This window comes from Medicago sativa, chromosome 8, assembly GCF_051527215.1.
Source record: "Medicago sativa cultivar Bolivia chromosome 8, Bolivia_mono, whole genome shotgun sequence".
Classification (NCBI taxonomy): domain Eukaryota; kingdom Viridiplantae; phylum Streptophyta; class Magnoliopsida; order Fabales; family Fabaceae; genus Medicago; species Medicago sativa.
Genome location: NC_140756.1, coordinates 5,703,501 through 5,770,044, shown reverse-complemented (window position 1 = coordinate 5,770,044; position 66,544 = coordinate 5,703,501). Strand labels below are relative to the sequence as shown.

Sequence of the window (66,544 nt, the reverse complement as noted above, 5' to 3'; positions counted from 1 at the left end):
TATTATTCCCATAAATTGGAAGTGAAACTAAGCTACCTTTGAATTTTCAATAAGAGTTTATTCACGTGAAAAACTGAAAAATGAAATCAAACTCCAATGCAGTGTTATATACTTAACAAGAATGAAATTTGGTAAAGAAGAAGAAAATCAACATTGCATGTCAACAAGATACTTCAAAAAGGAAATGAAAAAGTAGAATCAAATTACATCATAATAGTACTAATTTTCAGAATCTTGTCAAAGCTGGTTCCAAGCCCGAGTAAAAGAATAGGGTTGCGTTAGACGTCGACAACCAATGTAAAACTTTGTCGAATTTCTATTACATGAACCAAATATGAACGTGGGTATATTATAAATGAAATAACATGGAGTTAATCAAGAATCAAAACCATTTTCTACTATTACTACTAGGAATTGACTTGACACTGAAACACAGAGCTTGTGAATACAACTTTTTTATAAAAGAAAAAAAGAAATGAAATGCGACAACTAACAATGAAAAAGGTCTCTGTGAACTTAACTCAGTTGGTGAAGACAATGCATAATATATGCAAGGTTCGGGGTTCGAACCTCGGACACCATAAAAAAAACAATGAAAACTAAAAACAAAAACTATTCTAAAAATTTCGTGCAAGTTCATTGAGAGTCCAGTTGAATAAAGTCGATTTCATTTTCAAATTTACTAAAATCCTAATTTACCGACAAATCAACTCAAATTTAATACATAAACATTATACGATTTCACGAATTAATGCATGATTTTAACAATAGTTGCATTCGAGCATGGCCCCATTACAAGGTCCCCCTCCACCACCACTTGTCACGGTGCTATCAAGTATAGTGTATTATTATGAATTTTTATGAGAACTTTGTTTTTCATCCTCGCATTATGTTTTTACCTTTTCTTTCTGTTGTTTTGGTTTCCATGTCAATACCCGTTTTTCTTTATAAATTTGTGATTGTTCAAAAAATTATCATGCAAATAGTTGTTCAAATAACACATGAATTTACGATGAAATGGCGTTCTAACATGAGCTTGAAATGGGTGTAGATTTCCTCACAATGAGAGTCATGGGTATGGATAAAGATGAAAGCTATTTTTTTAACTCATATGATTTTCTCAATCTCTTATTCTCTCTATCAAGAAAAATAAAGGTGGAAGGGATTTAAAAATAATAAAATTTAAAGGGAAAAAAAGTATGTTTAAATTCACATAAGTCTCGTCAAATCATTAGGGTCATATATAAATTTGATAGGATACATTAAACATAATCTTTAATTAATCAAAGATAAAATGTTAATAACATTATACACATTAATACGATAACAATCAAAGAGAAAACTATGTTTAAACTAGTATTTCTCTTACATATATTGGAAATAATTAACCCACTAACTTATTTGGATAAGACTTCTTTTTTTTTGTTGGAGGTTATTGGACACATCAAAATAATTTGTAAATAAATACATTCTATTGTAAGCTAGTATGCTTGCAGGCGAAGTAACAATTTTGTTTTGAGCATTGAAAATGAGCTGTGCGGTTTATGACATAGTCATAATCAGTAGCCATCAAAATAATATTTTCAAGAAAATAATAGAATTTCTACAAAGTGTTGTGGACCAAATGTTATTAATATTAAGATATCAAATAAATAAAGTACAATAGTTTGAAGGGAACTTTCGTTGGATTTGTTTGTTTTTGGTTCATTCACTTTGTACAATTCAATACTAGCAGACAAAATGGAAGCGAGGCGACACTTCCGATTCCAAATTATAAAATGGTTCTTGGTAACCAGTGGGGGCACTGGTTAAGGAAGCAAATATAATAATATTTGCCTTGAAAGTTGTGTAATCAACGTATTAAAAGAATAAAAAATGTCTTTTTTGACTTTCATTTTCTTCTTTTAGCTTCCTTAACCAATGCTCCGGGACACTTGTTAACATTTTTTTTTATAAAATTGACTACTCCCTCCGGTCACTATTATAAACAAAAGTTGACTTTTTAGGTTCATTCAATAAATGATGTATGTGTCTTATATATAGACTACATACATCTTTTATTAAATGAATCTAAAAAAAGAACTTTTGCTTATAATAGTGACCGGAGGGAGTACTTTGTTTCTTTCTATCACACTTATTTATTTTAAGGTCGGTTTATATATCTACATTGCATCTTCATCTTTTTTGACAAATACATTTACATGTAGGAAATGTGAATTGGAAATTTAACATTTGAGAAAATAGAGATTAAACATTTTATAAATGAAAGTAAGACCCATAAATTTTCCCTACTTCCTTATAAGTAGGTGTAAGGGTCTTGTTATTATAATCTTTATAAATTTTTAAAAAAAGTTACTATTTAAATGTCTTAAAGAGTGGTTGAAGGCATTCGCTAACATTTTCTTTCGTTTATTGATTAAACTATAAAAATATAGAGGAATGGTAGCAACACTCTCTTTTAAACACTCTCTCTAGCACTCACTCTTTTATTGGGTGAAATCAATGTAGGATCTACACTTTGGAAATGGAACCCACATAAAGTGGTGGGACATACAATGATTTCATCCAATAAAAGAGTAAGTGTTAGAGAGAGTGCTCAAAAGAGAGTGTTGCTAGCATTTCTCAAAAATATATATTTGTGCTGTGCATGATAATGTAATATTGATTTATTTGTGCAAGTTAGTTTATTCAAGTTGGGTGTAGTATTTTTTAAAGGGTTTGTCTAACATGTGCAATATTGCACATGTTAAGTGCAATATTGCACATGTTAAGGCAACTAAAAGTAGTAATTTTTCATTGAAAACCAACAATTATTTATTAAAAGTTACATATTTAATATAAAAAACACAAGTACCAAGTCAAAGTTACTACTCCCTCCGTCTCACAATAATAGTCGTTTTACCCATTTTTCTTTTTCTCAAAATAATTGTCACTTTAGAATACCAATGCAACATTTATTATTTTTTTCCATTATAATACCCTTATTTATTGAATTTCATCTAACTTAACTACTCCACTAACCACAATTAATAAGGGTGTTTTAGTAAATGATATTAATTTTATCATCAAAATCAACACAACTAATCATTTCCTTAATAACCGTGTATAAATCTTAAACGACTATTATTTAGAGACGGAGGGAGTACTTTAAACTTCTTATCATGTGCAAATTTGCACATGATAGAAAAACCCTTTTTTAAATTCTGGAGTGGAAGTTCCTTAATTAAAACGACTCCCACGCGCCGCATTTCAAAACATAAAACGCATCATCATCATCATCACAATAATCATAATCCATTTCATTTCATATATTCAAATCAAACTACACATAACTATAGAAACCAAACAAAAAGAGAAAGTGAAGAATAGTTAGTTATTTTCAGCTTAATTTTAATTGATTTTGAATTCTTGAATGTAATGCATCAGAAAAAATCAGAAATTCAGATCGGAAAAGAAAGTTCTTGTATCTCTTCCGATTTCAACCCTAATCTCTTTCATCCTCATAAACTTTTCAATTCAATTCACCACAAAAACCAACATAATTCTATTTCTTCACCAATTCATCATAAAATCAAAATCAAACCCTCCAAATCCCTAACCCTATTCCCCAATTTCAATTTCAATTTCAATTTCCCACAATTTTCCACTAAAAAATCATCTTTTCATTTTCATTCTCTCTCCGCCGTCTCCTCCGCCGCACTCCGTCGTCTCCGTCACCGTTTCCGTCTAATCCTCCTTCTTTCCCTCCCTTTTTTCTTCTTTTTACTATCCCCACCTACTCACTCTTTCTTCTTTAATTTCCTATCTGCTTTCGCTTTCTCCGCCGCACTTTTCTTCTGTCTTTCCCTCAAATTCAAATCACCACCGTCGTCTCTTCCGATAGTCCTCACAGTGAAACAGTGGAATCGACGGCGGAGAGAGAATAAAATTTTGAAAAATTCGAAAAATTCATCCAATATTGTGGAAATTAGGGTTAGGGTTTATGCAAATGGTGATGTGTATGAAGGTGAAATGAAGAATGAGAAGTGTTGTGGGAGTGGGGTTTATTACTATAATATGAGTGGAAGATATGAAGGGGATTGGGTTGATGGGAAATATGAAGGTTTTGGTGTTGAGAGTTGGAGTAAGGGAAGTAGGTATAAGGGTATGTATAGAGATGGTTTGAGAAATGGGTTTGGTGTTTATAGGTTTTATACTGGAGATGTTTATGCTGGTGAATGGTTGAATGGACAGAGTCATGGTAGTGGTGTTCATACTTGTGACGATGGTAGTAGATTTGTTGGAGAGTTTAAGTGGGGTGTTAAACATGGTCTTGGCCACTATCACTTTAGGTGAGTTTCTTCAAATGTTCTGAAATTTTGTTTTTGTAGTTGAGATGTTTACTTTCAATCTATGTAGTACTGACACTTCGGATCGAATGTGTGTTTGACACGACACTTGACACATGTGATTACGTTCAATTATGTCTTCTTTTTTTTTTTTTAATTACTAATGGTGTAGCCGGGTCAGTACTATGTCCGGTGTTCGTGAATTGTGATTGTGTCGGTGCTTCGTAGCTTTCATTTAACTACATTTCTTTGTTCTGTTGTTTTCATTGCTTTCAGTTATCTTCTTTGTTTTGTGTGAATCAATGATTGGAATATGGAGTTTTATTCCTGTGTTTGTTGATATCAGTAGTTGGTTCAGTTTGGGCCAAATATTAGGTGGAATAGATTTGGATTTCAGATGTTAGGTTTTAAGGATTAGTGAGGTAGGATAAAATAAGCATGAACTCAGTGAATCATATCTTGACCAGCTAACTTATTATGACATGTAATCTGTCTTTGATCATTCTTTGGATTCTAATATGTTTCACCAGTTCCTTGCTGGTGGCTGGCTGGTGGTTTTTGACATGTTTAGGGCTTGTAGGTTTTGTTTGTTAAGAATCTATGATGCATGGACACTCCTGGTATTAGACGTGTCCCAGTGTCGGACACGTGGCGTGTCCGACACCGACACGACACCGACACTTGTAATTACACTGAATTATGTGATTTTTTCAAATTATTAGCTGTGTCCGTGTCGTGTCCGGTGTCCGTGTCCGTATCCGTGCTTCATAGTTAAGAATATAGTAGACAGATGGAGTTACTAAACTGCGGAAAAATTATAATGTTTGAAGTATACAGCGTAATATTGCATCTGTTTATAGGGGCCACTTTTTGTTTTCGTTACTTCATGTATCCGGTGGTTCTAATGCTGGGTTTAGATTCAAAGGTGCTTTATGCCTCTTCAAACTGGTCTGAAAGCATAAATGATCTCTTAAGTTCCTTGCAAGAGGTGAAGTCCATGACTGTGAACTTGTAACCTCCAGATCATGTAGCAACAACTCCAACTGTTGTTTTGTTCCGCATGTTAATTTTACTTGCTGCTAATTTAAGTTTGGTTACTTTTTCGCACTCACTCTTCCCCCTTTAATACACTTAACGTGAACTATGCAAAAAGAAACTCATTAGTGCTTTGATAAATACCTTGTTGACCATCAGCAACACTGATACACCCTATTCTGTTTTTTTGTTGAAAAACTGAGCTTGTTGGTCAGTATCAGTGACTAGGATTCTGGGCATGCTTTTAATGAATAGTGGTCCCTTATCCTGTTTTATATCCTGAATCCTTCTTATTTTTCTCAAATATAGGTGCATCTCTTCTAAGGGATCACCGTTAGTCCATTATTGTTGAATTGATTTATGTAGTCCATTCTTTGCCTCCTTTTATTTGCTCCATAGTATAAGTATAACTCTATTTTTGGGGGAACTGACTATTTTCATTTCTTTAGAAATGGAGATACGTATGCTGGTGAGTATATTGCGGACAAGATGCATGGATTCGGGGTATACTGTTTTGCAAATGGCCATCGTTATGAAGGAACCTGGCATGAGGGGAAAAGACATGGTCTTGGAATGTATACATTTAGAAATGGAGAAACTCAATCTGGTCACTGGAAAAATGGAGTACTTGACATTCCAAGCACGCAGAACGCCACATATCCAGTTTCCCCTGTTGGTGTCAATCACTCCAGAGTACTTAATACAGTGCAGGTACACACTTTGTTTATTTATACTTTACCTTAATCTATTGTTAAATGCTCTTTCCCTAGCTAACACTAAAAGAAAAGAAAATAGATGAATGATTTTGAACATTTTCTCTTATGTCTACACATTGGCCTAGAATAATTAGAATGATGTGTCAAATTGTCGATTGTTCTGTATTTCACTTTGCCTGAGTAATTCTTATAATTTGATAGGAGTTACTTCATTTGTGTTTTTTTTTTTTTTTTTTTCATGATTTGACTTGTTGAAAAATCTTATTGGCATCCGTTGTGTTTTAGTGTAATTTTTTACAAGTAAATTTAAAAAAATTCATGTACTGCTGGCTTCCATCTGTCTCAAGTTTCATATAAAGTAGGTATGGGGGGGGGAACAGAACAATGCTATATATTAAGGAAATATTGGCCAGAGTTTTGACTGAACAATCTAGACTGTATGGGTTTTTGTTGGAAAGAGAAAGTGGTAGGAGTCGCTCAATCATCCAATAGTCAATACGCATGCCATCTCATTTTGTCGAAATTTCTGGCTGTCAAGTATTATTTTTTTGTAAAAGCTCGAGATTATGGACAGATAATTGGACATTCTCTTCTATATGGTTCAAATGAGCACGTTTGTGCAAAATAAAGGAAAGACAAGACCAAAAAAACTGCAAACAGATACATAATTTGAAGTATCACGAACTTTCATTATTAACCGGGTTTTTTGTGAACAAACAGGAAGCTAGAAGAGCAGCTGAGAAAGCCTATGATGTAGCCAAGGTAGATGAACGAGTAAATAGAGCAGTGTCAGCAGCTAATAGAGCAGCCAATGCAGCTAGAGTAGCTGCTGTCAAAGCTGTGCAAAATGAAATGCACCATCATGTTAACGAAGAGAGCTTTCGAATTCCTGTTTTGTGAGGCTATCAACTACAACTTTTGTTTTAGTAGAGAAGCATGATGTGGAAGAGATTTGTAGCTAGCTACGCTGGTGGTGTAAACTGCCATCATCTCCAGTTCTCCACCAGTTGCTGACTGAACGCAAGCAGATTTATTATCTATCTGCTATGGGTCTTGTATAGAAAGAGGGAAGGCAATGAGTGATGATGTTAATTCGTATGATAAAACTATATGCATTTCTTTTCATTTTTCTTTAATTTTGCCTGCATTTTTGTAAATTCATGTAGAGTTGTATATGCTGGTGTGCTGGTCAAACCTTAACCCAGCTACTGTTGTAAGATCCCATAGTAAAAATAAGAAGAGACCCATCTTTCATAAGATGTTTTGATATTTGCTTTAACTGACTTAGAAATGAGGTGTGTTTTATACTTCTTATTAAGAAGATGTTCATCTATATAATTGAATGCTAGAGAATCATTGTTTATATATATTTTTTCAATAATTTGTTGTTTGGTTTAATGGTTGGAAGCATGTTCTTAATTGGTCAACAGCATGTAGTTCAGTTTGCAAACCTTTGGGTGTGATTTTTGCTGTTCTTAAAATTGAACAAGCAGAGTAAAATTACTTGTTAAGAGTTGTAACGCCACAAACTTTTTTTTTATCTGCTATGGGTCTTCAATAGTTTCAACTATAGCAACAAAAGTTAGCATTGTTATATTAAAATTGAACTTATAAGAGCCACAATGAGTTGGTTTTATGCATGCAAACTTTATCTACACTCAAGTATTTGGACATAATTGAGAACTAACCTCATGTCCTCATCATGTTAGCCACGTTGTCGTATTTAAATCGTAGCTTCAGCTTCACGCCTTTAAAACTTGTACTATCATATGTCCTAATTGAGAACTACTAACAATTATGTTTAGCTAAATCCCCTAAAAAAAAAAATGTGTAGCTAAATCATTTGGTCGTGGCAGTAGTTGTTATTAGGCTTGAGTAATCATCGTGTTGGATAGGCAAGTTAGGAACACATAAAATCATACTACCTTGTATTAGCCCCACAGAACTTGAATGAAGATAAATTAATGCTACCAATGTCTACCATATGATTGCATGCATTTGGAAAGGACAAAACTTAGGTGCATTGTTTTAGATGCTTTTTGTATGAATTTTAACTAAAAATACATTTGTTTTTGTTGTAACAACCTTTGACAAATTTATGGATTTAAGAATTTTTTTGATAATTTAGTTAAAAATCATACGAAAAACACCTAAAAAAATGCACTTAAGTTTTTTTTAAGGAAAATGCACTTTAAGTTTTGTCATTCGACCAAAAACTATCAAACTATTTATTTATATATCTTGGATTTGGTTGGGTTAGTTATGGTGGAAAATTGACAATGTGGCGTCATATTTTTTGTTTCTTGTGTTTTGGTCGTAAATGATTCCCATAGTAACTTCTTTATTTATTCGATATATAATTTTCATTATGTTGATGATGACCACACCTATAGCAAGTAAAATCTATAGTGTTTTTTTGGTGGTGTCTTTTTTTGCGTAATCTATAGTGTTTAGACACAAAGAGAATTCTATCTACAAAATGTTAAATCAATTGTTTTTATTATTAAAAAATGGTCTCTTTATGTGTGTTTAAACACCGTACATTTATGGTGTGTTTGGTTCTATGGAGAGATTAGACCAAAGAAAGAAAGTGAGTGGATTGATCCCCCTTCTCCTGTTTGGCAATACTGCAAAAAGTTGAGGAAAGAATGTTTTTAACTGGGACCCACAGTGGAAACCTTTCCCTGCTGAATTGGACGGAAAGGTGAGGAAGAGACCAGATTTATCTAAAAATGACCAAAGTAACCTTGGATGTTGAAACAAAATAAATGATTCCCGTTCAAAAAAAATAAAAAGGATATCGTGTTACTATTACGCAAAAACATGTCCATGTTCTTTGATTTTTAAACATGTCCATATTATATTATCTATGCTATTTTTTTCCTTTAAGTATTGCTTCCCTCAACCGTCACTTCAATCTACCATTTTTAATTCTAATTTATAATATAATATATTTATAAATTACTTGAGAAAGCTACTTATTTATATCTATAAATTATATAAATAAATACTTAAATTTTCCTTTAACTAAGTATTGCTTCCCTCAACCGTCACTTCAATCTACCATTTTTAATTCTAATTTATAATATAATATATTTATAAATTACTTGAGAAAGCTACTTATTTATATCTATAAATTATATAAATAAATACTTAAATTTTATATCTATTATGTAGGGATATTTATGTCAATTTACTAACAATATAACTATCTTTCCTTTCACTTTCTTCATACTATCACTCAAACCAAACAACCAAATAATCATCTTACTTTCCACTCTCTTTCCACTCACTTTCATTCCTTAAACATTCTTTCCTTATACTTTCTTTCCTTTTTGCATCCAAACAAAAAGTTAATCTTGCAACCATATAAAATTATCTTGTTCATTCAGACATAGTTATCTTGTTTTCTTTTATATTATATTTAAACAATTTGGCATTGATAATGCCACTATTGCTGAGCCATTGCTTATAATCAAATTTATCTACTCTATCCACTCATAATCAAAAAAATTTCTTAGCAAACCAAATACACACTAGTGTTTATTTGGTTCCAATTTTGGATGGAATTTTTTTTGATTCCAGTCTCCAGAGATGTATAATAAACTTGACATATTTGGATGGTTTGGAGTATGATTGATTTTGTCACTATATTATGCCGCAGATCGTTTTTATGGTAGAAGGTTTATGTTTGGATAATTGATATATGTAAGAGTAAGTTGAATAATAAATTTTACTGTAACATGTTAACAAAATGAATAAACATATGTTAAAACCTATTTTAGTAATTTACACATCTAAAAACAACTTTGATTCATCCTATCGAAAGTTCAAAACAGTATATTTTATTTGAATCGTTTTTGTTGTGAAGGCATCCAAATCAATTCATGTATGCTAAACTTAAGAAAATATGCAGGATCTGTGTCAAGTCTCCTAGCATCAGGGAACCATTTCACTCTATACTATACATTTAACCGTACCATATAGAATATCCTGTAAACTTAATAAATAAAACCTTAATGAATAAAATTTAATTATCAAATAATATTGTTAGTCAACAGTTGAGGTGGAAGAGATAAGGTGACATAATTTGGAATCTTTCAATTAGAATATCTAACATTTCCCATTAAAATAATTGTATTACCAACAATTGTAAGAGTTATGTGAAAACTGAAACTGAAACTCCATTAATGGAGAGAAAAAGCTTGAGAAAGAAGAAGAGTTCAATATTATTGAATTGTTTCATTCAACTGAACTATACAAGTAGTACATGAAGAGTATATATAGAACCTCTTTGACCTATAACTGTCAACTAACTCTAGTTACTCTCTAACTAGCTATAGTTAAAAAACAGTTACAAGTAGTTAACTTGCAGTGCAAGTTAACTAACTAACTACTTTCTATACTAACTTCAACACCCTCCCTCAAGCTGGAATGAATGTCAATCATGCCAAGCTTGTGCTGCAGAATGTTGAAAGGCCCAGGATGAAGAGATTTGGTCAATATGTCTGTCACTTGCTCTTTAGAAGAAACTGGCAATAGGTGAAGCATTCCTGTTTGGATTTTGTCTCGTACTACATGGCAGTCTATCTCAATGTGTTTTGTGTGTGGGGGACAATTTATTATAAGACAAATGATGAGAAAGAGGATACTTACTAGATGAAGATGATTGTGGATCAGCATGAAGTGAAGAATGGATTGTATTGGTGAGAGATGTACAATGATAATCTTGTAAGTATGTAGGTGGTTGTACATGTCTAGTTGATTTCCTAAGAGGTAATAATGGAGATGGAGATGTATCAGATGATGCAGATGCAGGGAAGGAAAATGATGAGGATGATGCAGATGAAGGAGATATGTTTGATAATGATTTATGATTGGTAGTATTGGGAGAAGGAGATGTAGATGCAGGTTGTGCATCATTAGTAACATATGCATGATTATTGGGAGAATTTGATGTATGACTTGGATTAATGTCAAAAATGTCATCCAAAAAGGGAGAAGAAACTTGTGCATGTGTAGATGTGGGAGTCACACTATCATTGGACATACTAGATTGATAAGGAAATATATGTTCAAAGAAAACAACATCTCTTGAAAGAAAAATTTCTTTTGAATGCAAATCAAAAAGTATGTAACCTTTAACACCATCTTTGAAACCAATATGAATGCATTTTCTTGATCTAGAATCAAGTTTCTTTCTGTGAGCTGAGAGAGTAGTAGCAAAACACAGTGAGCCAAAAACTCTCAGATTTTTGATGTTAGGTAAACAATTATGTAAAACATGAAAGGGTGACTGATTGGATAAAAAAGGAGTAGGTAACCTGTTAATGATGTGAATGGCATGGCTAACAGCATGAGCCCAAAAAAATTTAGGAAGATTTGATTGAAATAAAAGAGCTATAGCTACAGCTAAAATATGTTGATGTTTGCGTTCAACAATGCCATTCTGTTGAGGTGTACCAACACAAGAAGACTGGTGTAAAATGCCATTTTGACTGTAAAAATCTTTCAGTAAAAATTCAACACCATTGTCTGTTCTAATAGTTTTGATTTTAGTGTTAAATTGGTTTTGAACTAAGAGAACAAAAGACTTGATAAGAGCAAAAGCTTCAGACTTTAGTCTCATGAGGTAAAGCCAAGTAAATCTGCTTTTATCATCAACAATAGTCAAAAAATATTTATAACCAAGCATAGAAGGAATGGAAAGAGGTCCCCATATATCCATATGGATCAAATCAAAAGTATGAGTAGAAATATGTGAACTTAAAGGAAAAGGGAGCCTCTTTTGTTTTGCATAAAAACAAGTATCACAAGGAGAAGCAGATTTATCAACAGAAACAAAAGGGAAATTTTTATTAATTTCAACAAGTTTGTCCAATGAAGGATGTCCAAATCTCATATGCCAAAGGTTACAATGCTTATTTGTATCTAGAACAGAAGCTACATTGTTACAAATGGAAGTAGGAACTTGACTAAAACTAACTGAGGGCTCTATGAGCATATACAATCCATGTTTCAGTTCAAGCTTTTGGGAGAAGAAGTAAACGCAGCGGAAGCGTGGTGGGCTCATAACCCACAGGTCCCTGGATCGGAACCAGGCTCTGATACCATGTGGAAACTGAAACTCCATTAATGGAGAGAAAAAGCTTGAGAAAGAAGAAGAGTTCAATATTATTGAGTTGTTTCATCCAACTGAACTATACAAGTAGTACATGAAGAGTATATATAGAACATCTTTGACCTATAACTGTCAACTAACTCTAGTTACTCTCTAACTAGCTATAGTTAAAAAACAGTTACAAGAAGTTAACTTGCAGTGCAAGTTAACTAACTAACTACTTTCTATACTAACTTCAACAAGTGAAGCTGACTTGTTTCAAATGTAAAGCTTATTAATTTAGGCTCTTGAAGTACAATGATCCATCAGAAATTAGTCGTGCTGATTAAGACTATACAAGTACCAACGACATCTAGAAATTAATCAAATCGATTTTAAAATTTGATGACGGGGAAAGTATTACCACATTAAAGGAAGAGAGTTTCTTTTCAAATTGTTCGGATTATAAAATCCAAAATATTATAGGGTGTTGTAAGATGTTTTTAATGAGTTTTTACACTGTTTAGATTCTATACTTATAGAAAAGTGGGCAACAATTAGACAATTTTGTTTCGTAGGATTTGGATTTTAGAAATTTGACACACTAAAACTCGAACACAATTTCACTTTTGTATCAATCAAATTTTATTATAGAGATATAAAATTGATTCTTAATTGTGACAATTCTGGAATTCGATTTTGAGTTCAAAATTGGTTCTAACTTACTACTAGATATTGGAAAAACCAAGTTCTAACTAGATTTTTTTTTAAGGAAAGTTCTAACTAGATTAAAAATAAAGTTTATTTATAAAGAGTGACATTCATCACCTTACAAATCAAATTTTATAAGAAGGGAGAAATTCCAATATAAAAATTTGAATGAGATTAACATATATCAGTTCCGACTATCCGTCATTTATATATATACACCAAGTTAAATAATGTGGGCGTGAGAGAATATACAAAAAAAAAACAAATCTCGCATTTGACATCCTTCGCCTAACGAACTTGTTTTGTAAGGATCTTTAAGTTCAATATAAAAACCTAATACTAGGCTGATTTTTGGACCTCTCCATCATCATCATCATCAACTCTCCACCTCATCATCATGCTTCCTACATATTAATGTTAGCCACGTTGTCATATTTAAATATTGCCTTCAGCTTAATAATCTGATAATTAATATCATCAGCGTAGTGCATTTTTCTTTGAATTCTTGCTTCAGCTTCACGCATTTAAAACCTGTATCATGATTCATATGGACTAATTTTAGAACAAACAATTATTTGTAGCTAAATAATTTTGTCGTGGCAGTAGTTGTACATGAGCTTGAGTAATCATTATGTTTTGATTGGGAAGTTAGTAATCAATATCAAATGGAACCATAATTGCATGCTTTTGGCCAAAACTACCGAAACCGTTGATGTATATGTCTTGGATTTGATTTGGTTAGTTATGGTGGAAAATTTGGCAATGCGGGGCGTCATATTTTTTGTTTTATGTATTTTGGTCTTATACTATGGTCCCATTTGTTTTGGATTTTTTTTTTTTAAATCTATTTTCTTATAAAAAATAATCACTTTTATGATTTTTATAATATTTGTTTCAGATTTTTAAAAGAATTATTTTGTTAAAAAATTATTTTTAGCCTCAAAATGAAAAGCTATTCTTAATAGCTTTTTTAAAATTTATTTTTTTCAAAAATAAGGAAATCAAGTGTAAGAGTTTTAGATCTTTAAAAAAAACTATGGTAAACATATGGAAATTACTTGTTTAAAACAAAATCATTTTTTTATTTGGATATGTATATAATTTTCATCATATTGATGACCTCGACTATAGCAAGGCAATGGAAGAATCCTTGTAATCGGAAACTATTATTAAAAGGGAACAAGACCAAGCCATGAGATTTTAAAAGCTAACGACAAACAAAAAGTAGGATATGTTTTTTTTTTTTTTTATCAAAAAATAAATAAATAAAGAAGGATATGTACCATTCAGATTTCAAACATATAGTTATTATATAATAAAACCAAAACTGTCTCCTGATTAATCAATTTGGCATTGATAATGCCACTATTGCTGACCCACTGTGTTAGGATTTAAAATAGCATATAAGAAAATACATATGGTTAATTGTAATTGGTTGATGTAAATGCACATATGTCTAGTGATTGTGCATAAATAAAGAAATGATGATCACTAAGGGTTATAAAGAAAAATGATTGAAGTCTCTCCTCCTTTTCTTTGGTATGCTCTAGTAGAGTAATAACTTAAGTTTTAGGACTAGGTTTTCTTCTACTTTCTCTTGCTCTTTTATATACCAAGAACACCAATTTTCGCTAAATTTTGAGTAATTCAAGAACACTGTAGAAAAATTAACAATTTCTTTTGGTAGGATTTGGATTTTAGGAATTGGTTTCACTAAAACTCGAGATCAATCATAATGGGTGTGTAGTGTTTTAATTCCACTTTTGAAGTAATAAAGGTTGATTTTTGAGGTATACAATTGATTTTTAACTTTGAAATGTTTGAAATATTGCTCTCTTGTAGCTTACGACTAGAATTTAGAGTTTTTTATTCTAGAACTGATTTTTTTTAAAGGGAGAAATGATTTTTAAACTTCAATTTATTATTCAATTTATTTTTACATAAATTATTTTTCTCACTGCATAATCAAACACATACATTGTGTATATTTTCTTGATAATTTTTTGCTTGGTTTAATAGTTGGAAACATGTTCTTAATTGGTCAAAAGCTCGTAGTTCAATTTGCAGGCATTTGGGTGTCATTGGTTTTCTGTTTTTAAAAAATGAACAAGCAAAGCAAAATTACTAGTATTTCCATTGTCGTGAGTGTGTCCAAATCTTGTGTCTGAACTTTTATGACCATACCGGAGTTTCTCCTCGACGGTAGTCTTTAGACATCACCCTCCGCATCATCATGCTCCCTGCTTTAATATTAATGTTAGCCACGTTGCCATATTTAAATATTAGCTTCACCTTAATATGTTGATAACGATTCTGTCTTTAAAAAAAAAAATCATGGAATCATAAGGAGAGAAGTCATAGATGTAAGCAAGATAGCAAGCATAAGAGTACTCATGTGGGAGATACTCAAAGAAACTCATTGTTGAAACGAATAGATTGAAAAAAGATGTAGAATGAGTACAATAGTGTTCCTATATATAGAGATTAGTTTGAGTAACTAACTCTAATTAACTTCTAACCAAGCTACTAACTCTAGTTTAGTTATTAACTAACTATAGTTGATTAGTAACTCTAGTCTAACTACCTTAACTAACTTCACATAACTTCCAACTATTTTAACAGCCTCCCTCAAACTCAAAATGGGGAAATTCACCAATTTGAGTTTGGAATACAATGAAAGTACAATTGGAATTTATTGGAATATGAATACTATAAAGACTAAGGGAAACAGGGGTGTAAGCTATTAGAAGACACGAAATAACAATGAAAATCTAGCAAATCCCATACTGAAACCTAATGATGTTGAGGAATCCCATGCCTAAATGAAAATTTGCCTTTGTTGTGAAACTGATGGCAGCACCACCCCTTCATCTTCTGCTTTGTAAATTCTGGAACACCTTTCTAAGCAAAATAACTTTCTGCAAACGCGCTTTTGAACTGAAACAGCTTAATGCAAACGCACTTTTCCAAAAAATAGCTTGAACATGTGAGAAAGCTTGAGACTTTGTGCTGAAAACTCTTACGCGATTCTGTCCTTACATCACTGTTCCACATCTTTGGAAAGCCATAGTATCAAAACAACCAAATTGACTTATCTCAAAAGTGATTCTGAAAATGAGATTCTGCAAAAACACTCTGTAATTCTTTGAAACGGATGCCTGAAACCAGTTTGGACAAAAAACAACCTTTCCAAATACAATTATGGAGAAGTGATTCTGAGACCCAAAGGCATGAAATGTGATTCTTTACCAAACGCTGCTATGAAAGCTTCTGACACCGATCTAGGAAGAAACACAATAAGGAACAATTTCTGATCTATCTCTGAAATTCCTCCAGGATCAAAAACAAAGTGTGATGATTTGAGGTGTTGTGTTTGTACCATGGAAAGGAAATTGAGATAAATCGTCACTGCAAACACAAGCGACGAAAACAGAGATGATCGGAACGAAATTGTTCCGCCGGGATCAAATGCAAAATCTGAACAACTTAAGCATGTTGTAGAAAAAACAGAACGAAACATCACCTTGGCAGCGGTTGTGCAGGCACTCGTAATCTCAGACGATTGAAGCACCATTGCAGCAAGTTGCACGCTTTTCTTGATTTTTCGACGATGTAAGAATTGATCGACGTCGTTTTCGTGTTGACACATGATCGAAGAAGGTGAATCTTGAAATGGAAGATTCGAGCTTTGGTGTTCCTCCATTGTAACAAATTCAGAATCCGAAAGAACGCAGTCGATTTCTCCAATCTTGAACGATTTTCCTTCAATTAAAGGTGTAATCAGCTTGAGTGGAGACACCGGAACAACATCGGAAGCTTGACCGAAGCTACCAAAAATCAAGTCGGAATTGGGAAATGTGAAGAAATCAGAGGAATCAAATTCTGCAGGAATTTCACCGGAAGCTTCATCGGAAACTTCAACCTCGTCGGAATCTTCAACAGAAATCGCAACTTCGTCGGAGTCTTCAACAGAAATTGCAATTGCAGCGGAATCATCAACTGAAACTGCATCCTCATCAGAATTATCAACATAAGCGTCATCTTCTTCTTCTTCCCTAGGGTATCGCTTTGATACCATGTTAAGAATCATGGAATCATAGGGAGAGAAGTCATAGATGTAAGCAAGATAGCAAGCATAAGAGTACTCATGTGGGAGATACTCAAAGAAACTCATTGTTGAAATGAATAGATTGAAAAAAGATGTAGAATGAGTACAATAGTGTTCCTATATATAGAGATTAGTTTGAGTAACTAACTCTAACTAACTTCTAACCAAGCTACTAACTCTAGTTTAGTTATCAACTAACTATAGTTGATTAGTAACTCTAGAATGAGTACAATAGTGTTCCTATATATAGAGATTAGTTTGAGTAACTAACTCTAACTAACTTCTAATCAAGCTACTAACTCTAGTTTAGTTATCAACTAACTATAGTTGATTAGTAACTCTTGTCTAACTACCTTAACTAACTTCACATAACTTCCAACTATTTTAACATGGACTAACAAAGAACCAGCAAGTTAGGGACACATCTAATCATACCTCGTGCCTCAAGAGCTTCAAGTTAAATTAATATGAACTAGAATCCATGATATATCTTGGATTTTATTTGGTTAGTTATGGTGGAAAATTGGGCAATGTAGCATCACATTATTTGTTTAATGTGTTTTGGTCGTATATCAGTTTCCAGAATAACTTTTTTTGATTTGAATGTGCATAGATTTTTAAATATGCGGATTGCCTCAAAGTATACATAAACCAAAATTATATATTTGTTTAAATAATTGTATGTTGGTTGATTTGAATGAAATGATTTTTGCTCGGATAAATTTTGATTAACGACGATGATGATTTTGGTAAAGCAAACATGAGTGCGAAAAATTGATTGGGAAGAGTTTGTATGTGTTAAAATAGTTGGAAGTTATGTGAAGTTAGTTAAGGTAGTTAGACTAGAGTTACTAATCAACTATAGTTAGTTGATAACTAAACTAGAGTTAGTAGCTTGGTTTGAAGTTAGTTAGAGTTAGTTACTCAAACTAATCTCTATATATAGGAACACTATTGTACTCATTCTACATCTTTTTTTTTTTTTTTTTATCCCACTAATGGGGTTATTACAAGTATATATACTACTACAACTAGTATCTCTAATAGTCCCCCTCAAGTTGGAAGGTGTTCAAAAACACTTGAAATGAGAAAATACAAGGAAAGATGCTGGGAATACATCGGCTAAAAAAAAATCATCAAACAAGTGCTTATCCAACAAGAAGCAACCACAACTCAAGATTTTACCAATTGAAGGAAGGAGCATCAAAGCAACGCTTAACCACCATCCGGTAGAAGCCAATATCAACAAAGCCAATTAAGGCACAACGCTTAACCATCAAGAGTTCTCAATAACTCAAGACAGAAGCATAAGAAGAAGAAAACGACGCTTAATCATCCTTGGACAGAAGCACAACGACGCATAACCATTCATGACGGAAGCATATCAACATGTCTTAACCATCATGAACAGAAGCACAAGACAAGAAATACAAGGATATCCAAAATCAATGATGATATCAAAAAAAGAAGTGCAAGGAAGGGTCATAGTCTACAATGGAAGGATGTCATATACAAGACCAAGGTTCCAAAGATAAAAAATGATGCCCTCCAATGCCGAGTCGAGACAAGAAAAAACCAAATGCAAGGAAGAGCCATAGTCAACAATGGAAGGAGGTCATGCGTTGAACAAACTTCACACCAAAAGTACCATGAAGCAACAAGACCAAGCTTCCAAAGATAAAAGTGATGCACTCCTATGCCAAGCCGAGACAAGAAAACCAAATGCAAGCCAATAGAGATGCATATCCATGTGATGTGTCTTCAAAGCATAGAAAACAAATTCATGTTGATGCATTCAAACCATAGGCCAAAACCAATGCTTCCAAGAATGAAGCATAACAAATATCCAAAGAAAATACCAGATGTAGAATGAGTACAATAGTGTTCCTATATACAGAGATTAGTTTGAGTAACTAACTCTAACTAACTTCTAACCAAGCTACTAACTCTAGTTTAGTTATCAACTAACTATAGTTGATTAGTAACTCTAGTCTAACTACCTTAACTAACTTCACATAACTTCCAACTATTTTAACAGTATGATTGTTGTGGTTTGTTTGTAGGCGCCTTCTACCGTGGGATAGGAGAACAAGTCCCCTACGGTAAGTTAGTTTTGTTGTACTGGTGGTAGCAAGTTAGTGCAGGTATTTTCATTTAATTTAAGGGTTTATACCCCTTTTAGTCCCTGTAATTTGGGCGAATTCCAGTTTTAGTCCTTGTAAAAAAAAAGTTTAGATTATGTCTCTGTAATTTGAGATTCTTCCACTTTTGGTCCCTCCTCTAACCCTGTCAGCAGAATCTGCACATGTGGCATGCTGACTGTGTATTTATTTTTATTTTTTAATTTTTTATTGTGCCACGTGGCATTTGTGATTTTTTTTAATAAAAAATTCTTAAAAAAATTAAAAAACGAAAAAAAATCTGAAAAAATAAAAAAAATCTAGAAAAATTTATAAAAATTAAAAATAATGATAAAAATCTGAACAAATATTAAAAAATTATGAAAAAAATGTTAAAAAATAATGAAAAAATAAAAAAAATCTATAAATTTTATAAAAATCTGGAAAAATCTTAAAAAATAATGAAAAAATTTAAAAAATCTTAAAAAATTTAAAACGAAAAAAAAATATAAAAAAATAAAAAAAAATTATAAAAATCTGAAAAAATAATGGAAAAATTTAAAAAATATCGTAAAATGAAAAAATAAAAAAAATCTGGAAAAATTAATATGTATCGAAATTTTCGAAAAAATTATAAAAAAAATCTTAATTAAGTTCCTGAAAAATTTTTAAATTTGCAAAATATTCAGATTTTTTTTCAAAAACAAATAATCAGAAATTTTTTTTAGATTTTTCAAGATTTTTTTCGTTTTAAATTTTTTTAGATTTTTCGTTATTTTTTCAGTTTTTTTCAGAATTTTTTAAGATTTTTATAAATCTTTCTATATTTTTTTATATTTTTTTTCGTTTAAATTTTTTTCATTATTTTTTAAGATTTTTCCAGATTTTTATAAATTTTTAAGATTTTTTTATAAATTTTTATAAAATTTTCTAGATTTTTTTTTTATTTTTTAAGATTTTTTTCATTTTAAATTTGTTAAGATTTTTTAATATTTTTTCAGTATTTTTAATTTTTATAATTTTTTTTTATTTTTTAACATTTTTTTTTCGTTTTTTAATTTTTTAAGAATTTTTTATTAAAAAAAATCAGAAATTCCACTTGGCATAATAAAAAAAAATAAATACACAGTCAGCGTGCCACATATGCAGATTCTGCTGACAGGGTTAGTGGAGGGACCAAAAGTGGAAGAATCTTAAATTACAGGGACAAAATCTAAACTTTTTTTTTACAGGGACTAAAACTGGAATTCGCCCAAATTACAGGGACTAAAAGGATATAAACCCTTAATTTAATAACTTATAATAAATGTTTTCCCATTTTTTCTTGTTATATTTGTTATGTAATGAAAGTTAAAATTAATAGTTAAAAAACCTAACCAAACCAAACTGAACCAAAAATCTAAATATTTATAATTATTTATTATTTTATTATTATTATTATTATTATTATTATTATTATTATTATTATTATTATTATTATTATTATTATTATTATTATTATCATTATGATTATTATTATTATTATTATTATTATTATTATTATTATTATTATTATTATTATTATATATTGCATTATTATGTTGCTAGTTGGTTTTTAATCTTATATATTGCACTAATTTAATCTATATTATTATTACTTAATATATTTTAAAAATAATCGATAATTTTCATACTATTGTTTTAAATTTTTTTAATATATTTTGCATCAAACCTATTATTTTACCTTGTTTGCGTAATATTAATATTAATAAAAAAAATTATATTCTTAAAAAAAGTAAATAAAAAAATATATTTTACATTTTGGATATAAAAAAACCGATCCAACTTAAACCGCATATATTTGGATCGGATCGGTTCAAATTTTTTTTTTTGGAATAGTCGTCCAAACTAAACTGAACTGCATGTGAATTTTATTTTGGATCGGATGACACTTTACCTCAAAACCGATCCAAATCGCACAGCAAACACCCCTAACAACAATTTCATTTTAAAATATAAGAAATACTTAATTTTTTTTCTAAACTAAACAAGACAAGAATTTTTTGGCTATATTAATAAATAACTGAAAATTATAATCTACTAACTAGTAGCAAAATAATAAAAATCATATAATGGTTGTTCAATTTAAAATTTAAATTTAATAGGAAAAGTATTAAATTAATAGGAATAACTTTTTTATCAATTATGAAACATGAAAAAAAAGTCAAATTTTCAATGGAGAGAACAGTGTTAAGATTATAATTTATGGGCTGTTCCTTCAAAAAATAATTTATGGGCTGCAAACGTTTTCGAACATCTACTTGCACAAAATATTCGATATTATTTTTTTGAAGGAAAAATATTCGATATTTATTATCAAACAAACAAATCCAGTATTTAACTATTAACATGGTAATTTTGTCAACAAAAAAAAAACTATTAACATGGTAATAACCTTATAATGTGATAAAAACCGTCTAACACTGTTCAAATAAGTTTCCCTTCTCAAATCTGGTCCATTGAATTAAAAATGAATAAATCTTATGGTAGAATAAAGCTCTCTCACGACAGGAGACTTGTTTTGCTCTCTCACCGAAGCCTTGGCCTTGTTTGTAATTATTTGTTGTAAAAGAGGATTTTAGAACCATCAAGTTATACAACTTGAGTCCGAACAACTCAATGTTTTAAAAGATGTCGTGTCTACCGTTTTAGTAAACCACGTGTGTCTTCTGTGGACAATTTCGAATACCAATCCTTTTGGAGTTTTTTTTAAAAAAAAAATAAAAATAAAAAAAATTATTATTTCGATCATAAATAAAAATGTTTTCTATTTTCTTATCATTGCTTTTTGCAACTAATAAAAATGTTTTCTATTTTTTTATCATTGCTTTTTGCAACTAATATTTTATTTTGAAAAAAAGAAAATCTATGTAATAAAACATACTGTAATATTTTGGATTTGGTATCAGAATGTATCAGAATAACCATTTTGATGTAGTTATTATTTTTTGGGAGGCATTTCAATATAATTATTGATTAGTTAGGTTGGTTGTATTTAATAAATAACTTCAATTGTAGTTTATAATAAAAATTACGAAATTTTTAATGCCAATTCAGTGCAAATGATGTCTCTACAATCGAAGACTAAAAAATAAAATATTTTAAAATGAATTTATTTCGATTGGAATTTACTTACGATAAACAACAATTTCGATTGTAATTATTGAAACCGCTTACAAATATTCAAAAAACTTATAAACATACATTCTTTTCTTTCATTTAATTTCACAGCTAATACTAGTAGTAATATTGAGACTCACAAACCCTAAAAACTCGTGGGAAAACGACAAGGCGGTTTAAATTTATACATTGGATACTTAACCATTCTAAAATAAGCAATTATTCTTTAAAAAAGATAGATATTTCGATTTTAAATGCATTGAATACACGTATTTTCATAAATACATATCACTTATGGTCCTTAAAGAATGCTCCGGAGATACTCGTTAACATTTATCATAATTCAAGGATGTTTTATATATATATTTTTGTGTGAAATGATCTATCTAGTTAATGAGACATAGCACTGCGCCACGCCACGTTTATGTAATACTGCCACTATGCGAGCCAGTAACCCGAACATGAAAATGGGTCGTTCATTTTCTCACCACTCCTCATTTCCTAGTCCAGTACTATATAACAAGAACACCCTTCACTAATTTCCTTAGTTTAGAAAAACAACACACCCATAAAAATCCAATCTTTTTCTTTCAAAGAACAAAACTCAAGCTTATCATTCACTTAAACAAACACACATAATGCAAATTCAAAACACAACACACACACACACTTCATTCTACTTCCTTCTCAATAACATAGGAAACAACAAATACGATTTATTCATCTTTTATCATGGAAGGTCAAGTTGATCAAGAAAATAAAAATCGCCAAGAAAGACATCATGCCAATGTTATGTACTGGGAGAAATTCAAGGAGCTTAAGTATCTCACATTTTGGCTACACACAATGGCAGATACACTTGTTGGGGCTGAAAATCCTCTGGTTGTGGAGAAGTTATTGGAAAAAGATCATCTTTTCCACTTTGCCCGTATCTTCTTTATTAGCATCGAGTATCTTTATTGCTACTTTGTTATTTATACAGCGCTTTCTCTACCTCAATGTGGCACTATAGAGTTTGCTTTGGTGACGGTGTTCAACGGAATAACTTCTCGTAACTATGTTCGTTTTGTTAATGAAGACCGTGCTATTAAGATACTCATATTATGGACGGTTTCGGACGGTATTCTATTGTTGTGTACACTCTTGAAAAAACGGGAAAACAATTAAAGAGAATAATAGTGACACCAATAGAGAGAGCATGGTACATACCCTATAAGATTTGGAAAGGATACTTGCTTGTTTGGAAATGGTATCAAAATACGCCGGTTCAAGATAACCAAGAGGAAGAAAAATCAAGATCAGAACCAAGATGAAGAAAAAGATCCTCAAGAAACTTATAATGACAATGTTTTCTACTGGGAGAACCTAAATTGACTTAGAATATCATGTTATGGCTCCATATAATAGATGGTACGTTGGTTACACTGGAGTATCCCGTTAATTTTTTAAAAATGGTGGAAAAGCTTAATTTTCTAATAACAAGTTTTCATTCACTCATTGAAACCTTTCTAAAATGATTTTTCTCTTTGGGCAATTGATTATAAAAAATAAAAATAAAAATGAAAAAAATAGAACCATCAAGCTATACAACTTAGAACTTACTATGTGTGTGTTTGGTATGGCGGTGGTGAGAATTGATTTTGATAGAATTGAGTTTGAGAGAATTGATTTTAATTAAAAGTGAGTTTGATGTGAATTGGTTATGTTTGGATACACTCGTTTAAAAGTGATTATTATGAGTTGATGTTGTTTGGATAATTTGAATCAAGATTGATTTTGAACATTAAATGACCAAATTACCCTTTTAATTGTATTTAACTAAATTTCCATTCTCATTTTAGATACTTATTTCAAATTATCTAAAATCATAAAAAATGATTTTCAACTTCAATATAAATTATAAACCTTTTTTTTCATTAAGTTTTTTTTTGAAGAATTCATTAATTTTTTTTTTCCATAACAAAAGAAATCCCAATACATTATGCACATCTCTTTTGTTTTCCCAGAACTATCTACAATGGTTCACACCTTTTATATCTCAATAAGTTTCTTCTTCCTCCATCTATCCATAATATCCTTCCATTCTCTCGTTAAGTTTCTTCTTCTTCATCATTTCTTCACCCTTTATCTCTTTTATGGCCTTCAATTTAGATAGGGAAATTCAGATCTGTGTGTTGGAGTGCTGGATCTGGGTATAGTGAAGGATAAAGTTATGGGTGATTTGGTAAGAGAAATTGAAGGCTTGAATTTAGGGGTAATTGGGTAAGTACCAGCCACTTGAGAAATTAAAGGCTGAAACGTGGTTTTCATCTGCCGTAGAAGCTCTGAATTCCAACTTCAAGAAAACTGCGTTTTGGAGACATAAACGCGTTTCAGAAACTTGCTTTTTCGTCATCCAAACAGCATGGAAAAGAGCAAAACCGTGTTTGGCAAAAGTAAACCACGTTTGGAGCCCAAAAACGTGATGCCAAACAGGCACTATGTCTTAAAATAATGTGATGCGAGAAACAATGGATGTTCCATTCTCCCACCTTGATTTTTCACTAACACACTCATAAGCTTACATGATGAGGACATTAATTTTTTCACTAACATTTCGTAACTTATTTTTTTAAGCAGACTTTTTTACTTTTATTTAACTTCTAAGTACTCTAAAAACAAGAAAAGCAACATGTAAGCTATAAATGGAATAATTTTTCACTAACATTTTGCAACTTATTTTTCTAAGCAGACTTTTATACTTTTTTTTTAATTTCTAAGTACTCTGAAAACAAGAAAAGCAACATGTAAGCTATAAATGGGTAAGAAGTGTTTGAACTTAAAAATAAAATAAAAAATGATTTGTGTTTTTTTTTTTTTGTGGTGGTTGAGTTTGAACCTCGGACCTTGCATATATTATGCATTGTTTCTACCAACTGAGTTAAGCTCACGAAAAGAAGAAAAAATGATTTGTTTGAGAGTAGAGAATATGGGTGCGTTTGTTTTGGATTTTTTTTAAAAAAAAATCTATTTCTTTTATAAAAAAAATCACTTTTGTCATTTCTAAGTGTTTGTTTAGGATTTTTATAAAAATAATTTTCTCAAAAAAATATATTTTTACTCCAAAATGAAAAGCTATTAGGATTAACTTTTTTCAAAATCTATTTTTTAAAACAATGAGGTAACACATGAACTAGTTAAAAATCATTATTTTTAAAAAAGTGATTTTTTTTGGATAGTAAACAAACACAAATAGCTTCAGACTTTTTTTTTTTAAATCTCTAGATTTTTCCAATACAAAATCTATTTTTCTTAAAGCTAAAACAAACGCACCCTAAATGTTTTAAATAAAAATACAAAAGAAACAACTACACAATATATATACTATTTTTTTGATGAAAAACGTAGCAAGGCTTTTCACAAGTTCTCCAAATGCAAATAAAAAAGACATGATCAACGAAGCACTACAGCACTAAACAGATGTTTTAACATCTTGAGATTCATGCAATTTTCTCTTCCATTTGCTTTTTACATTTTCCTCCAAACATCACATATGCTATACCAACAACTTCATGCAATTTTGGCTTCCTGCCTCCCATGCTCCACAAGCAGTGGCGGAGCCAGGAATTTCATAGAGCTTGGGCGAAAAATATATGCAAAAAAATTTAAAAGAGAGGTTCATCTTTTTTTGAACAAAATTACAATTTGAATTAAGAGAGATGGAATATTACCTGCCAAGCTAGATAAAATTAGGAGGTAAATGGCCTTTCCGAAATTTCTTTGCGGTGAATGTTCGAATAATCATCATAGTGCTTGATACATTTGTTGTGCATACTATTATGACCACCAACATGCTCTTTCAATCCTTTATATGCATGCTTCCAATCTTTAAATCCGTCTTTGTTGAAGACTTCATAACCAAAGTGTTCGGCCCTAATACCATGATACTTCGACTCACTATATTCAATCCATGTATACTTGTTATACCATGATCTAGAAAATGATCTTGTATCCCTCCCAAATTGAGTACGAGGAAAATTTTCCAAATTTGGTTGCATTGGACCCTTCAATATATATGCCCTCCTCGCTTGGTCTTGAATATCCGAAGCATACTCCCAAATTTGTTTCCTAAGACCTGGATCACGCACAATCTCATTTGGATTAAACTCATTGGCCACATTAGGCGGTGGTTCTTCTACTTCGGCTACCGGTTGCACAACATTTACATTCTCAATCCTTGTTCTATCTACCAAAAACTTCCTCATCTCTGAAATTTAATGATTCAAAGTGAATATTCATTTCACATAACAAGTTTAAAAAAATAACAGTTAACAGTTCCTTAACAACTAGCTTTTCCATTTGTAAAAAAAAAAAAAAAACACTAGCTTTTCCTTACCAACTATTAATCAAATTTTCAATTCACATAACAACTACTAATCTCAATTCACATAACAACTACTACTAATCTTTTACTGTAGTAGTCATTCTAAGTTCATTCAAACTTCAATTGCAAATAATCATTCCCAATTTCCCATTCGAACTTCATAGCTTTTCCCATTCAAACTTCACATATTTTTCAATTCACCTAACAACTTCTACTAATTTTTCAATTCACATAACAACTACTAAATTTGTCCTTCAAATGATCGATTTTTCAATTGCACAACCAATTTTACAATTTTTCTAAAACCCTAAAACAAGGAAAGAAAGGAAGGAGAAGAAGAGATTACCTTTAGAGAATTAGAGTGAATGAGAAGAAGAGATTAGCAACCGAGAGAGAGATGAGAGAGAGAGAGAGAGAGAGAGAGAGATGACTGATCACAAGTTTCTGCAGTTAGAAACAAGTTATATAATTTGAAAGAAAAACAACAAATAAAATAGTAAATGAATTGAAGAGTGATGAACGAACCTTGAACGCAGCTTTGATTTTCGTTGTCTAGTGAGAGTTGGTTGTGTCGGCTGGATTGAGCATGATTGGGGCAATGATTTCTGAATCTGTGTTGTCTGTTCACGCGTAGTGAGTTCTACCGAGAAAGAGCTAGAGAAGAGTTTGTTGTCACGCGTGGTGTGATGTATTTGCCCAATTTGCCCAATTTTTTTTTGAAGTGTGTAAATGGGCCTATAGGTTGGGCCTAATGTGAGGAAATTACGGATCGAGCCCGGGCGACCGCCCGGGGTCGTCGGGCGCTAAATTCGCCCCTATCCACAAGCCTTGCATTTTGGCACTATTTTACGTTCTTTGTCCAGTTACTCCCTCCGTCCCTTAATGTAACCTCCCTTTACTTTTTTCATATTTCTTAAGAAAAGCCGACAATGTAATTATTATGTCTGTTTTGTGTGTTAATATTACCATATTGTCCTTTGTTTGTATATGTATTAAATTTGACTTTTTAAATTTCAAAACAAGTTAGTAGTATTAATTAGGGGTATGTTTAGGAAAAAATAATAAATGCATCTAGTAATTTGAAAAGGGGTTTAGATTTAGGGACAAAAATAAAGTTAAATGGGTGGTTAGATATAGGAACGGAGGGAGTAATAAATAATGTAAGGGTTCCTTTTTCCGTGCAAATAGTTGAAGAAATTTTTTTGACACGTTCATAAATGTATACATCTTGAAAGACATAGATATGACAGTGTAATAGAAAGAAGGGGTAATTATGTTTCTAGTCCCTATAAAATAGCGATCTTGTAAGTTTAGTCCTTACTTAATTTTAATAGCATTTTTAGTCCCTAATTTTGTTTTTTTGCCCTGAGTATTAGTCCCTACTCAATTCAAATTTGTTTAATTTATGCTTAAACTCTTAAATTTTTGAACAATTTTTTGCAGACATGTTTAGAACATTACTAAAAGTTCCTCCGCAAAAAATTATCGCAAAATTTGATTTCTACATCCAGATTTTATTACTTTTTATCTTTAACTTTTGTCGTTTTAAAAAATTCATATTTAATTCATTTCATGTCTGAAAATTCTAAATTTTAGTAAACGAACCTTTCATAGTGTTCTAATCTTGTCTCAAAAAAATCGTTCAAAAATTTAAGAGTTTAAGGATAATTAATCAAACTTTGTTTTAGCAGGGACTAAAATTATAAGTAAATTTTTTTTATAGGGACTAAAAATGCTATTAAAATTAAGTAAGGACTAAACTTACAAGGTCGCTATTTTATAGGGACTAGAAACATAATTAACCCTAGAAAGAAAGAGATAGAGGAAAATAGCGTGTTGAATGAGTGAAAAAAATTATGATTTCTAAATATCATTGTCGATAATTGAAAATAAGGGAATGGATTGAAATTAAAAAGACATAAAAAAAACCCTACTTTTTGTATTACTCCAATTATTGCGTCAGCTTCAAGCGATTAAAACTTGTATCAAGACATTAAACATTTGACTTAATGCAATGAAAGAATGTCCTGCAAAAATGACTTGTGATGTGAGAGGTTTGGGTTGTGCATAAACCAATGGTCTTAGGAGTAATTTAATTGGCGTGGAACTCCGTTTTTCAATACATCACCTCACGTTCATCACTACTTGACTTAATGCATATACCAAATTGGATATTTATATTAGGAATTTAGGATTAACACATCCTTGCAAAATCTACTTTTGTAAGATTAGCAATGTCACTTTTTATAAACTCTTAATTACTTTTATTTTTAATCTATATGAGACTTGGAAATATTAATGAAAGGGAACAAGATTAGTTGTCCTGTTTTCCTGTATTTTTTATAAATAATCCAAAACTTTATTGTTTAAGCAACTTTGGCATTGATAATGCCACTATTGCTGACCCACTGCTTACTATAGAGCTCATAACTGAAAGTTCTATACTCTCATAGAAGAGCGAAGAAATTCACTCGCTTTCACCTTTCTTATTTTTTTCCCTCATTTGTTTGTTCAAAACAAATCACATGTTAAATATTTTATATTTAAACCCTGTGAAGCCCCGATACTTTAAAATGGATGACGTATCGTATCTCCTGCGTATCCTGCACCGATACCTGCCCGATACTTTCCGATACGTATCAGAAGAGTATCCGAAGATTAAATTTTATTTTTTAAAAAATAATTATACGATACTTCCCGATACTTATCGGGATAGTATCCGATAATTATCCTGCACCTATACCTGCCCCAATAATTTCCAATTAATGTTAACTAAAATAACTTAACTCTTGAGTATAGTGCTTCTTTTTTGGATCGATATAGTATAGCACTAACAATGTTCCTTTTGGATATAGTATAACACTTATGGTGCTCTTTTTGGGATATATTGTGTATGTAATTGACTAATCATCACTCTCTTAATCGTCAATATTATTTATATTTATGTTGATGTACTACGAGCCTATGACTGATTTCTTTTGTTTGTTAATATATTTGCATATTAGAAAAATGGTTATAATTATATTATACATTTAATTATATAATTTTTTTTAATAACGTATCCCAGCCGTATCGTATCTTGATTTTTGAAATTTTCCCGTATCGACGTATCGATGCAGTATCGTATCCGTATCGTATCTCGTATCCGGGTTTCACAGTTTAAACCTTATAAAATAGAACGTAATCATCAAATAATATTGTTAGTGGTCAACATCACACCTCAACACTTGTCATGTAAGAACTAAATATTGTTGGTTCGATGCTCGACACCACGAGTCCAAATCAAGAAAATTATTCAACATTGGTCATGTAAGAACTAATTGTTGCAGGTTCATCCTCGATACCCCGAGTTCAAACCAAAAAGATAATAATAATATTGCTAGTGAAAAATTGGGGTGGAAGAGATAAGGTGACGTAATTTGGAATCTTTTGAGACATTTTCCATTAGTTATGCTGACTTGGTTGGAATTCAAAGCTTATCAAATTAGGCTCTTGAATACCAATGATCCATTCGAAATTTGTCGTGCTGATCAAAACTATTTTAAGCACTATTATGTTCGGTAGGAATATTCATTCGAGGTATATAACCATTCGAGGAACTTAATCCTCTAAACTCCAATCACGAAGGGTACGTACAGTATATTAGATTTCAATTTGTCTGAAGAATATTCATTCGAGGTATATAATTGATAGAGTTCAGTTGTTAAAACAGTTTAAACTTCAAATTTGAAACTTATAATAATTAATATAACAATTATTAATAATGTCTTTTTGAATTTAACAAAAAAAAAAAAAAACTGTTAATGACAAATGTAGTAGCTAGATAGATTGATATCTATTATTTCACCGGATTTAAATTCAAGACCTTCAACTTTTTAATCTTTAGTTACTCAAATCCCCAACAAAAAAAATGTTATTGACATGGTTGAATGTTTTTAAGTAAAACTATATTTGATGAACCTCCAACAATTAGTTCAAAACTGTATTTTCAAACTTCATACAAACTTTAAACTTTATTATCATAATTAGTAAAAATGTTAAAACTTAATTCTAACCTAAAACTGTATTTTCAAATTTCATACAAACTTTTTCACTTCACATGTAACATAAACCACGTTCAAACCATATTGGGGGTTGGGCATCATCGTTAAGAACGACTTTCTTCTAATCCTGGTATTGTGCATGCATTCAACCCAAAATAATTTACCAAAAGCAAAAAATAAATCACTGCCTTAACCCTAGACAACATATAGCAAATCATTCAATACAATCACAACACGCCTATTAGCAAAAAAAAAAAAAACTGATTCATCATCGTACCAAGGAAAACCACGTAACTAGATAGCATTTGAGAATCTAAAACATCATCAGAGATACAATTGACAAAAACCAGCAAAACTTCTTGTTCATCAACTATCCAAATCAAATTAATCTTAAAACAGGTACAAAAGTCTCTGCAATGACTTCCAAAAACAAAACGACAAAAATGTAAATGGATTCTAACTCTCAGTCTGCTCCCTCAACCTTCGGATGGTGCTTCTCACAGTTACAGCACTGGCAGTACTGTCAAGAAGAATACACAAGAACAGAAGCACGGCATTAACAACTATAGACAAGAAAATAAACCAAGGGGGAAAACAGATTCAAAGAAGATTCTTACTTCAAAGTGTAAGCACCGCCAGCTTTCACTTTTCCACAATCTTTGCAGCCCCAAATACCGACAGCCTTCCTCTTAACAGCATACTGTATTAACAACATCGCGTGACGGAAAATTAAGTACATAGCCAAACAAAGCAGATTGAATTCATCGTCGTAGAGGTATAAAGACTACCTTTCCACAGAACTCGCAGAAGAATTTACTGTGCTGACTGACTTCCATCTTCTTAATTTGCTTCCTCAAACTAGCACCATATCGGGTGCCTGAAATTTATTCAATCTAAATCAGCTTTTCATGCAGTGTTGTCAATTGTGTATTAAAGAACACTGATTTGTTCAAATTCCGCTAAACTATAGATCCACTATAGCCAATATTTGACAAAATTGTCTTGAGTTAAAATTGGTTCGTCTATCTCAGCTTAACATCAACCAAAAGAAGCTCTGTTATAATTACAAACCCATAACCGTTGTTCTGAAGTTAAAATTGGTTTATCTATGTTAACATTAACAGAAGTTCTTCTTACATTTAATTTAAACATCAACACAAAGAAGCTCATTTAATTAAAAAACAATAAACTCGTCTTAGCTGAAAAAATCGTGAAAATTATAAGTGAATTTTTTGACAGAAAATTATAAGTAAATCTAAAGTAAACTTAATTGAAATTTGAAAATATAACTATATTTTGATCTTCACTTACTAAAATTTAAAGGTGGAAATGCACTTATTTCAATATTACTTAAGAAACAATCGTACCAAAATAATCAGTTTAAGTGACATGAATCTCTATTAAATAAATAAAGTTTTCAATTTTTAATTAATAAATTAATCTCAATTCTCAAATTGATAAGCAAAGCAATAAGTTATTTTCTATAGCATCACAATAAAACCAAAATAGCCACTATTTGACAACATTGTTCTAGAGTAAGTTAAAATTTGTTTGTCTATCTCAATTTAACAGAAGTTCTTGCATCTAACTTAAACAAGCTACTTTCTATCTCATGTTACAACTAAAAACCCATAATCTCGTCTTAGCTGAGGAACTCGTGCAAATTAGATGTAAATTGCGTCACTAGGATTTTAAGGGTAGAAATTCCCTAGTTCATTTACTTAGCGAACAATCATGTCAAATTAATGAGTTGAAAGTATATATTGATCCTAACCCACTAGTATTTTAAGGGTTTTGAAATGCCCTTATATCTTAACGTTAGGGTTTTGAAATGAATTAAAGCTCTCTAATTTACCAACAAAGCTTTCTACATTCAAACTATTAAGGGCTTCATTTGGATTGGCTTATTTCCGAGCTGATGCAAAATAAATAAGCTTTTATGTATTATTCATAAGGTTGCCAAGGTAGTTTATGAAAAAACAAATTATGAAGATACAATTTTAGTTTGTGAGAACTTATGAATTAACATAAAAGCTTACTTAATTGCATAAGCTAAAAAATAAGCTAATCAAAAAGGGCCTCAGATCTTAAAATTGATGAGCACAACAAACCAAAACACCCAAAATGTTGAAATTAAATATTCAATATCTAATAAACAAATCTCAGATTGAAAACACACAACACACCAAAAAAAAAAAAAAAACTCTTTTCTACAAAACTAGAAAGACCCAGAATGTTGAAAAGCAACATACCGTATTTGCCAACAATACCAGCCTTCTTGGTTCTCTTTGTCTGTAAAACAACAACAACATCGCACAAACAAAAAAAACACATGAATTTAGAACAACGTTGGAACAATCAAATCCTTAAAATTGAACAAACCAATAACAATTAGAGAGAGAGAGAGAGAGCACGAACCATTTTCGGTGGATTGAATGGAAGACGAGGGAATCAAGGTTGAGGCACGGTTACACTTCAACTAAACTAAGGTTTGTGAGGAAGAAGATAGCTTATTTATAAGACTGCGAAATGGGTATGGGTCTGTGACTTCTAATGGGCCACATTTAGCCTATAAGATAGCCCGCCCATTCAAAAAGTCTCCATAACTTTTTTTAATACACCCTACGAAACGAACTAGCGCTTAAGATCTTGTTCGGTTTTTTTTAAATACATTTTTTGTTAAATTTTTTAAAAAATGGGGCCTTTCTTATTTTTATCCATGTTTGTGTTTTTCTTCCATTGATGTCTATTATACTAATCACACTTGAACAAAACAAGGATTGAATATTTGTGTCTGCAAGACAATGTATCAATTATATAAGGAATATGATTCGGGAATGGATCACTCAGGAGACATATCCATAATTTCAACTCAGTTTTAGGATTGTTATTTTGAGTTTTAGGATCGTTTCATTTTGTTTTTAAGTTCTTGTTTTGTAGTATCTTTACTGTACTTTTTTATTAATGCAAGTTTTAAAATATTATTTATGGTGCAACTTTATTATTTTGATTGAAAATAAAAATGTTTTCTATTTTCTTATCATTGCTTTTTGGAACTAATATTTTATTTTGAAAAAAGAAAATGCATGTAATAAAACATTCTGAAATATTTTGGATTTGGTATCAGAATGTATCAGAATAACCATTTCGATGTAGTTATTATTTTTTGGGAGGCATTTGATTAGTTAGGCTGGTTGTATTTAATAAATAACTTCAATTATAGTTTATCGTAAAAACTACGAACTTCTTAATGTCAATTCAGTGCAAATGATGTCTCTAAAATCGATGACTAAAAAAATAATATTTTAAAATGAATTTATTTCAATTGGAATTTACTTAGACCATTTGCAATGGTTACCCACATTCAACACCCACTTTTTCAATTCCCAACACTCCACATCATTTTCTCTCTCTTAATTCAACACTCATTCAACTTTTACCTCTTCAATGGTTTTTTTCATTCAACACTCTACCCCACCACCTTTTATTTCTTATTCTTATTTAATTTTATATTTTTGTTTTTATAATTACATAAAATTACAATTATCAATTATAATTAAATTAAAATAAAGAAACACTTAACAATTTTTTTTTGTAAAAACAAAATTTATTTAAATAATTTATTTTTATTTTCTTAACTTAAAATGTCATACAACAAACTAAGCACGCAACACACAAATAGCTTAAAATGCAAGAAAAAAAAAAAGCACACAACACACAAGTAATTTATTTAGTACGATACAAATCATCTTCAATCCTGAAACATTCCAAACTTTGCCCATATGTGCTTCACTAGATCTGCTTGCAATTCATGATGAACATTTGGATCACGCAACTCGGATCTAGCACGCACATGATTTGCAAAAGTGGGTAACACCTCGGTTGAGTATGGTTGCGGTGTACTAGATCCACTTCCCTCAGATTGCTCAAAATCGGTCCAACGTTGAGCATATGTATCTCGTTCATCCTCAACAATCATATTATGTAATATGATGCATGACATCATGATGATACCCAAATCGGCTATGTCCCACAAGCGAGCTGGTTCACGGATGATTTTAAATCGAGCTTGAAGCACTCCAAAAGCACGTTCGATGTCCTTCCGACATCCCTCCTGATGTTTTGCAAATAACTTATCGGGTTCACTTTGAGGAAGTCTAATTGATTTGACGAAAGTTGGATAAGAAGGGTAGATACCATCAGCTAAATAGTATGTCATATTATAGGGACGTTGATTCACAAAGTAATTCACCCTTGGAGTCTTTCCCTGTTCAACATCATCAAACACCGGTGACCGATCTAGAACGTTTATATCATTCAACGTTCCTGGACATCCAAAAAAGGCATGCCAGATCCATAGATCATGAGATGCAACTGCTTCAAGAATAACTGTGGTGGTTCCCTTATCTCCCCTAGTAAATTGACCTTCTCATGCTTTAGGACAATTTTTCCACTCCCAATGCATGCAGTCAATACTCCCGATCATCCCTAGGAACCCCCGCATTTCACTAACATGTAGTATTCTTTGAAGGTCATCTTGGGTTGGTGCTCTCAGGTACACTTGCTCATATAATCGTATGATTCCTTTACAGAATCTACGTAAGCACTCCAATGTTGTACTACCTCCTATTTTGATGTATTCATCGACCGCATCTGCTGCCACACCGTATGCTAAAATTCGCATTGTTGTGGTACATTTTGCTAAGGGTGATATACCTTCTTTGTTGGCGGCATCAACTCGCTGGGTGAAGTAGTTATCAGTACTTGAAAGGTCTCCAACAATTCGAAGGAAAACGTGTTTTTGCATCCGGTACCGACGACGAAACATTTCATCGTCATATGTAGGCTCATTGGCAAAGTAGTCGTCAATGAGTCTTTGGTTTGCCGCTGCATGATCTCTATTTAAATATTTTCTACTACGAGATCCACTACCTTCCTCTGCTTGTTTTTGACGCTGGATAAATCGGTTGACCATGTAAGTGTCTTCTGAAGGTGAGAAAAACACAAGAAGGGGGGGTTGAATTGTGTTTTGAAAAATTCTTCGTTTCTCCTAAAAACTGAACACACTGATCAGAAGCTAGGTGAGACAGCTTCTGAAGTGATAATCAGAATCTAAAAGCAGCGGAATAAAACAGAGAGAGAGAAGAAGAACGACACAAAGCAATTATACTGGTTCCTTCCACAATCCGGAAGTAGTCCAGTCCCCCTTGCACTTCCAAGGAGATTTCACTATGAGTAATATCTGATTACAAATGCTCAAGCACACAAGCAAGAGACTTCCAATGCTCAAGCACACAAGCAAGAGACTTCCTTTGCTCAAGAACACAATCAAGAGACTTCCTGCTCAAGCACGACTGCAAGAGACTTCCTAACTAAACAAAATTACACAGAAAATTGTTTAAGGTTGAACACTTGATATACAATCAGAGGTGCTCACAATACAAATCAGATACAGACTCAATGGACTTAAGAATTTCTAAGATATGACTTTGAGACACAGAAATTCTAAGTGAATGCAGAACAATTTCAGCAGAGGTTTGGTACTTGTGAAAATCTTGTGAGTCTTTCGTTCAGCGTTCTTGCATTACCAAAACTCTAGGTCTTCACTCCTTTATATAGAGGTGTGAAAGAGACGTTGTGAAATTGCCAGCACACCAAAGAGTCGTTAGTTGAAGCTTGATCTTTCACCAATGATCTTTTGCCTGATTTGGTTGTTGTCCTATGAAGAACCAATTTGAAATCCATTCCTTATCCAAAGGAACATATATGCAGGCGAGACCGTATTCTGGAGCTGTTTTCTTGTCTTGAAGCGTGGACACAAAACAGAGTAGTGGAGAACGTGGTTGTACAATTCGTACAAAGTACAATGTCAACGCTTTCGTCCAAAATGCAAGCACAAGCCTTCAAACACCTTTGAAATGACCGTTGCAAAATTCCACTAATCCTTTGTTTGTGTTTTCGAATCCAATGGACAGCTTTTGCATTGATAATTCTTCAATTCTTGAATCTTTTGCAAATCCAGTTGAGATTCAGCTTCTGGTGAAATAGCTTCTGATGAGGCAGCTTCTGATGATGCAGCTTCTGATGACATGACTTCTGCAGCTTCTGATGACGCAGCTTCTGATGATGTGGCTTCTGGACCTCTTGTCTTCAGAAGCACTATTCTTCAGGAGTGGCTTACTTCAGGAGCGCTATTTCTTCAGGAGCACTTTGCCTTCAGAATCATCTAAGCTTCATTTTCTTTTGCTCTTTATTTGCTCATTCAGAACCAATGATGATGTAACTTTATAATTATGGTCCTGTACACTTGAACAAATATTAGCTAGTCCAATTTACAATTTTTAATACCTTGTTATCATCAAAACTCTTTAAGGTTCATTGTTAAACACATTTTGTTCCAACATCTTCAACATCACGTCTTTTGAAGTATATCAAAAGGATCCATTGGAAGTAGATATGAATGAAATTTGTGATAATAGAAGTATATATGAATGAGATTTGTGATATTGGAAGTAGATATGAATGAGATTTGTGATATTGGAAATAGATATGAATGAGATTTGTGATATTAGAAGTAGATATGAGACCCTATATATAAGTACATTGTGTGGTGGACATTGACGGATTCGAAATAAGTTATTGTATTGTATTAAAGCAAACAGTGGGGATAATTATTAAAGCAAGTGGGCATTGTGATAAGTGGCACACAGTTTGGAACAATTATTAAAGTCACGGATAGTGGGGATAATTATTAAAGCAAGTGGGCATTGTGATAAGTGGCACACAGTTTCGAACAATTATTAAAGTCACGAATAATATCATTTTATTAAAGCAAGTGGGCATTGTGATAGTATCATTTCACGAATAGTAGGTGAAATAAGTGGCACACAGTTTGGAATAATTATTAAAGCAAATAGTAGGTGAAATAAGTGGCACATAGTGGGCATAATTATTATAACAAATAGTAGGCGAAATAAGTCACGGGGGACTAGACAACACTAGGGACTATCACTGAGGACTAGACAACACTGACAATTATTAAAGTAAACACTGGGGACTAGACAACACTGACAATTATTAAAGTAAACACTGACAATTTTGACTGAATACAAACAAATATTACAGTGAAATTAATTTCCAAACAGCTCACGCACCAAGTTTTCCAACAGATCTTTTTTCCGGTCATCGAGATGCTCTTCGGAACTTAACTTTATGTACATTTTCATTTTCTTCAATTTGTTTTTCTCCTGTTGCACTGCGGTATACTCTTTCATTGATTCAATCTCTTGCACCTTGAGTTCTTTGAATTGAACCCACTCCTTTTCCACCTCCTCCACGACTTCTTTGTCCTTGCTTTTCTTTTTTCCTTTTTTTTTAGCTGCCTCCCTACCCATTGGACGAGCACTGGATCCTACAGAGTCCTCGTGAGATCTCTTAGATCCACTACTTCCTGAGCCAACATTTCCTCCCATTTGACTACTATAACGTGGTTGATCACGGAGAGCGTGCCATTCTTCCATTAAAGTAAATTGAACATTCTTCCCACATGCAAATAATTCTTGCGCTCTTGCCAAGACATCATTTTCCGACCAACCGCTTCCTTGCTGACGCTTAGCGCTTTCATAAGCACCAATCCATTTATTTATTTATTACTTTGCTCATATAATTAAAACGGTTTCGGCATGCAACTAGATCGCGGGGAGAATCGAACGAGCAATACTCATTACAATACTCAGCAATATTACCCCAGTATGTTTCTCCTCTCTGGTTTCTTCCAACAACACTGCTTGTTCCATATTTAATCCATGCACTAATTAGCACCAAATTTTGTTGAGTGTTCCATGCTGGTTCCTTACTTTTCTTGCTCTTAGGAGTTGAATCTTCTGGAGTGTCTTCATTAGCAACTGCCATGCCACCAGGAGTTATTTGTGTTGAAAATTCAGGATATTGAGATGCACCACCACTGGGAAAATTTTCATTCTCCATTGGCATATAACCATTAAACGGGGGTGTTTGAGATGGATATCTCATCATAGATCCATAATATGGATGAAAGTTTGGAACAGAGGATGACTGGTTGAAATTTGGTGTAAAACCAAAATTAGGTACGTTTTGAGGTATGTTTTGAGGCCTATTTTGTGGACGTTGGTTGAAAAATTGATTTGGATTCGGATAATTATTGGGATTTTCGTAGTTAAATGGGTAATTAGAATAATTTTAGGTGTTGAAAGAGTTATTATTGGGATCCATTTCACTAAAAAGAAGATTAAAACTTCTCTTAGTTTGCTGATAGAAAGATAATAATAAGATGAAGATAGTGAAAAACTTGGTTTTTTTTTTGTGTCCAAATCAAATGAACCAAGTCTCTATTTATAGAGAAAAAAAATCATGAATTTTAGTATTTTTTTTTTAAAATTAATTTAAAACGAAATAATTGTGGTCCAATAATTAAAATCATAAAAATCCAGGCATCCAATCACAACGCTACACGTGTCCCTTATCTTCCTAAATTCTTCTTCTCTCTCCGTTCACTGTCATTCACGCGTCCTGTCGGCGCGTGTTCTACACGCGCCAGATTCGGCCCAATAGAAACGCGACGCGTGGCAGTTCACAGCCATTCAATTGTGTTGAATGATGAAGTAGTTTTGCATCAAAAACAAGATAAGTATTTGTATCGTCTCCACAGGGATTAGTGCGACATCACGGATATTTCAACATCAAATATCATTCTAAGTAAAAAGGGTGATTGTTTGTTTGAATTTACAACTATGTTAACTAAATGCAAAAAGTAAAAGATGATATTAATAAGGATTGAAACTTGTTAGGAGTAGCGTTCCTTAACCAAGCGTCACACGTAAACTAATGATCCATACGAATTCTAGCTTTATAAACAACATTACCACAATCAATTCTAAACTATCCTTCGTATCCAAAGCGATATAATTAATTCTAAGGTATCGTTTAAACATTCGTGTCCAAATCCCTTAAACGATAACAAAGTCGATCGAATAACCTAATCGACCGTGTCCAGCCTGATTAAGTATCCGAAAACATTTAACTCTTGATTATGGTGATTATCACAAGATTAACAAACTTGTCAAGAATGATATAACCTAAGATATATTGCTACTCTAGCTCTAGATTCAAGAGTTTGTGTCCAAAGCATCTTGAATCTTATTGAAAGCATTAACACAAGAATAACAACAATATTGAATATAAATTGCTAGAATCATATTTTGCAAGATCAAAAGATTACATGTTAGCAAAAATCAAGTACCTCTCATCCCAACATAGAGTGTTTAGCTACACATCATCATGGAAGCCTTGCAAGGATGGATTGAAAAGGAAGGAACCATTACACTTGTGATGTCTCAACAAAGGAATAAGGATCCAACTTCCAAAATCACTCTCACTTCATATGATCTACCCTATTTTCTCTCTAAGATATTACAATGAAAACTAAGAGAAAAGCTATGAAAAACTAACTAAGTTACTAAGACTAATATGAACTATATATCTCTCTAATGAAATTCTAATAATATATAATATATCAAGCCCAAAATATCTAAATAATATCTATAATAATATCTAACATAATATCTAACATAATATCTAAATAATATCTAACATAATATCTAAACAATATCTAACATAATATCTTCCAAGAATAGCAAGTGGGCCACTTGAATTGAGCAAACCGCCTAACTTACGCTAATAGCGCCAAAATCGCTAATAGCGAAATTTCTTTAAGCTCCAGATACGCCAATAGCGTATCTCTCTGGACTTTGACACTTCTTTGAACACGCTAATAGCGTAGAACACGCTATTAGCGCCATTTCTTCAAGCTTGCTGGACAGCTTTTACCATTTTGCACTTTTTCATGATGAATTGGACTTTGATCAGTGTCTTGAGGCTAATTACTGCACAAAAGGATAGAGTAATGATAAGTAAAGCGTAATAAGGCATTTAACGCTTATTTCTCGGCTTTTCCTTCAATTACTTGCAAAGCAAGCAACAAAAAGTGCTTAAAATATAACATGAATTTAACACTTTTATGACACTTATCATTGAACGGTTTCATCCTCTCTCTCATCCATGTCAACCTTCAACAAGCATTAAACATACCATTGGAAAGGCTTTTGATGTTGAATCTCACATTCAACAAACCATTGCAAATGGTCTTACAATAAACAACAACTTCGATTGTAGTTTATTGAAATCGCTTACAAATGTCCAAAAAACTTATAAATTGTACATTCACTTTTCATTTCATTCACAGCTAGTACTAGTAGTATTCTTGAGACTCACAAACCCTAAAAACTCATAGGAAAAACGACAATGGGGTTTTTATTTTTACATTGATACTTAAATTAAAAGCCTTTTATTGTTTTAGTGGACATAGATAGTGATAACAATGAGCCAAATGTAACAACTTTTAATTCATTAGGAAAAAAAAACATTTAGTACACGTGATAGCAGGTACACTAGTTGGGGTTGAATATCCTTTGGTTGTGGACAAATTGTTGGAAAAGCGTAATCTTCTCCACTTTGTCCATATTTTCTTTTGGCTTAATGGTGTGTTTCGCCCCTGCAAATAGGCGGCGTTTAAAAATTGGTCCCTGTAATCGCTAATCCTGGCATTTTACCCCTGCAATTGTTAATCATTTAAAATTTGGTCCTTTGACCAACTTAATCACTGCCACGTCACCAGATTAGCAAAAATGGCATGGGAAATGACGAAATTACCCCTGGCTTATTTTTTTTGTTTTTTTTCCTTAAAAAAAGAAATTCAGTTTTTTCCCGAATTTTTTTTACGATTTTTTCCCGAAAATTTTTCAGTTTTAATTTTAACAATTTTTTTCCGAAATTTTTTTTGACTTTTAATTATTTTTTCAGATTTTTTTAATTTAAAAAAGAATTTTCAAAATTTTGAAAAAAAAAATTTTGAAGGAAAAAAAAAATTTAGCCCAGGGGTATTTTGGTCAATTCCCATGCCATTTTTGCCAATCTGGTGACGTGGCAGTGATTAAGTTGGTCAAAGGACCAAATTTTAAATGATTAACAATTGCAGGGGTAAAATGCCAGGATTAGCGATTACAGAGACCAATTTTTAAACGCCTTGCAGGGACTAAAGACATCATTAAGCCTTTTCTTTTTTAGCATTGAGTATCTTTATTGCTACTTTGTTGTTTCCATAACACATTATCTACCTAAGTGTGGAAGTCTAGAATTTGCTTTGGTGATGAATTTCAATGAAATAACTTCTCGTAAATATATGCTATTAAGATACTCATATTATGGACGATTTCGGTCGGTATTCTCTTGTTGTACACTCTTGAAGAAACAGGAAAACAATTAAAGAGAATAATAGTGACAACAATAGAGAGCACATGGTACATACCCAGTAAGATTTGGAAAGGATGCTTGTTTGTTTGGAAATGGTATCAAAATACGCCGTTCAAGAGAATCAAGAGGAAGAAAATCAAGATCAAAACCAAGATGAAGAAAAAGATACGCTTGTTTGTTTAAAATACATAAATAGGATATACATGATCGCTACTCTTTGTTCTCGCTTATTGTCAAATCTCGCTACTTAGTGGTCTCACTTATTGTCAAAACGATTTTGAGTAAATAGATTACTATTTAAAATTGTAAAAGCCGGTTAAAAGAGACCTTTGTTTTTTGAATCGAAAAAAATATATTATTGTAAAAACCGGTTAAAAGAAACCTTTGTTTTTTGAATCGAAAAAAATATATTCAAACTATAAAATATCATTAAAAATAGCATTCTATTTTTTTTTTAGCGAAATAAGTGTAGTGATTGACTGACAGAGGTCGGCTAGCTAACTGATTAATTGGTATCGTCCTGAAAATTATAAATGTGTTTATATTAGCTCCATACGGTGTTGGCCTTAAGCTTATGTTAATTCATAAATTCTCACTAACAAAAATTCGATTAGTTGTATTTTATTTTTAATAGTTTATTTATTTTTATAAGATGTTTGTATAAGTTCAAAAATAAGTCAATCCAGACGAGTCCTACATATGCACCAATTTCGTGTAGTAATACATGTAATATGTATAAATATATAAAGGAACACTATTATTTTTTTGTAATATTATGTGTAGGTAGGTGGCGGGCAGATTTCTATTTCTATTACGTGGAAGATGCACGAGTTTGCACAATTAATTTTCTATTCTTTTTTTTATTTATGTATGTAGAAAGAAGAAATAACTGAAAAAAGAAAATACAAATAATCGATGAAGTAATTTTTGATAGTAAATAATATTTATCATCACTTGACATAAATGAATTTTTATGTAATATATCACTTTTTTAAGAAAGAAAAAAATAATTGTTGTTGATAGTAATTTTTTATATTTATAACATATCATCCTTCAAAAAAAAATTTATAACATATCTAAAAATAGTTATTTAATACATAATAGATACACAATACTTAAATATATTAGAGTGTTAATATTTACGATCACGTTGTATTACTAACATATATAATATTCATCATCACTTGACATAAATGATTCCAAAAATCATATTTAATATATGTATAAAAAAACATATATAATATCCACTAGCATATAACATACATGATTCTTCTTTCAAAACAATAAATAACATACATTTTTTTAAGGAAGCATACATGTTTCTAAGAATCATATTTAATACTTATAAAATGGTGGTTATTGAATTATTTTACCAAATACTAGTAGCTTGGTGGTTCTAGACATGTAGTTTGTGATGTTATTGATTGATTACTCATATACAAGACTTCAAGAGTCATATTAAAAACATGAAAATGCAGAAGAATCAATTGTGTATGATATATCGTGCTTTTTATGAAATTGTTTAAGTTTTATCAAATATTCATAATTGTTTTTTAATTTTTTTTATTTTAACCAATGATATATTATTTGTGGGTTTGAAAATGATTCGATTAAGAATCAAGTAGGATGAAATTTGGAAGGGCGCCTAAACAAATCAAGCGAGTTTCACACCATACTATTTTTATCACGAACTATCATTTATACACTCATCAAGATAGTAATATAAAGAAAGAAAAAATAAATAATGTTCACCCCCTGTTATATGGGAGAATTTCGGTTTACCCTGTAAAAAAAATTAGATTATCCTTTATAATTTAAAGATTCTTTCGTTTTGGACCCTCGAAGCATATGACTGACGTGTTGATTGCGTAAATTATTTTTTTTCAATTGTTTTTAATACATGTGGGTAATTTAGCTACATCTCTTTTTTTTTCCTTCCACATGACTTTTCTTTACTAAAATTTATTTTAAAAAACATTACAAAAAATCATTTTGATTAATTTAAAAGAGTTAATAAATCCAAAAATCTTTTTCATCAAACCCAGAAATCATCAAGTTCATCATAATTTAAAAGGCTGTTTATCATGTTTTCATAATTTATCCTTCTAACATTACCTCTCTGTTCATCCATGTTCATCATTCCAACCTAATTCTTCATCCAAACCCATTCAATGAACTTCATCCAAGATCAACAAAATCCAACAATAAACCTTATCCAAACATATAATTTTCAAAACAAAAAACACATTAGTTTATCATTTTCATCAAAATAAATAGCGGAAACGCGTTCAACATAAAATAACAAACTCATAAATTCAAGGCAAATATGAAAAAAGAAACATTAACAACAATACAATCTCAAATCCAATATTTTCTTCTTCTCCCATATCATGTTATAGAATGATCTTACAAAATGATCTTATAGATACCATATGACATGAATCGAGAGGATAGAACCAAGATTTTAAATAACGATCACGATCACAGTCGCGGTAGCGTTCAGGTTGTCGTGAGATCACCTGTTATGGATGATGTGTTACATATTACGGTCGTCACAGGGTGGATTAATCACAACATTGCACAATTACCCCCCTCACCATTTACTCTCACTCAACCTGCTTTATTCTTCCCAGGTTTTACTTTCTTACTTCTTTTCCAATGTCACAGTATTGAAGCAAGCAACCACGAATTCATGAACAGCAAAAACCCCATCTCTAAAGTCCAAACTCACAACCATATTCACACAAAGACACACTCAACTCAAAGTTCCAACTTTTTTTCTCTCTCTAAAATCTCATTTCATCTATGTTACACACTTAAACAACAACACCAAAATTAAGAAAGTGAGTGGAGGAGAAGATATCTAGAAATCGAAGGAGTAATGAAGCTGTAAATAAAGAGGTGATGACTGGGATATGAAATATGTGTTCTTTTTTTTGCAGTTGTAACAATCGGTCGCGGCTAAAACGTCGTGTCGGCCGTAACAGTGTTTTTCTATGATTTTTCTTCCCCATGTTAACAGTGTCTGCCTATACTGTTTTGTAATGACCATTATCGCGGTAACGCCCCGTTTTTTAAAACTTTGGATAGAACCATTTCTTAATTTCCATGATTTAGTCATTGTGGTTGTTTATAAGACGAGGATAGAACCAAGACTAACCATCATCGGCAATTTTATGCATTTATGTGTGTTAGCACATCAGTGGTCGTTGAGTCAAGATCAAATAATTTAAAACTTAAATTTAATAATTTAAAGAAACCTACGTTGACGAGTTCAGTCTTAACATAACAACCACATATTTTTTACTTCGTTAATGGCTCAAATTTCCGAAAATTTAGAGGTTGTAAATTGTAATATTATACCACTTACTCTTTATTTGCAAGTTAAATGGGCGATACCACCAACCAGTTAACTCAAAAGATACAAATGCAGCCTTATGCTTCAGCCACCACAAAGACACATATTTGACCTTATCGAGCAACTCTGTTATCGATTTCTCCTTTTGGTTAAATATCAGGTATTACATTCTTGTCAAATAACTCACACAGTTAAACCAAATTAAATGCAAAAAGGATCTTCTCACTTTCAAACCAGTTGTCCAAATAACATACTAAATGAAGTGATTCGAGATAGAACGAGGATCTACCGAAGAAAACCCCAACCAGCCATGAACCATATACCCAAGAGAACTGCAAAGGCTGCATTGAAGGAATAAATGGTTGATTGATTCCATCTCATCCACAACTTGCTACATAAAAATGATCTTCAGCCTGAATTACACCACGCCTAACCAAATTATCCTTGGTAGACAACCTGTTTTGAAGTAACCGCCATGCAAACACTGAAACCTTCATAGGGACTTTCTTATGCCACACCAACTCATAATCTACATATGAGATGAGCACCCGATGACAAGTGAAAAACTGATACACACCACAGACAAAGTAAGTACCATTCTTGTCCAACTGTCACCGTCACATATCAACTGACAAGTGCACATGAGAAAGCAACAACAAGCACTCCCAACCAACTCCTCCTCCCACACTAACAGACGACGACGCCCCCTCTAAGCCTCCCTACCCTCATCCCACCTTCAAAGGCTTGGTCCTGTGAGCCTTTGAAGCCTACCTTGATTTTAATTTGAAATTTATCCCTTTTTGAAAACTAAATTGAGCCGGTAGGTTTAGATCTTTTTGTTTGGTGACAAACTACATATTACGCCTAGAGATTTTGAGGAAGTGACCCAAAGATTTAATTTTTGATTTAGGCTATTTAGGGTGTTGCTAAACAATAAGTTTGAGGTTGCTATTGGAATTTGCAACCAACTAAGTTTGGGGTGGGGGTACTAGAGAACAAAGAACAAAGTATGAAAAATACACACAAAAAAATGGTGTATTAAAAAAAAGAGAAAAATAGAATGAAAAGCAAAGCGACAAACATTGAATAAAAAAATCGAGTAATTTCAAACTCAATTGTCCCAATAAGTTACAAATATTCTCTAGTGCCTTTACAATTGTTGTTTCTAGGGTGAATAATGGGATGATCTGTTTTTCAAATCCGTAGGAGTGCTTAACTCAAATTTTGTGTAGCTTACTTATCCAAATATTATCCCACATTTACCTAAGCTCTGTTATAACCCTTAAAGACCTCAAAGTGTGCAATGACATTGATTTTGATTGACGTTTAGAAACTTTTCAAACGTACGGTAATATGTAGATCTGCACGTCGACTGTGTGTGAACCCTTATCAAACTGTTGCGTGGAGTTGTGAATGGTGGATGCAAGCAAGTCAAACTGGCTCATTATATGGTTAGTTGGGAGATGAACTTTTGGGTACTATCGCTTGATTAGGTAATTGTTATTTTACTGTCGATTGTCAATGTTTCAAGTAAATTCCTTGAGGACAAGGAATGGTTCAAGTTTGGAGTTGTGATGACATCTTGTCATCATGTAATTTTCTATGTAATTTTTCAAGAATAGTTGAGTTCACAACAAATTTGAGCATGTTAAAAGTGCAAGAACCAGAAAAATTTGAAGTATCAAAGCAAAAAGCAAATTGTGTCACGATTGGATTAAATTGGATCATGATTTCAAGACCTAAGAAGTAGTAGGTTCGACATGCCTAAATGGGACACAATGGCATTTTCGTGTCACGATTTGAAGAGTGATAATTTGACTTATGGGATTGGTGAGAAGGAATCGGGACACAAATTATTTAAATCGTGTCACGATTAGGCGTGTTTTTGTGTCTATTTAAGCTGAAGCCAGTACTGAAAACAAGAAAACGAATTCTGGAGAGAGAAAGTGCGATTTGCAGACTTGAATACCGAAGAAAGGGGCGATTTCCTCCATTCTTTACCAGTGGATGTATGATTTAATTCTTTCATTGATTATGCTATTTGTAAACTCAATTATGAGTAGCTAAATCTCCTAGAGATTAGGTCTGAGATGATTCTGATGTAACCCTAATTTAAACATGTTGCTGTGAAACTCTATTTCTTGTGAATATCAATCTAGTTTTATTCAATTCAATTGTTCTTAATGCTTTTTATATATTGATCACATATAAACATGAATTCGTGAGAATAAATGAATACTGACCATAGCTCAACTTAGACCTAATTGAATTATTCAAATAAACAGGATTAGTCTAGGAATGAATATTCGTTTATATGTGATATTAGGTTAACGTTCTTAAAACCTTCAAAGAATATTAGATCACCTAAGGAATTAGGGACTGTAATATGAGAAGAGGGTCCTAATTTAAGGGATTGATTAGGGTTATTTTAGTTAACCATCGTTAAACTAGAGAAATATTCATAGGAAATAGGTGCAGTGTACCAATTAGGGGAACTCAGAGGATTCGAAAGACCTAGTCTCATCTCTCTCTATATTTTATAAACAAGCTTTAATTTCTATTATTTACTTTTACGCACAACAAACCTACTGCCTCGGGCACTAAAATAATTTACTCATCCTATATCATAACACTATTGTTTACTTGAGATTAACACGGTCCTCGTAGAAACGAACTTAATTGTATTACTTCAATAGTTTTAAGTACACTTGCTAAATTTCAATCAAATAACACCACGCCTAACCAAATTATCCTTGGTAGGCAACCTGTTTTGAAGTAACCGCCCCACAAACACTGAAACCTTCAGGGGTCTTTCTTATGCCACACCAACTCATAATCTACATTTGAGATGAGCACTCGATGACTAGTGAGAAACTGATACACACCACGAACAGAGTAAGTACCACTCTTGTCCAACTGTCACTGCCACATATCAACTGTATCAACCGACAAGTGCACATGAGAAAGCAACAACAAGCACTGCCAACCAACTCCTCCTCCCACACTCACAGACGAAGATGCCACCTCCAACTCTCCCCACCCTAACTCCCTCATATCTGCCACCGAAATCCATCTATCCACGGCTAACTCAATTAATCTCATATACCATACTCACAACAGAACCTCCCATAACCACCCATTTGTCCAAAAGCATGTACCAACCCCATTTCCTACCTTCCTAATCGCATTCGCCTCAAACCAACTCCCTCCCTCTAAACCAACACTATCCCAAATTCTCACCATATCCCTCCACCAACAAGACCCTCCACTCCTCACCTAGTGTGTGTGGGTGTGTGTGTTATATTAAAAAGTTTATTTTTACTTTATATTTGTAAAAATGTTTTTAATGAGAAAATACTAAAAAATAGTAGAAGTTATTTCAAACTCTTCTATTATAATTTAAAATAGTGATTTTATTCAGTAACTTAGATAATCATCGCTAGATATTTTAAGATGATAAAAATCACATATTTTTTTAAAAGATATCTTTAAAAAATGATTTTTGAGAAACTACTCAAAATAGCTTTTTATTTTAAGCATTTTTTTGAAATTTTAACAAGAAAAAATCGTATCATTTTATGTTTATTTTTAAAATATTCTATTTTATAAAATTTATAACAAAAAAATGAAATACTTTAAAAATATTTTTTTAAAAAGTAACAAATTTGTCATATATACATTAGTATAGTAGGATCCAAAAGTTATTTTTCCATCTATAGATAAAGTATTAAATTATCTGAAACTCACCACCAACTATGGGGTTTAAGTTTCCTTCAAAAAAAAGACTATGGGGTTTAAGATGTGTTCAAATTATTTTCATCAATTATATTCGACTCATGTATGTCTATATCATATTGAAGAAATCTCCGTGGGTTTGTTGGATTGTTCGTGGTAGTGATTGTTTAGGGTTGTTTCTTTTTATACCACTTAAATATTGAATTGTTGTATCACCCTTTTGGGTTGTTTTTGTGGTTTATTGGGTCAGGTACATGTCCCCTCAATCTTGTACTTCATGTTTCATTTTTATTTAATTTTCTATTTGGCTTAAAAAAATTTGAAGAAATGTCAAGAAAATGTTTTAATTATGTTCAATAGGGACCAAAAATGAAACAAACTTTTGGTTTTTTCTTTTAGGGACTAAAATTAAAATTCACTATATTTTTAACGGCAAAAAAAATTAAACTTCTTAATATTTTTGATAAATTTAATGCAGCATTCCTTTCAAAATTGCCCTAACACAACTACATCATCTTCAATTATAATTACAAAATGATAAAATGTCTGTATTGTTTTCAAATGCCAATAAAAGGATTAACATTGACATAGTAACATTATTTCAAAAAACAATTGACATAGTAACATGTTTCCATCAACGGCTAGACAAGAAGAATAAAAGAGATTTCTTCTTGTTTCCATTATCTCTACCATTATTCTTGATTATTAATAATGTATTTCATTAATATTTGCTTTTTTCATGCTCCAAGCACTTAACTGCTTGATCTTAACATCAACTGTTCCATTATTGAATGCATGAAGGTGTGCTTTATCATTGATTGCCAACGTTGGATAAACTCTTGCCGTGATGCATGTTTTTCCTTTTGCTCCGAAACTCTCCACTACTGAGTTATCTATCTGTGAGAAATAGAGGGACACAAAAAATTGTTAGATGTTTAAGAATAAAGAAGACTAATAAGAAGTCTTCTCCCACATCATGTTATAGAATGATCTTATAGTGTAATCTTATAGATACAATGACATGAATTGAGATAATAGAACCATTTCTTAGTTTCCATGATTTTGTTATTTTTGTTATTTATAGGGACGAGAATAGAACCAGGATCGATTATCGTTGGCAATTTAATGCATTCATGCCTCATCACATCAGTGGTCGGACGTTGGATCAAGATCGAATGGTTCAAATTTAAAGTTCAGTATTTTATTTTATTTATAAAAAAAATATATACACTAAATTTAAACAGCTCAATCTTAATCCAACGACCACATATTTTTAATCCAACGACCACATATTTTCTAACTTTGTTAATACCTCAGGTTGTAATAGCATATACCACTTTTGCAAGTTCATCTTATCTTATAATAATCATCTTTAGCACTTACCAAGCTTCTTATTGACAACTCCTCATAGACAGGGTCCACATCCACAAAAGCTCCATAAGTGGTCAAATCGTTCTTGTGATTTAAAGAAGACCTAGTGATGATACATAAGTTGCTTAAAATTGACACTTTGGTTTGGTAAGAATTTGATGGATAATGAAAGAGGAGAGACACACGTACCTGCTTTGGTCACTACACATGAGCACAACGTGCTTTTTGTTTGCCCTAAATACCTTAAAGAAAATTCTTGTATATTCTTGCATGTCCTTTGAAGCCAAAACTAGTAAACCAAATGGTCCTAATCCTGCCCCTTTAACTTTTGCACCATTTTCATTACATAGATGTTGAGGGTCCATTTTCCAACTAGGGTCTAATGCTTGTGCCTTTTCAAGTTCATTCACTTCAAATGAAATTTCAACATCAGCCTGCAAAAAGAAATCAAAAGTTAATGGGAAAAACTTGCACGTTTATAAACCAATTATTTTAACTAATTAATTAATCTCATTTAAAAAAAAAAATAGTAATATGCAAAACAAAAATCACACACTGGATTTCACCTGTGCTGCTGTTACTCCAACAATCTCAAGCAATGTTCCTCCCTTTAACACTTTGGAGTTAAATTTAATAGGGTTGGTACGTAATTTTTCAATTTCAACTATAGGCCACTGGATCAATTGCTTCCCAGATTTTTCAAGCCAGAGAGTCCTAGGAATCCCCTGCAAATTTATGTATACGAGTTTAGTCAATAACTGAAACCAATAATTGGTTAGATGTTATATGGACTCAAGCCAAGAGTCCTAGGGCATATGTTTTAATTATAAATTAATAGTAAGTTTCACACATTGTGCTACTATCATTTTGATTATAACAATACTTTAAAGTTTTAATAAAATTACGATGTTATTACAATTAGGGTCGGTCCTAAGATTTTTGGTGTTTTGGGCCAAACAATAAAATAACGTCCTTTTAATTATTTTAATATTTTTCTGCTTGCATTTTTTGTTGTAAAAGATTCATTTATAATCAAAGTTCTCTTAAAATATATTTTTAATATAATTAAATAAACCGAATTAAAAAAATATCTATATAATACTAACTACTAAGTAAAAATAATAATTTTGGTTGCCCCTAAATTAATGGTATCCTAGGCTACCACCCCTCCCGCCAACTCTCAGGGTCACCCCTGACTACAATTCATCAAACTAACTATCAACCAAACCTTTTCAAAAAATAAAAAATAAAATTCTCAATACAAATATGTATATATGCAGAAGCAACAAGTTCTTACCTGAATTCCAGACCATCCTTTTTGTACATCATCCTCTTGAATTGAAGATTCATTAATCCAACCCCATAAGACTCTTCTCTTTTTTGCATCATCATAAAATGTTTTAGATGCATAAAACTTACCATAATCATATCTTAAAACCAATGTTAATTCATTGTTATTTTGCTCAAATCCCTTTTTAGGAATAAACATGTCCTTGATTGTGTCATAACTACCAATCAAATAACAATCATGTGACACATCAATTAAACTAACCTTAAGCACATATCTAATACTATCATGATCATACTTAATTGATGTGTCAAGTCCAATTGTACTATTAATCAACACTGGAAAAAAATCAGGACACTCCAACATTCCAATTTTTTTTGCTGAATAAAAAGGATGTTTAGATTGAACCCAATTAATAAAATCTTTACTTTTAAATAAAAGTGTAATTCCTTTATTGTCCTTTTGTTGGCTTCCAACAAGTACCCTCCATAATCCATCATGGTGACCAATCCAAGCAGTTGTAGGGTCTCTAAACGATGTTGCGTTAATTTTGTTAACAATACTTGGCAACATAATAGGGTTCTTGGGTGATTTTATCCATTCCCTAAGAAATGGGTCAGACACATTTTTGGGTATAGCTAAATTTTGAGTTTGGTGTTGATGGATGTCAATTCCTGTGTATAAGATGGTTGGTTTGTCATTCGAGAGAAATGTGGTTGAACCTGACCAACAACCATTGATGTCATACGGTTGAGAAGGGGTAAGAGCATGTTGTAATGGGAACCAATTCACTAGATCTTTTGAAACAGAATGCCCCCAAACAATGCTATTGTTGCTCCATGTAGCACCTTTTGGGTTGTGTTGGTAGAAAATATGGTATAGTCCCTTGTATCTCATAGGACCTAATGCACATGCAAAAAGAGCATTTAACATGCATGTAAAGTCTTTTTAATTCATATATAGTGTATATATAGCTAATCTAGGGAATAACAAATGTACATTTTTTTGTGAATGAATTATTTAATTTAAGCACCATCACAATATTTTAATTCTATGGTGACAACTTCTCTAATAAACTTGATTATGTTGACAATAATTGAAGATGTAGAAATCTTTAATTATGTTACACCAAATCATTAATTGAATGAGTCCCCTAAAAAAAGTTATATTGGATTTTAATTATTTATCCAAAAAGAAGTTGATTATATTTAGAGAAAAATCGAGCTTCAATTTGCTTGATTCCTTTGTAATAATTTGCTTGCATTTAGTAATGTATATTTTTTATCAAATAATCTAGTGACGAGAATCACGCACTTTAAATAAAAGTAGGTGAAGAATCGCAAGTTCGAATCCATGCCGTCAATTTCCCTACGTCTACCAACTAGGTTGTACTTACATAACACTTGCATTTTAGTTATTTTAGACAAATTCATTTAACCCCTTTTGGTGAAAATAGCAAAAGAGAAACATGATCAAGAGTAGAACTAACCATTAGGATCTGCAAGTCCAATCCACCATATCACGCCAAGAGTAAAAAAAAAAAAAGGTAAGAAACAAATTAATGACCATTAGAAAAACCAAAATAAAAGAATCAAAGAATGTGGATATGAGTCTAACAACATTAAAGGAGGTTATTATTAGTTGAAATAAAATTAGTTAAGTTGAAAGAAATACCATTCATCCAATTCTTGGAAGGTTGGAAGTGAAAAGAAGGTTTATATGTTTGATTCAAATTAAAGGTAGAAGAATGAGTTTGATGGAAAGCTTCAATATGAGCAACACCATAGAGAATAATGAAGGAAAATGTAGCCAAAAACCAAGAAGTTCCCATGAGCAGCCTTTGTAGAAATGACAATGGAAACCGTGCTTGTAATCATCTATTTATAGACAGAAACTTGTTGTCAAACACAACATGATTGGAATTAAAGTCATTTTGATTTTATTTTTTTTGACAAAATAAAAGATATTCATTCATTCAAATTGAAAGAGTACATCGATATAATGCAAATTTGCTAAAAACAAAAAGGATGGATCTGTGAACAAGCTCACAACATCCATGTTAATAGCATAAAATGGCAAAGTACAAATGCCTACACATATGACTATATTTAAATCTCCGGAATAACCATGTTTCCGGATCTGCAACGTGGATGACGTCAAAGTCATTGATTGAATCTGCACTTGATCGAAGCTGATCTGACAATCTGAAGCGATCAAATACCTGAGAGAAGCAAGAAAAACAAACAACGTCGCACAAAGACGACGAACAACCAACGTCGCACGAAGACGACAAAATCACAAAATAAAACGAAATAGATGTGAAAATCACTTATTTCAATAAAAGGGAAATAGAAAAACGAATTAGAGGGGTTATTTTGGGTCAAAAATTGACCCTAAATCACCCCTCTTTGGTGGATGAAGGAGAAGAAACTAGGGTTTCTGTGACGGTTCACAAGAGAGAAATGAAAAAGAAATTTTTGAATCATACATAAGAATAAGAAAACAAGTAAAATATTTCTACTAAGTCATTTTGATTCTTAAAAATAGAGTTATTATAGTTTCAGAATGTATTGAAATTATAAAGGCACCCATGTTTGTTTTATGTTAGGAATTTTAGAGGCCAAATTAACTAACAAAAAACACATACAAGAACCAAATTAACCGGGTAGACACGTACAAGGACCAAACTAACTATCAAAACACACTTTTTTGGTATCTCTTTATAACTTTGACACAATCAAATAGTGACTCACCTATTCAATAACCAAATTGACAATTTACTCCTTTTATCGAAGAAACGTTTTTATTTATCAAACAATTACGTTTATTTTATGAGATATCTACTTATCAAACAAAGTTATGAGATACCACTTAATTAGCTTCTTGTTTTGAAGCAAAACATTTATTAAATAACAAAATTATCACAATGTGTGCTAGTCAAGATATAAAAGTACCGTCAATTCTGTTGGACCTCAGGTTCTTAGATGATAGCGTTGAATGACCTTTGAACATAGTATTTCGTCAGTAGCAACATAATTCTCCAATGGATGGGTGTGGTGTACTTGTGCACATTTTGATGGTCAAGTCAGAGTACCATGGGTGATAAGGTATTTTAGGGTAAAAGTATGCGTATCTAAGCCAATGTCATTGATTTAATATTTATAGTGAATGTTTTGGGTTTTGATCCTTGAAACTTTACCTTAACAACTATCCTCGAGGGATAGTTGTGATCCTCAAGAGACACTTGTGTGCAGATTATGTGAAGATGATCTTGGATCCATACTGGACAATTCAGATTGACCTGAAGGGGTCGTTATTTTAGAGCGGTCGTGGGAGGTATCCATGGCATAGCTCTTATGGACCTTGTTCAAAGGATACCCATAATCTATCATTGTTTGAGTCTTGGCGAGTCCGGAACAAAAGAAAATACAACTTACAACTAGCACGGTAGCACCAGTACTAGACAGAAATGATGGCCCTTCACACCCGTTTCAAAAAGACACTCAAATATAACCCTAACATCTTGGAGCTAGCTTAGCTCCCAAACCCAACATACAGTAAATTAGTAACACCCAAGACAAAGAAACGATCAATATCTGATCAACAACAAGCAGTGACTAGGTATTTGAGATAACTAGTAAAAATATTTTTAAGACACAACGTAAGCTGTAATCAGCTCATTTTGAACATGTTTTTTAGAATAGCTTATTTGGTCATATTTTCCTTTTGGACTACACACATAACTTATACATAAATGTCTATATATGAGAAACATTTTGTATATCCAAACGAACCCTAAATACTTTAAGCGTTTCATAAAACTAATCTAGATAATCTCTCAAGAGATCAATAAAAACAATCTCTCATGAGATAAAAGTTTAGAGCAAAAATGTTATTTTATTTGAAGTTATCACATATATTTTAAGCTCAAGTTATTTAAATTTTAAGCTCAAGTTATTTAAAATAGGCTAGATGTTCATTTTTTTATAAAAAAAGCTAGATAAAAATGGGTTAGTTCTTATGCATTGATGCTGTAATTTTATAGATTAACTTCTAAAATATCTCCAAAAATAGTTATGTGACATAAATTGATTGGATGCATGTGTAAAAAAAGTTTTACACTGACAGTGTGTACAAGCGACGCGATCGAGAAATTGTTCTTTGATAAATTTGTAATCAAGACTCTTAAACTTGGGTCACTCTGCCATTTGCACTCAAATATCACAAAGTTAAATTGACTCAATTGATATTGACTAGTTTTGTCAACGGTTAATGCTGACTTTTTGAAAGTATTGATATACTTAATTAATTTTTTTAAAGGAGTCGTTTGAGTTGTAGTATTAGAGAGAGTGTTCAAAAGAAAGTGTTGCTAGCATTACTCTCCATAGCTCACAATATTTCAGAGAAAAATGAAAGACTGGAAAAAGTGGAGGACCAAGTTGATAGATGAACTAGCCCACTTTCTATTACTATAGTTTATGAACCAGTGGAATTGAATAATATGGTTACATTTTTGTTTTGATTCAACTTTTTTTTAAACAAAGTGGACCTAACTGTAAAAAGAGAGATTACAAACTGTTATGAAGCCATCCATGGAAAAGTAGAGAGAAAACTTATAATAACTCTTGTGTATCGGTAGTAATGAGTAATATTGGGTTGGGTACAATTTGAGACTATAAACTTGATAGTAACGAACGAGTGATAAGAAAACTTGATAGTAACGAAATTATAAATGATGAAGTTGAGTACAATTTGACTACGTCAATCATATATTTATAAGCACCAACTAGCAACTATATCTCCGATACAAAGCAAGAAATTTCCCAACGCAATCAGCAATGAGTATACAAGAAAGAGGTTTCGGTGAGAAATAGTAATTCCATGAAGGTCTTGCTAACTGGTACCCTCACAACATTTGTTAATAAATTTACAAATAAAAATTTTGTTTTGAAAATATAAAATATTACTTTTGATCTATATCTATATAATATAAATTTAGGACCTATTTCATGTCCCATTATGGAAGTAATTTTCTCTTCTCTTGGTGTTGACATGTGGCATCATAAACCAAACATACATTTGTTTTTTTAACGTGACATGTGGCATCATAAACCAAACCAAGCATTATCGTGCATTTGACAATTAATGAAAAAAGGAATAATAAAGGAATATTGGATTAATGAAATGAACTAATTATTATCTTTATTTTTATTTCATAATAATTATAGTAACGTGACACTATTTGTTTGGTTAAGACTATTTCAAATATATTTCTCTTTCAAAAAAATGTCAAATATATTTTATTGAAATGTAAATATGAACTAATGAATTTATGAAATTAATGATTTCATGAAACAAACTAATTTTTATTTTTATTTTAATAATAATAATATTGTGAATTGTGAGATAATTTAATAACATATATTTTATTGAATGCCAAACAATTATGAGAAAAAATTAATATCTTAATTTTTATTTGTATTTTTATTTTAGTAATAATATAATAATGATGATGTGAGACAATGTTTTTTTTAACAATGTGAGACAATATTTTTTGACAAAAAATATGTGAAACAATTTATTTGGTTGAAATCATGTCAGAGATATTTTATTCAAAGTGACATTAAAACACTTGAATACAATATTATTTGATTTCCTTATGAATAGGGAAAAATCATATGTAAGATAATAGTTGTAACCAAGGACCGTTAATTTATATGGAAGTCAACCAAAAAAAAGGAAATCAAATCAAATATGAAATGAAAAGAAGGAAAAAAAACAGAGAACAAGGAATTAAACTTATTTTTACGGAATAGTTGCAACTGAAGAAAATGTGATTGCAAAACACAGGCCGCGTGTAATTACTCTCATTCCAAATTAGATCATGTTAATTTACCAAATTACTCTGTAAAAAATTCTATAAATTAGACTTGTGGCTTAACAATTTGTTCACATCATAGCCTCTACTATCTTTCTATTTTATTTGTTTAATTTTTTCTTTTTCTATTGTTTTTTCTTCTCATCTCTTCACAATTTAAATGACACCGAAAATCGATTCCGTTTCTAATGTTTCCCATTCGAAAAAAATTGAAATATCAGGTTTGAATCTTTTGGTTGTGGTTTGTGAGAGATATGAACAATGTTGTTTTTTTTGTTACAATGAATAAAGGTTGTTTATTTGTTTTGTTATGTTTTTCTGTTTTTTTATATTATTTTATTTACAAAAGATTTTTTTATAGTAGATAGTTTTTTTTGTTCATCTATTTTTTTTATTTTATAATTTTTTTGGTTCAATTGAATATGACACCTGTTGAGTTTGTTCCAGATGTGACACCAAGGTATTTTCGAGGGAAATGATGTGTCGTGTGTTCCTAAAGAAATCCTTGATATGGTTGAGAAATCTTACATGTTCAAAGTAGAGTCAAATGATGTGTAGGAGAAGACATATCGGATGAAGAAAGTTCCTTGATAAGTTTAGGACAAAATATAAAGAAAGATTTGATTGTATTATTATAAGATACATCGATACATTTCTTAATATGAATTTAAATATACGATGTAAGATTCTATGTTGATTTATTTTACCTCTTATTGTAGGAGAATGTCCCAGGAATAACCTTGGAATGGACTTGCATCTTAAGAAATGATACAATACGATGTATCAACCATCTCAGCCATGTGTGTTTGTACCCATAACAAACAGGCCTCCAGCAACAAGAAAAGAGAAATCAAGCTTCAGACTAGAAACAATATTGCAACTGCATTGACTAAAGAGACTTTGATGGTTGTCATCAGTAAATATTTAAACTGATTAATAGTCTTTTTTATTCAATATAGCCTTCATATTACCTCTATACGTTATAGGTGTTGGTGTTGATTGCGGAAAAATAAATAAAGTCGTGTATGAACACTGAAAAACTGAGACACATTTCTATTTGAGCAAACTGAAAAAGAAATCCTTCGTTTGATCGTTATTGCTTTAGTAATTTCATTAACATGGTTTATTGGTATATAACATAAAATAGGTAAATTCTATTATAAATGGAATATAGTTGAACGGGCGAGATTCGATTTATAAATACATGTGAGGCAGAAAATGAAAATAGACACTTCACTAATAGTGGTCATTGAATATGATAGTAATAATAATGTCATTGAAGCTTTACTCCATCTGTGACAATAGTAAATTAGTATGATTCCCGTAAAAAAATTATATTGTTATTGATGGAGCCTATGAAATGAAATATCTTAATTCAAATATTTTTGACAAAATCTTAATTCAAATTTTAATATTTTAAATGTTGTCATATATAAAGTTGGGCAAAACAAATTTGACGTAATTAAGTTTCCAACTAATTTGGCCAAATAGAATACAAAAATTTGCAATATAAAATTGTCCAATTACAAATTTGGCCTAATAATTCAATAATTTTCCAAATAAACTAAACCCTAAAAAACCCACAACATGCTCCTAAAAAAAAGTGTATAGTTGTATATCTTACAAAATTGATTAAAGTTGTATATTCTTTTTTGTGCAAAATTTTATATTTTAATGAATCTTTACATTTTTTTTGAGAGAATGAATCTTTACATTTGCAGAGTTGTATATGTATTAATGTTCAAGATATGATATTAATTCAAATTTTATCATTTTTTGTGGTCAATCACCTTCAAATCAACATAAAAACAATTCTCTTTTCTTTTTTATAAAATAAAATACATACTTTAATTGCATTAAATGTAAAAAACAAAATTAGAAACTTTGTCATGCTCCAATCAAGACCATCTTAAATAAAATTATGATATGCTTTAAATAATAATATATTGTAAGTTTCCCTTTTTTTTCATAGTCAATCACTCTCTTTTATTTTTTTTAAAAATAAAACTCATAAATTAATTGCAGTAAAGGTAAACAAATTGTAGAAACATTGAAATGCTCCAATCACAAAAAAAATCACGGAATATAAAAATCATAAATTAATTACATTAAAGGTAAACAAATTGTAGAAACATTTAAATGCTCCAATCTCAAAAAAAATCACGAAATATTCTAAATTAGTCAAGAATATATAGTTAGGTGTCATTCTCTTATTTGTGTCTTAATCTTGATCCTCATGCCATCCATTAGGATTAGTATTACATTGTTGAACAACCCAAACTCCAGAATCTTAAATTGTTTTTATTACACACACACACATTAATTGAATTATAAACTATTTATGATTGAAGAAAAAACAGTGATTTGCAGTTAGATCTCATCATTTGTAGCTCTTTTTCATATTTCTTTATTGACTCGCTACATGTGTTCATCACATCCTTTAATTCAGGTTTCTACTATTCTTGATAACTAATAAATAATCAAACCATCCTTAAAAAAATTCATCAATTAGATCTCATCATTTGTAGCTCTTTTTCATATTTCTTCAATACATGTGTTCATCACATTCTTTAATTCAGGTTTCTACTATTCTTAATAACCAATAAATAATCAAACCATCCTTAAAAAAACTCATCAAACCAAGCAAGTTCTTGGTAATCAAGAGCATAAATCAAAGTTTCTTAAAAAAAAAAGAATAAATCAAAGTATGGTCGAATAACTTTTTGATATTATGTTGTTGCGAATTTAAAATTGAACGGAAAAAATGGTCAACCTCAAATATTAAATGAAAGTTTTTTTTTTGAAGGATATTAAATGAAAGTTAAAAATAAGCTAATTATTGTTGTGAAAATTTCTATTATACTTACAAATAATTATTATTATTGTTTTTTATTTACATGAATATCCATTTTTAGTGTTTTTATTATGAAATTTTTCATTAAGGAAATCATTAAAAATATTAATTGATTTCTATAATCATCGTGTGCATTAAATCATAATTAAAAAAGACATTTTATCAAAAGAAAATGGAATGATGATTGAATATTTTAATTTTAATAAGCAAAATGATACATAATTAGAGAGTACAACGGGGTACTCTAACATATATTATACCAAGCAAACAATACCCTTTTTATGAAAAAAAATTACTACACCTGTTTTTTCAGGAATAGATGGAAGAGTGGATTCAACATGTTTATTGTTTTTTTTTAACCGAAAAAGTTCAATTGACGAGGGGAGTATGATCAATCAACAATAACTGACCAATAACACTGTAAATACAATCATTCAATCCTTTCGTACAAAAAAATAATGATTCAAGCCCATTAATTGCTTCATTTTGACACTTGAAAAAACAAGAGAGCAAATAAAGTTGATTAGGCTCATGAAGGAGCGTCGGACCTCTAATGACGAATAGTTTATTGCTAGGGTTTCAAATTTGAGACTTTATGGATTCAGATTTATTTATAAAAAAGCAAATCATGCCCACATGATATGAGCTTGGTCTAGCACATTCTTAAACAACTGTCTTAAAAAGTGAGGGAATCCTCTCTTTTGTAAACTATTTTCATGTCTTATTTCTTTTCAGCATGAGACATACATTTTTCCCAATACAATGTTGATGCCAAGACATTATTGGGCTTGGTGGGTGAAAATGTTGATTTATGGTCAGATTACAATCAAGATCTCTATATTATAGCGACAATCAGAGCAATGTATACAAGATAACAACATAATAGAAATAAAGGAAAGTAGATTAGGGAAATATCTCAACCTCGAACAACAAAATGTAGGATGGAGTTTATAGCAATTATATTATTTTTCAAATGGTCTTGAGTTTGATTAAATATTGGCTGCTATAATCACAATCTTGAGAAAAATCCTAATGAAATATTGGCTGCTATAATCACAATCTTGAGAAAAATCCTAAGGTCATTTATTTTTCAAATGTGAAGAAAGGAAGGGCTTAAAGCATCTTTCATGGAAAATTAATGAAAGATTCAAGAACATAGAATTAATAATTGTGGGAGAAAAGAGAAAGAACAAAGTTGAAACAACGATGGAAGAATTTGAAGATACAAATAAAAGCAAGAAAATGAAGAAAAAATGGGGCAAGTTGATGCTTAAAAAGTAAATAACAGTGGAAACAAAATCAAAGGAAGCAGAAAATGAACAAAGTGATTGGATTAGTGTTTATCAAACCTTACTAAATCGAGGGATGTAAGAGATAAACATAACATATATACATTAGAAATATTTGTTCAAACTTTACTTCAAGTCCATATTACTGGTTCGTTTCCCCTCAAAATCGGAGAGTTAATACCAAAATCAAAGGAACCTGGATTCAGACATTAAATGATGTTGAATTTGATCCATTGATTTACATATTTAGTATGAGGATAATTGTTTATTAAGGGCAAACCTGAATTCAGGCATAATAGTCCAGTTGCAATATTTGTCGATATGTATCACAAGCAATGGCAAGAAATCTAGCTGCAAGCATATAACACTTTTTTCTAATCTTTCTCTCCAATTGAAAACTTTCCATTTCATAAATCCTAAACTAATTAGCATTTTTACTGAACACTAAAAACACCAACAACTGATAAATTCAAAATATGAGAAAATAATACCTTTTTACCATGGTCGATGATGATAAGGCAGACATAAAAAGTAATATAAAGATGATTTTTGGTAGGAATGTTGGTGACGGAAGGAAGCAATGAGATTATAGATTCAATGAATTGGGAGTCAAAAGGGAGAAAGATTTTTGATACGATATCAGAATCAATGGCAGAAAGGAAAGTCTTGGAAATGAGGGAGATCCTGCAAGCATCGACGGGAGATCCTCAAACCTTTGCCATTCTTTTGCGACGGAAAATATTCGAGGATCAAAACTTGAGTTTTGAAGGCTTATTTATTTTGTTATGGTATAAAATTCTCCTAATGTGGGAAAATTAAAAAATTGGGTGTTGGATGAGAAGTGTTGGAGACTTGGATAAATTCTTCAAATTTAATTTAATTTATAATTTTTTTTGTACCAAAAAAAATATGTTAACATTTATTTATAATTCTCTATAAAAGAAAACTCTCCGAAAGAGTGTGCGAGATTTCTCAATTTTTTCAGCTAACATATTACAACTAACATGAAGACATTGCTTCATTCCCTTAACAAACAATTTTTTTTTTTGCTTCAAATAGTCACTAATTTGCAACCTACTAACACCCGATCTTATTTTAGCATCAAGTTTCTTTTTTTGTTCCCTTGATAGTTCATGTTTTTTTTATCTTAATCATTAGCAGCTTCATGTAACCCAAACAAAAAAATCATTAGCAACTTCATCTATATTGATTCTTTCAGATTTTTGCCAATATTGATATCCCCTTAGGTATTTGGTGTCCATAGTAAGAATTGATATGAATATTTTAGCTGCAAGAGTGGCCCGAGCAAGAAGGAAGTTCATACAGCAACAGAAACATCGTAATTCCAGGCAGATTTCGACAAGTACCTTATTTATTATCTTAATTTTGATTTTTGAAGGGGTCTTTGGTTGTTTGGATATATACATTCTTGCTTTCGATTTTTGTAATTATTTAGGTTTTTTAAATTAAACAAATTATAATCAACCCATTAGTTAATATAATCTTTTAGAAAAATTGCAAATAACTGAACATCGATAGACCCAAAAGGAGGACTGTAATATTATTATAAGTTAAATTTGATGCACCATTGGAGTAAAAAATCAAATGAGTTGCTTCAAGATGATGTAGCTTGATGCAACCCACAAAATACTCTTATATGAAGTCCACCCTTAGGGTTGCTCTAATATATACAAAATTGACACACCAAACAACCAACTCACAATAGCAACGGCAAGTGCAAAACGATCGCCTATGCATAATGAAAAAATCATGTAGTTTGAATTCGACCCATAGGACATCGACATAGACTTGCTGCTAAACACGTCCACTTTTTATATTTACGCATCCTTCGAAATCCCAAACTCAAAACCTAATGATTGGGCATCCTGATTGGTTCAGCTTTTCTTGATTGTGTAAGAGTTTCCTCATGATTCCTCTTCAATCTAATATCGATCCATACAATTTGGTTGATATTATAATGTTATTCTTAAATGGCAGTATTTTGCGTCACTAACTTTATTGGAAGTTCTGAAAAAATTATTAGTTGGAACTATCTGATTGTATATTTGGATGGGCATGAATTATACACTTTTCTATCTATCAAGACCAAAATCAATTTTGCAGCTAATTCAACTTATGTGATGGTTGAGTCTTTGTATTTAAACAATAATTTGTAATTGAGTTTGTGTAACATGTGCAATATTGCACATGTTAAAACAACTAAGAGTAGTAATTTTTTTTATTGAAAAACATCAATTATTTATTGAAAAGTTATATATTTAACATAAAACACAGAAGTTCTAAGACAAAATTAACATTTTAAATTTCTTAACATGTGCAAATTTGCACATAATAGAAAAACCTTTTATAATTATTTCAACATAATCTTGGTGGTTCTAATTTACATTGTTAGTTATTATTAATAATTTACATTTTATATTCTTTATGTTCAGATTTGACCACGGCGGAAGCACGTTTTGAGAGACATACATCAAAGGATCCTAAAAGTAACTTAACCTGCACACCTAAACGTGATAGAGACATCGATGTTGAGGACCCATTGTATTTTCGTCGTAAAAGAAATAAAACCAAAACTCATCCTACAACGTCGTGCAATACCCCTGCTACGGAACGATATATACGTTCGATGTATTTTTTTTATTTTTATCATTGGCTCATTTTTATTATTTGTTTTGAATAAGTACGTTTACGTATTATATATAAATACTTATTGACAAATATAAAATGCATACCTTATTCAAGGAAAAATATATATATAACATGTTTACCATCCGACATAACTATATCAAATATATTGAAAAATATTTTGTATTGATTCTTATAAATATACAATTTGTTTGTGCATAAAAAAACATATAGAAATATGTATTATGAGGTCATTGTTGGAAGCAATGACAGTGCTACATATAACAGACATTTTACTCGCATGTCCAATCAAGGGGATTTATTAAGATCGATGGTTCTTGATATCAACAATATATCATATGATGAATTGCTAGATATTTTTCCAACCACTCAAGGTATGTCATAGTAAAATTAGCGTATCAACACAAGGACTAAGTAAGGTTATATGTTGTGATTCTTGGATGGAAATTTCAACTCTGAATGTTAGAGATTTTCCCTACTTACAAACTAATTTCTTATCATATGCATTTTTATTACATCAGGTGGATCTACCATCCACACAAAATCGCTCCTGTACGAAATGGTTTAGTGTGAATGTATGATTTTCAATTGCTATTATTTTAGATATAGTTATTATTTTCATAGAAGCGATTAGTGACATCGAATTTTCACAATTGTACAATATTGTTTGATGCTGGAGACCCTATTATGTGTTGTTGTTGGTGTGGTGCAAAGATGTTGTTGGGTGAACGTTTTGAATGAAGCGGAAGTGAAGGTAATGTTAAATTTTCGTTATGTTGCATGAAGGGAAAGGTGCACCTTCCCCACCTTCAGAGACCTCTGAAACTTTTATTTAATTTGTTACGCGGCGATTATCCAAAGAGTAAGCACTATTTGGATAATATTAGAGCTTACAATAGTATATTTTCATTCACATAAATGCGAGGTAAGATTGATCGTACAACAAATGATGGAGATGGACCTGCATATTTTGTCCTTAGAGGTCAAAACTATCATCACATGGGTAGTATGATGCCGGAGTCGGATTCTATGCCGAAATTTGCACAAATTTATATATACGACACGCAAAACGAGTCTAATAATCAATATAAGCATTTCCTGTACGATATTGTTTAAATTTATTTTCATATTTTTGTTATATACCAAACAAATATTTTTAGCGTGTTTATATATATATATATATATATATATATATATATATATATATATTTCATTATACAGTGCGAGTAATGATGGTCAATCACTTAATGAGTCCTTGGTTAAGACAGTTCCCACTAACTATGTGTTTCGACAAGTGAAGGATCATATGAAAGAGGTGGTCCACCAAGTAAGTCTCCTTATGTGGAACGAGGAGACAGTTTCCGCCGACTTTATGTTTCGCAATCACGATAAATAAAAGTCAAGGTCAGTCGTCATCTATTGTTGGAAACTATCTTTCCAAACCGTTTTTCACTCAAGTCACTTCCAAAATGGGATTGAAAATACTTATACCGGATGAAGAAGACCGTGTGTCCACTAAGACCACTAATGTTGTGTACCGTGGTGTATTTCAGAGCGTTTAACTGGTCGTTCTAGATGATATAGGTTTTTTATATGTCGAACTTTAATATTATGTTTTATTGAGTATTATTTTAACCCCTTTTTGACGATATTTTGTTGGTCTTAAATAGTTGGTGTCTTTATTATTATTTGTTATACTTATTTTTTACACGATTGAATAATTACTAATTCACGTTAGATGTTAAGTGAATCCAGTATATGCGTGAAAGAGATCATGGAATTTGAAAGAAACTACACCCTCCGATCACTAATATAAGCAAAACTTTGCATTTTAGATTCATTCAATTAATAACTAATAACGTATATGATCTTTATTATAGACCACATACATCATTTAATGAATGAATATAAAATATTAATTTTTGCTTATAATAGTGACCGGAGGATGTATATATATATAAGGGTATCTGGTATGGAGACCAACTGACAAAAAATATAGAATGTTGCTTTCATTTTTTTTTTGAACGAAAAAGTTTATTAATTTTCTGTGAGCTTTACTTAATTGGTAGAGACAA

General features: G+C 31.4%; 7 protein-coding genes across 7 annotated transcripts; 1 reads left to right on the top strand and 6 right to left on the bottom strand.

The window, feature by feature from the left end:
* The first annotated feature begins 3,289 nt into the window (after window positions 1–3,289).
* LOC146896404 (uncharacterized) lies at window positions 3,290–7,348 on the top strand. The gene is made up of 3 exons (XM_085738357.1): window positions 3,290–4,331; window positions 5,813–6,074; window positions 6,800–7,348. The coding sequence occupies exons 1-3, from the start codon at window positions 3,418–3,420 to the stop codon at window positions 6,977–6,979; spliced, it is 1,356 nt and encodes a 451-aa protein (XP_085594483.1). The 5' UTR covers window positions 3,290–3,417; the 3' UTR covers window positions 6,980–7,348.
* An 18,589-nt stretch (window positions 7,349–25,937) lies between these two features.
* LOC146896403 (uncharacterized) lies at window positions 25,938–27,063 on the bottom strand. The gene is made up of 2 exons (XM_085737632.1): window positions 26,987–27,063; window positions 25,938–26,523 (listed from the first exon to the last, which is right to left on the bottom strand). Exon 2 carries the CDS (start codon window positions 26,519–26,521, stop codon window positions 26,006–26,008), a length of 516 nt encoding a protein of 171 aa, XP_085593758.1. The 5' UTR covers window positions 26,522–26,523; window positions 26,987–27,063; the 3' UTR covers window positions 25,938–26,005.
* A 3,894-nt stretch (window positions 27,064–30,957) lies between these two features.
* Window positions 30,958–33,164, bottom strand: LOC146896402 (large ribosomal subunit protein eL43). The gene is made up of 5 exons (XM_085738356.1): window positions 33,102–33,164; window positions 32,936–32,975; window positions 31,472–31,560; window positions 31,301–31,383; window positions 30,958–31,203 (listed from the first exon to the last, which is right to left on the bottom strand). Exons 1-5 carry the CDS (start codon window positions 33,102–33,104, stop codon window positions 31,140–31,142), a joined length of 279 nt encoding a protein of 92 aa, XP_085594482.1. The 5' UTR covers window positions 33,105–33,164; the 3' UTR covers window positions 30,958–31,139.
* A 1,179-nt stretch (window positions 33,165–34,343) lies between these two features.
* On the bottom strand, window positions 34,344–35,583 carry LOC146896401 (uncharacterized). The gene has a single exon (XM_085734053.1). It carries the CDS (start codon window positions 34,900–34,902, stop codon window positions 34,435–34,437), a length of 468 nt encoding a protein of 155 aa, XP_085590179.1. The 5' UTR covers window positions 34,903–35,583; the 3' UTR covers window positions 34,344–34,434.
* Window positions 35,001–35,658, bottom strand: LOC146896400 (uncharacterized). The gene is made up of 2 exons (XM_085733224.1): window positions 35,197–35,658; window positions 35,001–35,009 (listed from the first exon to the last, which is right to left on the bottom strand). Exons 1-2 carry the CDS (start codon window positions 35,656–35,658, stop codon window positions 35,001–35,003), a joined length of 471 nt encoding a protein of 156 aa, XP_085589350.1.
* Window positions 35,659–37,657: 1,999 nt separating this feature from the next.
* On the bottom strand, window positions 37,658–38,816 carry LOC146896399 (uncharacterized). Its single transcript, XM_085734054.1, is given in 2 exon segments — window positions 37,658–38,332; window positions 38,334–38,816. Coding segments are annotated over 2 exon segments (903 nt in total). The 5' UTR covers window positions 38,718–38,816; the 3' UTR covers window positions 37,658–37,813.
* A 10,857-nt stretch (window positions 38,817–49,673) lies between these two features.
* LOC146896398 (beta-fructofuranosidase, cell wall isozyme-like) lies at window positions 49,674–53,627 on the bottom strand. Its single transcript, XM_085734112.1, has 7 exons — window positions 53,456–53,627; window positions 53,271–53,279; window positions 51,791–52,683; window positions 51,060–51,218; window positions 50,683–50,927; window positions 50,506–50,596; window positions 49,674–50,019 (listed from the first exon to the last, which is right to left on the bottom strand). Exons 1-7 carry the CDS (start codon window positions 53,610–53,612, stop codon window positions 49,828–49,830), a joined length of 1,746 nt encoding a protein of 581 aa, XP_085590238.1. The 5' UTR covers window positions 53,613–53,627; the 3' UTR covers window positions 49,674–49,827.
* Window positions 53,628–66,544: the final 12,917 nt, after the last annotated feature.

Bases quoted from the DNA above. Each gene is read 5' to 3' on its own strand.
- LOC146896398 (XM_085734112.1), bottom strand. From the start codon at position 53,612: ATGGGAACTTCTTGGTTTTTGGCTACATTTTCCTTCATTATTCTCTAT. The intron at 51,219-51,790 runs GTAAGAACTTGT...ATAAATTTGCAG, and splicing joins AAGGATGGTCTGGAATTCAG to GGGATTCCTAGGACTCTCTG. The intron at 50,597-50,682 runs GTACGTGTGTCT...TATCATCACTAG, and splicing joins ATGTGTAGTGACCAAAGCAG to GTCTTCTTTAAATCACAAGA.
- LOC146896402 (XM_085738356.1), bottom strand. The intron at 31,561-32,935 runs GTATGTTGCTTT...AATAAATTTCAG, and splicing joins TGGTATTGTTGGCAAATACG to GCACCCGATATGGTGCTAGT. The intron at 31,384-31,471 runs GTAGTCTTTATA...TTGTTAATACAG, and splicing joins TCTGCGAGTTCTGTGGAAAG to TATGCTGTTAAGAGGAAGGC.
- LOC146896400 (XM_085733224.1), bottom strand. From the start codon at position 35,658: ATGGTCAACCGATTTATCCAGCGTCAAAAACAAGCAGAGGAAGGTAGT.
- LOC146896404 (XM_085738357.1), top strand. From the start codon at position 3,418: ATGCATCAGAAAAAATCAGAAATTCAGATCGGAAAAGAAAGTTCTTGT. The intron at 4,332-5,812 runs GTGAGTTTCTTC...TCATTTCTTTAG, and splicing joins CTTGGCCACTATCACTTTAG to AAATGGAGATACGTATGCTG. The intron at 6,075-6,799 runs GTACACACTTTG...GTGAACAAACAG, and splicing joins GAGTACTTAATACAGTGCAG to GAAGCTAGAAGAGCAGCTGA.
- LOC146896403 (XM_085737632.1), bottom strand. From the start codon at position 26,521: ATGAGGAAGTTTTTGGTAGATAGAACAAGGATTGAGAATGTAAATGTT.
- LOC146896401 (XM_085734053.1), bottom strand. From the start codon at position 34,902: ATGACATACTATTTAGCTGATGGTATCTACCCTTCTTATCCAACTTTC.